Raw genomic sequence first — 72,089 nt, forward strand, 5'->3', positions numbered from 1 at the left:
TACTAAAGTATTGTATACTATGCAGAGAGTGGGTGTGATGGTGTGAGTGTGTGTGTGTGCGCGCATGCACACGCTAACTTTAATCCACACCCTGCGGCAGTTAGATAATATTTGTAACACCTGGAGCAATAACTCACACTTGGGTGCTTTAAGCATTTGGAGGGCCAGAATCAGGAGTCCACATTCCAGAGCTGCTTTCAGCAAGTGTTTCAAATATCACTATCTAAACCAAAAGGTTTATATAATAGCATTAGGGATATTAGAAATAATCTTTCATTGCTGTGATTAGTAGTATTTAATAAATATGATTAACTAAAAAGTCTGTCTAAGCACTCTTGTTTCTGAGTGAAAAAAGTGTAAATATCTGTCAAGCCCAACGGTCTAGCTTTACAGGGCAGGGCTCTCACTCTGAAGCTCCATCAGTCCTGTGTCGCCCCACCTGACCCTCTCCTCTGCTGTCAGGGGGCACACACACCTCCACACACTTACATTTAAGAAAATACTGTTTACCTGATCCTATTAGATGGTTGATCATCCTACACTGAAATGTTGACATGGCCACTTTAAAGTGAATCTTGTGGCGTGACAAAAGGACAAAGAGCTGAACAAGATTGCGTAAAGGCCTTTATATAGTTTGCCAGTAACTGTTTATGTGAGCAGAATTCTGCACGTTCCCAGCATACCACCTGGGTGTGAAGCTGAGGATGAAGACGTGGCACTCATCCACCTGCAGGTGTGAGAAGACGTGGAAGGCTGCTGGGCAGCGTGGTGACCTGCTCAGTCTTGTCTTGTACATTCTCCTTTAGTCTAGAGTCATTAATTTTTGAAGATTTTAAAACATTTGGTAGTAATTAGCATGTAGGCTTTGAACCTCTTTATAAAATAGAACTATAATAAATAATCATCCCTTTGTGAGGAGCAAAGTTAGCTGCAGAACAGGACGGAAACATGAGTCATGACACTTTGATGTACGAGTGAGGCAGGTGATCCAAGGCAGGCCCATTCTTTCGAGAGACCTAACCCTTCCTGAAACTAAAGGCATTTTATATTTTAGTGTTTTCCTGTGAGCAGACTTGAGATTTGCTCGGTATGATCTTATTTACTCTATTATTTGACTTTTCACAGAGAACCCCTTTCCGTCATTAGAAAGGCTCAAGTGATGAAAGCAGAATGTTTCATGACTATCACTGTGAAACAATTACTGTTAAAACATTTTTTTTTTTTTTTTTACATTCCTGGAATCTCTGGGTCAGGAATTCAGAAAGGGCTTGGGGTCTCTCATGTGGCTGCAGCCAAGCAATGGCTAGAGCTGGTATAATGGGGATTGGGGCAGCTGGGTGATGGCCAGGCACCACTCTCTCACTCTCTCTCTCTCTTTCTGTGTCTCTTTACATTTGGTTTCAGTGTCTTCTCACATGGTTTCTCTTGTGGGCTAGTTTGGGCTTCCTTACAATACGGTGACTCAGGCAGATGGACGTTTATATGGCAGTTGACTTCCTTAAGAACAAGTGTCCCAAGAGGACATAACAGAAGTATGTGGCATTTTTATGACCTAGCCTCATAAATGACATAACATCACTTCCCCCATACTCTCTTGGTCAGGGTCGTCACAAAGACCCTCCATTTTCAAGGAGAGTAGACTTAGAACCTCCCCCCTCCCTTTGATGGGAGGAATGTCAACACGACACCATAAGGCAAGCACATATGGGATGCAATATGTTGTCACAGCCATCTTTGAAAAATACAGTCTGCAACACAGAAGGACATCACGGATATGCTACACAGAGGCATGACATCAATGCCATTGTCCCAGTTCTTTCGGGGTGTAACAACACAATGCCACAGACCGGGTGGCTTAAGTAGAAGACATTTATTTCTCATAGTTCTAGACGCTGGAAGTCCAAGACAGGGCGGCTGGAATGGTTGGAGTCTGGTGAGGGCCCTCCTCCTGGTTCACAGATGTGTGCTCAGATGGTGAAGAGCAGGGAGAGAGAAAGCAAGCTCTTTCATGCCTCTTCTTATATGGGCACTAATTCCATCATGAGAGCTCCACCCTCTTGATCTAATTACCACTCAAGGCCTCACCTCCTAATACCATAAAATTGGAAGTTCGAGTTTCAACATATTAATTTGGGGGGGACACAAACATGCAATCCATGACAGTCATTTATATTCTGTTTCAAAAATAATCACAATAGTTAACATCCATTGAGCCTTTACCATGTCTTGCTAAGTGCTTTACATGCCATATCTTATTTCATCTTCACGACATGTCCACAAGGTCAGGACAACTAATTTTTCCATTTTCTTGAGGAGGACCTGGGTTTTAGAGAAATTAAAGTACCCTATACTGGAAAGCCTCTACCAACTCTAATAGCAATATCATTAAAATACAATAAAAGTTTTATAAACAAAAACACAATTAAAAAATACCAGGGTTTCCTCCTCACATAATTAGAAAAATATATATTATAAGAAACATAATTTTATATTTTTGTTTTCTTTTGTTTTGATAAAATGTTGTTCATAAATGATCTGATGTATTGATAACGAATCTCTGCAATGTCCTCACTTTCCACATCTATAGGCAGGTGTGATGTAAGGTGTGATTATTATTCAGAATGACAAAAATACTTTTCAGTAAATGCTCTATTAGCTAGAACCCCCATTCTCTGAGTGCTGGAATTAGCCATAGTTTTTTCTTAACTTCATTTGGAGAAGACATTCTTGTGACTTTTTATTCCTATGATAATATACCATAGAAATAAGTTAAAAATACAGAAAAACTAGACCTTTCATACTAACTAATAAATGTTTTGAGAACAACATGAATCATATTTCCTTGTTCTGTTGAACTTTCCTTATGGGTAGTTTTATTAAAGAACAATGTCAATAAAAAGGAAATTTACCTAACATTTCCTGCCCAGTCTACTCTTAGGATTATACGTACAGAAAGAACTATTCACAAGAAAACATTTTATTCAAAAAGTACCCGCTCCTCTTATCCAAACTACCTGAAGAATAAAAATTACCATGTGGATTTTAACAAGCTATTCACACTACCAGTTCTTATAAAAATTTCAATGCAAGCAATAAATCATTATACCACTTGATATCTCTGAAACAGACATGAACTTGAATGGAACATCCTAGCCCTATATTTTTAAGGCTTTAAGGGAATGTCTTTAAGACTTTGGATTATTTGGTAAAAGAAAAATGAAGAAAAATTCGTGTTCGTGTATTATTTTCAGTGTCTGGGTAACAAGAGCAGTGTCAATGGCAATATTTATGTGAGAGCACATTCAGAAACAATACATAAATGGGCACCAAACTGTGAGATAATTCACGAGGATCTGTATCATATCACTAGCAGAGCCCTCCCTGATCCTCATCCAAGCAGAATTAACTGGAGCATCATTTGTTTATACCGTATCATTATTTTATCTCTTAATACATTGCACAATAATCAATCCAAATCATAGCAATGCCATTTACACATTTTGCAATCATGAGAAGGTTACTTAACATTTTTGTGCCACCATTTTCTCATCTGTACAATGGGAATAATAATATAATTATCTCATAAAGTTGTTAAGAGGACTTAAGCATTCAATAAAATTTAACTACTAATTATGTTTGTGTTTCTATTTCTTACCATGATGACTTAGGAAAAAGGCGAAAGATTTATGCGATCTGAAGAGAAACCAGAGTATATGACTTAGGAAAAAAAGGAATTCAGAAGAACCAAACAATACTCACTAAGCAGGTAACTCAGATACCTATATCTCAATCAATTCTTATTATAGAGAGGTAAATCCAAAAATTCCAGTCCCAGTTATGTTTTAACTGGGGCTTAATGATACATGCTAAGACATGCATAAAGTATAATATAATCAAAATCGAAGATTTTGTTCCTGAACCATTCTTCAACCTGTCTATGGGTGTTTCCTTTGGCCCCTGGCCATCTTGTTTCATTCTCTTGCCTCCCCTGCTGCGCTTTTCATCTCGATTAACTTTTTGAATTATTTCTTGGTTTGTGAATGTTCCATTTTGTTTCCAAAATTCCCACTAGCACTCTGCTTCCTGGAACAGTGTCTCAATAAGTTACTCTCCTTTGGCCTTGACCCAGGACTCCTTCCCTTCAATGCCTCCCACCACCTGCTGTGCACATCCTCCTGCTGTGCATGACCCTGCCTGGCATGGATCACTTGTCTCTCTGCCCAAACCAGGACGAGTCGGCCAAGGAGCTGGCCAATATGTAAACCAATGTCAACCAGCATGAGAGGGTACAATGCAAAATTAATTAATGAATCACTTTATGGGATTGTGAGACGAGGGATAATCCACACACACACACACACACACACACAAATGTTATTTAATTTAAAAAGGGGGAGGAGATATAAACAGGGATAGACCTTAGAGAATACAAATGTTTGAAGACATGACTAAGAATTTTGAAAATTCTAACCCCTCATAAGGGTTTGAAATGCAGAAATATCTTATATTTGCTATTCTTGTGCAGTGAAAAGATCAGAGACCTAAGAACCTAGCAGACATATGTCAAATTCATATTCTATCACTAAACAGCATATCACTGAGACCTTGACCTAAACCTTCCATTAAAATCTTTACAGCATTTTACAGATGTAAAATATGTTTAATAACACACACCTTGTAGAAATGTTGTAAAGATTAAAGACAATATAGACCAACTGCTCGATAAAGAGGAGTTGAGAGGAGTGTTAAGAGTGCCCTTGAACTAAAAAAGAAGATCCCAAAAGGAATCGAAGGAAAGGCTGGCAGGAGGGGAGAGATTAGGGAAGGAGAGGCTTGCAGAGTCAAGGATATTTCTTTGGCTTATTAATGGAGGGTAATTGTTAATGGATTTCACCTTTTGTTTAAAAAAAAAAAATCCTGAAACTGATATGTGACCAAATGACAAGATACTTCCTTATCTCTCTGAATTAGTACCTCTTCAATTCTTCCTGTAACTCAGGTGACTAAACTCAAGAGAAAATACGTAAACGTGTGGAAGGAAAAACCAACCTTCTCAGCCAACCCCTACCCATCCAGCGGCCCTGTGGGAACATGAAGACCAAAAGAATAAATTATATTTGTCCCTCTGGTGCACAAAGACTGATGATGAAAAGAATCATATCACAGAATTTATTGATATTGTGAGAGAAACTGTAATTTCAAAACTTTGGCCTCAGCTATGTTTTGCTAAAAAGCGAAGCATGAAAATGGATATAATTTTGCTTTTAACATGCAGAGATTATTTAATGGAAAACAATGTTGCTCTGCTTTAGCAATGAAACTGAAATTTGGGGATTAGAGGCTAGAAAAAAAAAAGAGAAGAGAGGACTTAGGAGCTGTTATGGGCCAAATTGTGTTTCCCCCAAAATTCATATGTTGCAGTCTTAATCCTCAAGTACCTCATAATGTGACTGTATTTTGAGATACATTCTTTGAAGAGGTGATTAAGGGTAGATGAGGTCATTTAAACGAGGGTAGCCCTAATCCAATATGACTATGTCCTTAGAAGAACAGGAGATTAGGACACACACAGAGACACCAGGATGCATGCGCACAGAAGAAAAGCCATGTGAGGACACAAGCCAAGGAGAGACCCCTCAGGAGAAACCAGCCCTGCCAACACCTCGATCTTGGACTTCTAGTTCCAGAATAGTGAGAAAATAAATTTCTGGTGTTCAAGCCATCTTGTCTGTGTCCTTTGTTATAGCAGCCTTAGCAGACTACTACAGGAGGTGACAGGGAAACAGTAGGAGAAGGCGTGGGCAAGGTGGTGACCAGAGTGGAGGCAGCAAGCCTAGGGAGAGACAGCCAGTGGGAAACAGTGGATGGTTGGCCAACGGAGGCCATGGTAGGACCACAAAAACTATTTTAAATTTTAACTTTGGCTGGTAGTCAGTAGCACTGTAATTCTACTGTACAATTCTAAAACTTCAGTAATAGTCTGCTATATACAAATGCCTTATGTTTTTGAAATTTTGGTCGATGAAGTCATCAAGGCATTGTCCAGAGTAGAGCGAAGTGATATATAAAAAGGATTGCAGTTGCAAGAAACAAGAGGGAGGTAAAAATTAAAACTTCAACATATACCCATATTGGAGCAAGAAGAGACTATGGAGACTTGTGGCTCTCCAAGTGGCTGCTCCTGAGATGGCTGGTGCGCCTGGGCACTACCGAATAAATGCCCTGTGAGATGCTGGGTTTCTATCATTAAGGGCCCAGAGGGATTTTGAAATGCCTGGAAAGTGAATCTTAAGTAGATATGAAGAAAGGAAAATGTTTAATAGTTGTTATTTGGTATACTTTACAGTAAATTTTGCATTAAAGCAAGACAGTTATGTGGACCCACTCTGATTGAGCTCAGATTCCTTCTGGAAAGGTTCGGCAAAGTAGACAACCAATGTCCTGATATAATATTAAAAGAAAACAGGAGCTTAGTTGCTGTGTGTTGAATGTGTGCTCCTAACTCTAATAGGCGGTAACCCTGATTAGACTTAGTATGTCAATACTCATATTTTTCTTGAAAGATTGCCATATAATCAATCATAAATACCCTGGTACAAAGATACTGGGAAGAATAAAAATAAACCAAAAAGATTCTTTCTTCAGAACCTCTAAAGCACATATACTGTATTACCTAACATGCAGAACAAATCACTACAGAACAGCACTACTTTTTTTTTTTTTTTTTTTTTTTTTGGTAAGGGCTATGTGAGTGTCTGCCTTTATTTTTATTATTGCAAAGTAAAAATTCACCTAGTAAAAATTATACAGAAGAGCATGAAAAGTCAGTCTTCTACCATTGTACGCCTTCCTCCCCAGAGGCAACCTCCACTAGTAGTTTCTCTCTTTTTTTTTAAATTAATTAATTTATTAATATTATAATTTACATTCTAAGATGTTGTTGCAGAGCAGTTAGGGAGGAGGGGGAGAGGGAAATGGGGAGGGAAATAGGGTGGGAGGAGGAAGGGGAGTGTGGTCAAGGCCTGTGGCACCTCCTCATTCCAGCAGGGGAGACCAGGAGGCTTCCAGAGGTGGCTTGGTCATTGCTGGGCTGGGTGCAGTCATGGTGGGGGCATGGCTGAGGCCCACAGCCTTCACACCGTTCCTGGCTTGGGAGTCTGGGGGCCTTCTCATCTTTCTAGGTTTTATAGGTGTTCTTTGGTGGTGTTAGACCTTTACTGGTTAATATCAAACTGTGTCTCTGATCTGTGGGTATTTTGTTTTTTCTTTCAGTTCTGTGTTGGATTATTTGCTGTTCTTACCACTTAATATCTGCACTGGAACTAATTTGTTGTCCTTTGCTTGCTTCTAAAATGGGGGTGCTTCCTGTGGGGACCAGCACTTGAACCCTGTGGTTGAGCTAAATTGCTGCTTTGATACTGACTCCCTGGGGAAGGTTTTTTGTGCAGCTCAGGGGTTTAATTGTTGACCTTGTAAGTACTTCTAGGTCTTGTGAGGTCTGATACACCTGAGTTATGTGGAAACTCTGGTCTGGGCCTGAGTCTTTTCAGCAAACTGTACCCCCTGCAGTTCTATATTCCTGACCATTCTACACTGAGTGGGCTTGCACTGACTGGGGGGCAGTTCAGCTGTCCTTGCTGTGCCCCAGTGTTCCCCTGGTGGCCCATCTTCCCCAACCCCTGCACTCCAACCACTTCCCATGGGACTGGCCATCCACTGGTCCCTTGCAATCACTCACCGACCTCTGAGTGGCTCCTTGTCTCAGTTGTCTGTGGCTCCTCACTCCAATGTGGGTCCACAGGAACCCTGATAGTGGCCTTGCTGGCCTGGGGGTCACCAAGGCCCTCTACTGTTCTGCTGCCTCCAAGCAACTTCATACAAAGGGCACCACTGTGGCTTTTGCCAGCTCTTGCTTCATGCGCTCACCAGCTCCAGCCTTGAAGCAGCTGGGGCTCGAAATGGTGGGAGCAGTCCTTTCTTTCTCTCATTGTGGCTTTTCCCGCCTTCATGAACTCCATAGGTCTTTCCTCCTCCTCCCCTGAGCTCTGGTGACCCCAGCTCAGCTGTCATTGCTTTTTAATAATTGCAAATTGATTGATTTGTGGGAGAGAGTGACACTGGGGACTGTCTGTTCTGCCGTCTTGACTGGAAGCCCCCAGAGCATCTTATTTTAACACTGTACTTTATCTTTTCAGCCAGCTAAAGAAGGATTTCTTCATAAGTAGAATTTTCCATCTAGTGACCGATTTTGAAGAGTACATTTTTAAGAAAATTATGAAATTTTTAGTAATTACTATTCCAAGCAACTGACTTTTGAGGGCTCAAATACTGATCTTTTTATAATTGTGTTCTTTGTCAGTTTTTGTTAGGTTTTCCAGTGTAATTCCCAGTTTCTAAGATTGGGATTTGGATTATGCAATTTTTGTTAATTCAGCAAAATGTACAAGTGTTGTGGTGAGGGTTTCATCCTCCTGAGGCGATACTGTGAGCAGGAGAACAACAGAGATCTCCAGTGAATAGACTGTCATTATTGCTTGGTCATAGTAGACCTTCCTAGACTTCTTTTTTACCATTCAAACAGGAAGTTAAAGAGATGAGAACTTTCTTCACAAACCTAACTTCATATATTGAAAAAAACTGCATAAACCAGGACCGAAAATAACAGCTGGATATCTTCCTCTTTAGCTCCAATTTACTTTCCAAATTATACCTTATAACAGGAAGCAAACTAGGCTGATTGTGTTTTATAAAGGAGCATGATTTTCATGCTCCTTTAAAACAGGAAAAAATAGAAAAATTTCTAAAATAGGCAAAAATAGCAATTTTCCTAACAGCCAAATTTGAATATAAGTATTTTGATATTTAACACTATGAGCACAACCTGATATTGTAACTCATTTTTCATTATATAATGTTATAAATTTATTTTCTAATTTTTTTTACAGTCAGCCTTTCCATTAGAATTCAAACTCCTTGAAGGCAAGGGTTTGGTTTGGTTCACTGCAGTTTTGTTAACTGAAGGAATGAATTCCTGATAGTTACCAGTACATGCTTATGTACTGTATTTTTTTTGTTCTATAAAAATTACTAAATTAATTGCATCATAATATTAAAATGCAAAATAAAATATTTCTGGCATTTCACAGTTATAAATCTTAACAGAATTAATCAAAAACTATTTTATGTCCCCATACTGGCCAGCCACCAAAAAAAAAAAAATATTTTAGGACTACTTTGGGTAGTACCTTGCTTACTTATTGTTTTTCTCTTTAGTTTTGGATTCCTATGATTTTTAAATACAGAGGCAAAAAATGGAAGGAATAGTAATAAAGCTACTTGATAAGTTCATAATTCCCCCAAGTTGATGGGATAACAAAAGGATGCATTTTTCAAAAATAAGTGATTATTTTGTATTGGATTTTATGTATGTTTGTAAATGAAAATGTATTAATAAACTTTCACATATATTGTGAACAAAACCAAAGTTTAAGTAGAAATATCTTTAATGGACAATACCTTTTATGATTTGAGATTTCCTGTTGTTAGGAATTAAGCAGGAAATAATTTCTGTATTTTCTGCATTGGACAAAATATGCTAAATGATAAGGATAAATCCACTGTGCCTAGTCAATCAATATATTTCAGGGAAAAAAGGCATTTTTTAAACCATTTTGACCTATGATATTAGATATAGTGTCAAGCTCTCTTCCGATATGGAACATTTACTGAGTTTCAGTCATACCAGCCTGCATTCAGCTCCTTGTACACACCCAGGTCCTTTCTTTTCTTGGGGCATTTGCACATGCTATTCTCTCTCTGGAACATTCTTTTTCCTGCTTTTACAGCCAGCTCCTGCTCATTCTTTATGTGTCAGCTTACATATCACCTCCTCAGGGAGGCCTGCTTTGACTACACTATATAAATAATTTATTTGTAATTACTGAATTTGTTTACATGAATTCATTTTTGTCATTTTTTTCTCTTCTTCCTATTCCTATCCCACTGAGAGGAAGAACAGATGTTAGTTACCATGAAATGGAGCACATTTTAAGTTCTATGGTAATTTTGAGGAGAGACATGTTGCTTCTTTGGGGATGACCAGGAAGGTTTTGCAGGAGAGACAGTATTCCTTCCCACCACAATGGAAGACATGTCATTCCTTCTCAACTATGGTGGCTCTTGCAACCAGTGTGACCATTTGGGGAAGAGTTGTCCCATTTGAGCCCAGCTTCCTCTCCTCTATCAGATTTGCACCACTGCTACCCATTTGTCAACTCTCACTGCTTTTGCTGTGTTCATGATTTCTACTCCTCTGCTCATCAGCTAGTGAATTCACTAAGAAATTGTGATTAATCACATTTACCTTTGCTGCACTGAGCTCTTCATCCCTCTGAGGATTTGCAAAATGATGCAGAGTCTTACAGCAGGAGGAAGTCCAGGAGTGGTGATATGGTAGCAATTTGCTGACTATATAATAAAACCAGAGAAAGACAGTGATCTGGGCTTTGGAGCCCCATGCCACCCCCATTATGCACACACCATTGTGTGCCTCTGGCACAAACACGCAATGACAATTCACTCCCATGGCTTTTACTCTCACCCTGTGCACTTATTTCTAGTTCTATAAACGTTGCTCTATAGTCATCTTTAGTAAATGTTCTGTGCTACTCACTGCATAATTGAGCAGGTGGGAGCATTAAACTAGCCAAAGGCCAGAGTTGTTTCCAAATTCTAGGGAGAAGGGATTAGTGTTTCAAAACACAGCCTGTGTTTGGCATAAAGTGCCGCAGGTAGATGAATGGATTCACTATGAAAAAGAAGTAAAAGGAAGATGCACTGCTACTCAACATTTATCAGCTCAAAATCACAATGATAAACTCCCTATCTTTTCCTAGAAGAATCATGCGGCTGTCCCCACCTTGGCATGTTAACTTGTTGTTCCAGCCAGATGACTCAGGCAAGGCGGGAACACCAACTTATTTAGGTCAACAAGAGTTAACTTTGTTCTGGAGGGAAAAAGTATGATCATAAATTCCCTGAAAGTATGCACATGGTTATTTATACTTTCCTAAGCCTGAATACATTTGTAAATAGTGCTATCTAGCCATTTTCAATTAAATCTTTTGTTTCCAGAGTTCTCTTATAAGAAATCCTGCATAAGCCCTACCAGCCATTAAAATCATTCTAACAGGACTTAGAGCCTGCTACAGAATTGGTGTCCCAACAATGTTAATGAGAGAATGGATGTCCACTCGATGATGCGGCTGGCAGCCTTTATTGCTGGGTTGATATTTGTTAATATGAAGATTGGGACCATCATTCGAAGGAAGCAAGGAAGAGAGACAGATAGAGAAAAAGATATGTATACAGAGAGAGAGAGAGAGAAAGAGAGAGAGAGAGAGAGTTTCTATCAATTGTTTTCTATCTAAACTATTTTTTAAGGTTTCATTTGCATGGCTCATGGAAAAGGTGATATCGCCCAATCAGGACATGTGCTTATTTCCCTAAACAACTCATAATTTTCCATCCGCAAAAAAAAAAAGTCATTTGACTCTAGTAAACTAAAAACTCTTGGGAAACAGAGGAAACATAAGCTGAATGTTAACCACAATTTCAGACCTGATATTTCCCAATATATTGTCCATCTAAATGCAGTAACTTCATTTTGCCACAGATTTCCCAATCCCAGTTATTCTGTTTTCTTTGTTACTTACTGTAACATACAGTCACATTTCTCTTCATCATGCTATATGCAGAATGTGCCTGATGAAAGGAATTTCATTTTTAAATGTTTTTTTATTACTGTCTATGGTCAAATCTCCTAGCCGTTGCTGTTCTTTTTCCTTCTCTTTTGCCTGTAGGATAGAACAAGTCATAAACCAACATGATTTCTTACATTTACTATGGTACACAATGTAATGCATTTGTCTAAAATGTGTTTCCCATGTTTTGAATTTAACACAAGCTCTAGAATCAATGGTATCATTTCTGAAAGATAACATTTAACTTTCTTTGAGTGCTCGCTAAGTGTATGAGTTCATTTAATCTTCACAACAACATTCTGAAGAAGGTGGTATTTCTGTCCCTACTTTCCAAGGAATGCCCCAGAGAAGTCAAATAACTTGCTCAGGATGACTCAGTTAGGAGCATTTGATCTGGGGCAGCCTGAAGGCAAAGGCTTTGGTCCCAATGGTCATGCCATCCAGTACAGCAGTAATGCCTTGGGACACGTAAAAAGCCCTTGTCTTTATATTTGATACCAGAAAGCAGCAAGTGGGTATGTAACTTATGCAAATCCTAATTCAAGCTTTGACCTTGCCTAATAGGTCAGCCAACAAGGTCCTTAGCTCACAAAGTTGTAAGTGAATGTCCTGGAGTACAGCATTTTACACCTATATAAACCAAGGTGATTGTCTACACGCAGCTGCCTACTTTCCTCCATCAGGTTTGGGCTAAGGCTGCCCGTTTGTCACACTCATTGCTTTCTCTGTGAAACATTTTTCTCTCCTTTTCTGGCAAGCTAGGAGTTCACTGAGAGGTTGTGATTACTGACACTTTCATTGTACACAGCAAATACCATTTCTTATATTTACTAATGATTTATAATTTTACGTAAATCTCTGAACACCTTAATGAATTTTAGGGTTATGAGCAACATTTCTGAGAAGAGATTTTTTTAGTCCCCTTTTAATCAAAGCTATTGCCCTTCTCAGAGAATGCAGTTATAGTACCTGATTCCACATCACCTTCCTGTTTTCTTTCCCCTATCATTGAGCTCCTTTTTTTCCATTTCATTCTGACTTTCTTTATTCTCTTTTCCCTTATACGTTTAAGACTTGCTGATCTAGAAATAATAGCACCTCCCCTCCACACAAAAAAAGTAAATTGCCTGTTTTCACTGAGAAAATGAAGAAAAACTTCATTCGGAGCAAAGTACAGGATCATGCTCTACTGGCCAAACATTCTTAGGAATCTGGAAGACCCTGCACAGTCTCTGATCCTTGAAATAAAGAAGGCACTAGAGCTAAAGGAATAGTTGTTGATTTGTTCATTTGAAATTCCCTGAAGAGGGTATCAAGGAGAGAGAAATATGGATCCTTAATTTCTTGATATTCTCCTAAAAATTCCTATGCCCCCTGTATCAATCAAAACCTAACCAGGAAACTAGAAACCATTTCAAGTACATATAAGAGAAAGAATTTAACACAGGGAATTGATATTATGGAAGATGAAAGATCTGAGAAGCCAAATAGGCTCCATGGGACAACAACATCAGATAGACACTGTCACCCCCAAATCAGCAGAGGGAAAGGGAAGGGTGCTAGAGTCCAGGGCCTGGGGTCAGCAAGAGAAAGCTGGAGCCATGAGGAAGACACAGGCCTGGTCAGAGATGCTGGTGAAAGCACAGAGAAGGAAAGAGAAATACCGGGTTTCTCCCTTCTTCCCCTCCACCTATCTCCTGTCAGTACCATTTATTGACAGAAACTAGCCAAAGGCAAGATGACACAGAGGCTTGGGAAGTGCTGCCTACAAGGGCATGGCCTCTGATCCAAAGCCAAGCAAGGAGGATGGGAGGACTGGATTTGAGAGCTTTCAGCCCCTGTATTAGTCCATTTCTGTTGTTTATCACATAATACCTGAAACTGGGTGATTTATAAAGAAAATGAAATTTATTATTTGCAGTTTTGGAAGCTGGGAAGTGCAAAGTCCAGGGAACACATCTGGTGAGAGTCTTCTTTGGTAGTGGCTTTATGGCAATGCAGGGGTCTCGCATGGCAGAAGATGGCAGAGCAGAGACTCACTTCTAATGTGCTCTCCTTTTAAAGCCCTCAGAAACACGCCCCTGACCACCATTATTAATCCATTCACTACAGCATGGTCCTGCAATCTAATCACCAATTCAAGGCCCCACCTTTCAATGACCATAATAGGATTTCAACAGTTATAGTGGGGATTAAGCTTCTATTATGAACTTTGGGGGACACAACACAATCAATCCACAGCAGCCTCTGATCAATACATTCCCATTCTCACTTATACTTTTCTGTAGCTACACATAGTCATCCATTTCCCATCAGAGAGCTGTTAGTCTAAAAATCAGGAATTTTTGAGCTTGTGCAGAACTGGTCAATCATCCAATGATGTTACATAATGGGGATAAGCTTCAAGGAATAATGTGTTTAAAAGTGCAAAAGAGAATCTACTAAATCAATGTGCAAAGGACCTTGACACAAATGCTCCATGCTCTGGGATATTTACTGAAATTTAGTAGCAGACTGTTTCCTTACAGAGTTTTGCTTTTCTGCTTTCCTGGGATATAGTCATAAAACCAAATTTGGCAAATTTATGGTGGCAAATCACATTCTTCCAAATCATATTATTTCTTTATACTTCCACAGAGATATTTCAATGACTGCTTCAGAAGAATAGAAAAGGTGATGAGGACTCAAATAAAATAAGACAATGTTCAAACAAGTATTTTTGAAAATTTCTTAATTTTCCAAAATATTCTTAAGCACGCGTTGCATCTTATTATTTTAAAAAACATTAAGATGTATTAAAACCACCAAAAAGAATAAATAAATAACATTTGGGATCTAAGAGACATTCACAACAACTTGATCTGTTTTTGCCAGATTTGGCACTTTCTTACCTTTAGTCTTTTCCCAAAAACTCCTATAACGTGTGTCAACAAAGAAAGACTTTGTTCTTCTTGAGGATGAGAATGGAGCTTTGTCTGGTTTTGTATCTCCAGCAGCTGGCAAAGTACCTCACACCAAGCACGCATTCATAAATGTTTGTTGAATGGATTAGTGCTTGGATCTAAAAGATAAGAGAGGAACAAGAACCTTTGAATATTATAGGAGCTAACAACGTAAGGACTGATCCTTCTAAAATTTCATTTTATTATATAGTCTCTCTGCTCAAGAACCTACACTGCTTTTTTTTTTTTTTTTTTTTATTGCCCATAGGATGGGGTTGCCAGGTAGAACAAGGATACCTAGTTAAATGTGAGTTTCAGATAATTCAGTTAATTTTTTAGTATAAGTATGTCCCAAATATTGTACAAGTGTGTATAAAAACATCTGTATATTTAGGACATACTTAGGCTAAACATTGTTCGTCATGTATCTGAGAATCAAAGTTAGCTGGGAATCCTATATTTTTATTTGCTAAATCTAGCAACTCTATGGTCTTAGTCTATTTGTGATGCAATAATAAAATACTGAGACTGGATAATTTGTAAAGAACTGTCATTTATTTCTCACAGTTCTGGAGGCTAGGAAGTCCAAGAACAAGGCACCTGCAGGTGTGGTTGTCTAGGGAGGGCTGCTGTCTGCTTCCGAGATGGCGTCTTGTTGCTGCCTCCTCTGGTTGGGGAGTAATGCTGTGTCTTTACATGCTGGAAGGTGGAAGGGCAAAAAAGGGGCAATTCCCTCTGTCAAGCCCTTTTGTAAGGGCACCTGATCCACCACACCTCCCAATACTGTTGCATTAGAGATTAAGTTTCAACATGAATTTTGGAGGGAACAAAAACATTCAAACCACAGAACCTACCATAGGATTGAATACAAATTTCTGTTTTATAGTTTAAAAGATGGTTTAATAACCAGACATATTGGATGGAGATGACCACCCAATGATGTTAGCCAGGTATTGGTGGAGAAACTGACATTGATCATTCTTATAATCTTTTAAAATGTTTAATTATTTATCTGAATAAAACAATTTAGTTTAGAAATAAATAAGTAGGACAAAAAAATCTTGGATGTTTAGGCAGACTATGTTCCGAATCCTGATCCTGAAATTAAGTAAAGCCATTTATCCCCTACAATTTTATAAAATGATCATAATTCCTTTCTCTTGGTGTTGAGAAAAAAACAAAGAGCTAGACTAAATTGTGAAAGTTTCTTTATACCCACCCCTTTCTCATTCTCCTCCACAGACATAATCATTGCTAACCATTTGATGTGTGTCCTTTTCATCACTTTATATACATTTTGACATATATGTATATAGGTATATATGCACATGTTCTTTTTTATTTACAAAAATAGAATCATATTTTAAATATTATATTGAGACTTGTATTTTCATTAAAAGGCCTTGGATATCCAAAAGCACACTTTTATGTATTTAATTTTACTAATTTTGTGGTGACCTGACTCTAAAATAGCCCCTTGTGATCCCCAACTCCTCGTATTCACACTATTGTGTAATTCCCTCCCCTTCACTGTGGGGTTGCCTAACAACTTGTTGTGCAGAATAGAATATAGCAAACGTGATGGAGTGACACTTTCATGTTTGAGTTACCTGAAATTTTGACTTTTATTTTTCTGGCAGACTCCCTCTATTGCCTTCTCAACTTGCATGCTTTGATGAAGCAAGCTGTCATGGTGGAGAAAAACTGGGGAGGCCTCCAGCCAACAGACAACTGGGAACTGTGGACCTCAGTTCAATAGTCTTCAAGGAACCCTGCTAACAACCATGTAAGCTTGGAAGCAGATTCTTCCACAATCAAGCCTTCAGATGAGACCCCAGCCCTGGCTAACACTTTAATAACAGCTTTGTGAGAGACCCTGACACACAAGACCTAGTTAAGCCACACTTACATTCCTGACCCACAGAAACTCTGAGATAATATGTTGTTTTAAGTTGCTAAGCTTGTGGTAATTTGTTACTCAGTAATATATAACTAATGTATACATGATACAAAAATGAAAGCAACACAATTTATTTCTGTGAAAGTTTAAGTCTCCCTCCTATCCTTGTCTCTAGCCAATTGAATCCCTTTCCCAGAGGCAAACACTATCATAAGCATCAATTCAGGTAGTCAATCTGACAATACTTTAAACTTTTAAAGGACAGTATATATTAAGATATTGATATTATTATTCAATTAAAATTCCCAGATTTACAACTGATACTAAGATCTTTGAGTTAGTAAAAGTAAGAACAACAGGGCTAATTACAGAATTTTCTCACAAGGGACTGTAGGGAAAAGGCAGAAAAACTGACAAATAAGTATCAGATGAGCTACATGTCAGATGAAAGTAAGGTTATTTATACTTGACAGAAATTCCAAGCACATTTACAAGATTGTATATAATAAGCTTTGCTTATGACCAAAGAAAGGGATTCAAGGATCACTATTTATCCCTAATATCATTGATTCAGTGTCCTATGCTTACTATAATGCAAGGCATCATCAGGAAGAATGAAAACAAAGCAGAAAACATTGCATTGTATAGTTCAAAGCTGGGCCCACGCATCTGAAAGAGCACATGGAATACTGTCCATCATACCTCAAAAATGACTTGCTATAAGTAGAAGGTCAAAGTCGGGACTAGGGTGAAGGACTGACTAATATTCTTCATTTAAAGAACAGACTAAAATAAGAAAGATATTTCATCTGGAACAGAGGTAAGCAAACTTTTTCGGTAAAGAGCCAGACAGTAAACATTTTAGGCTTTGCAGGCCATATGTTCTCTGTCACAACTATTCAACTCTACTGTTGTAGGGCTAAAGCAATCTTAGACAATGCATAATTGAATGGGTGTGGCCATGTTACAATCAAAACTTCATCTACAAAAATAAGCTGTGGGTGGATTTGGCCCAAGGGCTTGCTGACCTCTGAGCTAGAAAGCTAAGTAAAGTCAAAGGACGCATGCCACTGAAATCTTTCAATTTGGCACCTGATTAAAAGCTAATGGATCGTAGAAAAGACACACATGCTATGAGAAATCCCCCACCTCAAAATGCCAGTTCCAGTACCGCTTTCTGAGTACACTGAATCGACTGTCATTGAGAACATACTTTTTTATCTGAACCAAAACTTTTGCTCTTGTCTCCATTTTTGTGATTTTTCTGCCCTCCTCGGAGTTGAGCGGCGTCACAGCTAAAAGGAAGCCACAGTCAAGACCTACCCCTTGTTTTCTCCATGCCTGCCTTCCTACCATTGCTCTTTCAGTTGGGAGATTCTAGGGCTGGAATCATAGTACTAGACTAGCAAATACTATCTTTTTTTTCTAAAAAAATTATTTATTTTTTATTATACATATTTATGAGGTACAGAGTTGACTATCGGTATTTGTGTACAGTATGTGATGATCAAATCAATATTATTAGCATGTTCATCATCACAAATTATAATCACTCTTTGAGTCTCTTACCCAATTACTCCCTAACCCCCCTTCCCCTCCCCCTTTCCCACTTCTAGCGACTATAGTTCTGTTCTCTCCTTCTGAAAGTTAAACGTTTTATTGTGATCTTTCTTTCTTTCTTAGCTCCCTCTTATGAGTGAGGACATGCAGTAAGGAAATGCTGTCTTTAATAGAGAGGTCTCCTCTTTATTTGGGGGAACACCTGCCACTTTTTTTTAAAGATGCTTTTTGATTAGCTGAATGAATAAGTGCATATTTTTAAATTAAAACAACTGAAATTGGTGAATTTTAAGCATTTAATACTAAATTATATTATTTCAAAGCAACTAAAATTAATATTTATAAGCCAATTAATACATATAAGCCAATATATAGAACTAGATGTTTTATATTTTTGTGCAATATTTACTTCAACACGTACACATTTTATTGATTTCTTATCTTTCTCTTTTCAAATTCCTCAACTATTTACTATATACTTTTATGTTACCTGAATTTTTGTAAAAAAAAAAAAAAAAACCTCAAATCCTTTGTGTAAGAGAAAGATCTACACACAGATAGCCATGTGTTCACTCATACCTGGTACAGTAGGATAAAAGTTTAACTAATTTTATTTCCTGATCCAAGTACTCCTGCCCACCTGGTTAACACTCAGGATAGAAGACAGGACCACAAGAAATAAATCAGTTGCCCAATTTTACAAAAATAATTTGAAAGTAAAATACATTTTAGAAAAATTAATTTACTATATATAGGATTTTTATACTACTCATTAAAAAGAAAAAGTAAAATGTTGTTTTATTTATTTAATCCCAAACAGTCAGAGATTACAATACTTAAATGAAAGTTTGTCACCTTTTTCCTTCTAATTTCAGAATACGATCATCTCTAAGATATGATAGATAAACTGGATTCTTAAGAGACCAAGAATGATGAAACAAGATATATATTTGAAATCTCACCAGAGGTTAACACACCACAATTTTACTTGTGTTTGAACCAACTCCGCATAAACAAAAATAAAGCTGAAACCCCAGTCTGAGATGCTTTGGCACTGTCTAAAAGCAAAAACAGCCCTTTGCTTACCCCAGCCTCCACTTCCTCCCCAACCCAGACAAGTGGGTGTACCAGTTCTGCCTCTATGCCACACATAACCTCTTTTGCTGCTTCACTGAGAACTCTGGCTAACCCCCTGGCCTAGCTATGATCCACAGACCAAAAGACCACCAAGGGTTGGGGAGTATCAATGAAATATACAGGAAAGAGTCAAAACTCCAGCTCCCAACCGTAAACAGTTTCTAACATAACCTACTGTTTCCTCTAATTATGGTCATCCCCATACTAGGATGGTAGAGTGTTTTAAAATTTTTCAAGTTTCCTAGAATTTACCACCCACACAATATTTGATTGGGTGAGAGGCAACTAAGACTAAAATTAATCTGTGAACACATACCTACCAGTGAACAGAAATCATCCAAAACCTGCAGAGAACATGACTGTAAGTTCTCAAATATAACTAGATAGGTTCATTTTAACTTCATCTCTACCTGCCCCTTCGTGAGCAGGCCAAAAAGCAAAAGCTGTCCAAAACACGAGAAGCCTAATTAAGAAGAAAAAGCAAATGATACTGTGTAAACAATTCAGAAGTTGCAAAATCAATTTATTATTTAGTGGGAGCTAGCTGCAGCCTCTCTCTTCTCAGAGGCAAGCTAAATTAATATTTAATGGAGTTTGTGGTGTAGGCAAGATAAAATTCTGGTTCCCTGGTTTCCTACATTAGACATTATTCACTAAAACCTGAACCAAAGCTGATTCTCTTCTGGTAAACGTAGGGAAAACAAAAACAGAAAATCCAGAGAAACCTGCTATCCTAACCACTTATTATATCTACTGATATTGCATACCATTTCTTTGAGGTATTAAATGAGTCACATACATACTGTATAAAATTCCAATTTTAACATACTAATAACTTCACATGGACTTACTCTGGTCTGTAGAAATGGGGAAGCAAAAATTAATAGAAAATATGTACATATAAACTTAAGGCACCATCACTTAAATTCAATTTCATGAGTCAAGTGATTTGGGACAGAAATGCTAAAATTCAAAAACTATGGATTAAACAATATTATGTGTATTGCATCAATTAAGGTAACATCTGCTATTGAAACAGATATCAGGTACTTAAGGCAATATAAGCATATTTCTCATTCATATAATAACCAATACCAGGGTTGCTGGTCAGCAGACAGCTCAATCTATGTCCTCCTTGGGGCTCTGCCCTCCAAAAATGCTTCAAGTCCTCTCTATTTGGCCAAAGGGTGAGGGGAAAGACTACAGAAGAGGCACACTTCATTTTTAAGTACTTCAGTCTGGAAACAAAACACATCACTTTAGTTTACATTCCACTGGCAAGAACTAGTCACATGGCCACACCTAAATGCAAGGGAAGCTGGGAAATGTAGTTTTAGCTGGGCAGCGGCTTCCCAGCATCTACTCTGAAGAAGATGAATCTTTGGTGTACAGCCATCAGTATTTGGTGTACAGCCAGCAGCCACAATTATTACGGCAGGTGCTGTAAGAAATTCAAATGTAGTAAGACATAAAGCTAACTATGAAATGCACTTTTCTCTAGATATATGGTACCTGTTAAAATATGATAAATTCACTCAAAGTTTAGAAAATCAGGACAACTAATATTTAAGGTCATTATATGTATTAAGTATGAGCTAATGATGTTAACCCACAGTCAGTAGGAGCATGTTCTGAATTGGTGATTCATAGCAGTTTGGGATTAGCAAAGATGCAGTGACATTCTCTCACACTGTATGGCTCATGACCAAGCATGAAATTAGCTGGGTGGCATATGCTGAAAATAAAGCTTTGCATTTTTATTAGATTTCAACCTGTTAGAGGCAAGATTATTCACTCTCTTTACAAGATTTCTCTCAATATTATTGTAAATTACAGCTTTTGTTGTATGCTTTTGTTTTTTATTTCAACCAAGTTTGGTCAAAGTTGGATGCTTATAATTTTGATTCACATCTTTGAAGTTAGCCTCTAAACATCAGCTCCTCAATTGAATTGAATTTCAGCATCCTCTAGGAAGCGTTTTCTAACCCCGACAGGTAAAACTACTCCCTTCCTCCTCTGGGCCCCTACTGACTCTGTGAAGGTTTTTGCATGAATGAATAGAATCAGGTAAATAGAAGTGGCTGGCCTAGTAAATGGCTTCTATTACAATTATCTAAAAAAATTGAGGTTATAATTCTGAACTCATAGTTGTTAGGAATATAAGACATAATGTATATTTTAAAGTCTAGTACATTATAGGTATCCCACAAAATATACACAATTACCATTATTATGATTATTACTATTTTGCATATCTCTCCTTTTAACAAGCAAAGCAGAAGTTTGGGGCTTGCTTTTGTTACTGCAGAAAAAGTAAAGACTGAAGGTATAATAATTACAAAGAAATATTTCTTAGGGAAAAAACAAGCAGTAAAAATTGTTTTAAGTATGAAATGGGTGAAAAGAGGAAAGAATTTGGTCACAAACTTTGATTCTGGATAACACCTGAACAATTGCATTGGACACAAAGTGAAATTAATAGATTGTCTAGACAAGCAACATCCACAGATGCTTGGAAATGAAAAGGATGTGAACACGGGAAAGAAAAATCTAAAATATCTCCAGATTATGGAAAGGCCTGACATGCCTGATTTGTTTGGCAATGAAACTGCCCCCTAAAACCACAAGAGGCATTTTCCAGGAAAGAAACAAGCCAACCTCTTCAGTCAGTTTCTCCTCAGTCTCCTACTCTCAGTGTAATGGAATCTGAAAGAGACTCATGTGACCCACATTGAAAAAACACCTCTAGAAAACCCAGATTGTGGGAGGAAAGGATAAAATATTCTCAGAACGTGAAAGTTTGACTCATTCGAGATATATGCTGTGATTTCTCTCCTCTTTTTTTTTTTACTAATATTATTATAATACGCTCATTAACATTTTATCTAGGATTTTAAATATAGCAAAACACACATAATACTTTAGTTAAAAAACATCTTAACTCTTCAATTTTCACGTGTCTACTGGTCTATTAGAGATTTTTTGTGCCAAAACCTAATCTTTCTGGTTTTTACTTGGAACTTCTTTTACACTCTTGATGTCATCTCTATTTCTACAACCTGTTTGCTTTTCCTGTTGCAATGTCGATATTTTATTCCTCATAAACTTAAAAAAGAAACATAAAATCATAGAACTTTAGAGCTGAAACTGACCTTTAAAATAATCCACTTTAACTCTAACAAGGAAATGAGACCCAGACAAGTGAAAGGATTTGCCAGAACGCCATAGAAAAGGTCAGTGGGGGGAAGAATATACTGGCTTTTCAAATTCTACAATGGCATTTTTAATATGTGTATAGAAATCATTTTAAGAACCCAGCAGTAGCTGCAGCTCCTTGAAGTTGATGTTAAATGCAAATGTTACATGTAGCTCCCATAGGGTTAAACATTATTAAAATAATGGTCCTTCAGAAAGGGGAACCTTCCTACACTGTTGGTGGGACTGTAAATCAGTGCAGCCATTATGGAAAATGGTATGGAGGTTCTTCAAACAAAAAAACAGATGGAACTGCCATATGACCCAGCAATCCCACTGCTAGGTATATACCAAAGGAATAGAAATCATCATGTCAAAGAGATACCTGCACCCCCATGTTTATTGCAGCTCTATTTACAGTAGCCAAGAGTTGGAACCAACCTGAATGTCCATCATCAGATGACTAGATAAGGAAAATGTATATATACACAGTGGAATACTACTCAGCCATAAAAAAGAATGAAGTTCTGCCATTTGCAGCAGCATGGATGAACTTAGAGAAAATTATGTTAGGTGAAATAAGCCAGGCACAGAAAGAGAAAGACCACATGTCCTCACTCAAGTGGGAGCTAAAAAAAATGCATTAAAAAAGAAATAAAGAAAGATACAGCAATCACAATAATATTTGAACTTTTAAAAAGAAAGAATAGAACTACAGTTACCAGAGGTGGGGTGGGGGAGGGGGTTTAGCAAGAAATTGGTAAAGGGCCACAAAAAATGATTACATTGTGTAATGTTGAATATACTGATTATCCTGATTTGAGTATCACATATTGCACATAGGTACTGATATTCAGTGTGGTACAATCAATTATGTACAATCAATTATGTTTCAATAAAATAAATGAATAAATAAATAGTGCTCCTTCATTCACTTCTTCCCCAAATATGTATTGAGTGTCAACAGGAAAACTGTGCATATAAACATGAATAAGCCCCAGTCCTTGCCTACAGAGAGTTTACTTTTTAGTGTAGGGACACAAACATATAAAGCAATAAAGTATCATAGTGGTCACACTAGATTAAGCGCAGGGTGCATGAGGACACAAAAGTGGGAATGGTTATTTGTACCTACTTACATCATAAAAGGCTTAGTAAGGGATGCTTTGATGCTCGATGTGAACTAAGTCTGGAAAGATGTGCAAATATTTCAGGGGCGAGTGTGGATGGGATTGGAGGGATATCTCAGACATCAGAACCCTACAATGTGAGCAAAGGCATGGAGACTTGAAATAGGAGAGCATACTGGGGAACCCCAAGGGCTCTGCAGGCTTGTTGTAGGGAGTTCAAGGAGAGAAGCTGGTGAAAAATAAGGCTGGAGAGACAGAGGATGCCAGATCCCAGAGAACCTCATGTTATATAAGAAATCTCATTCACCTGGTCAGAATTCTTTGGGTACAGGAAGCTAGCCTGAAGTTCTCAGGTATAATCCATACAGCCTGAGAGCTTCTTCTAATGGGATCTAGAGGAGATATTTTATTTGGGACTTTATGAAAGCAACAAAAAAGAATCATCAGGAATGACTCAACTTACACAAGAATTATATACATTTTATAATAAAGTTAAATTTATTCATTCACTGAATAAATATTTTTTGGCGCATGAACTGCTGAGGGATGAGAAGATCATGAAACTTGCATTCTATTAAGGCATTAAAACATTAAAGAAGTAATCAAACTTTAATTAAAAATTATTTTTAATTATGTATTTTTAAAACATAAATGTTATACTATGGGATAGGGACATTAATGTGAATTATTCCTTAACAGGAATTGGTAAAAACAAACCAAAAATCTTAGCCAACTATGGCTAGAAAAATATCCAATTTAGCCGCCTCTTTTGTTACCTGGTTTTTGCCCCTTTCTTCTGATTTTCTTTTTCTGTTCTGCACTGTTCATATGAACCTTATAATGGATTCTCTACCAAACATCACTCAAACGTCAGCTTTTAAATAAAAATTCTCAAAAACTGATTTTGAAGAATGCTGCTGCTAAACTTCCTGTTGGTACTTTCTGCAGCTTTCTACCTCCCTCTGTTTCCTCTCCGACTACCGGCTCCTCTACTGTTCCCCAGGTTGCTGTAGCTAGAGAGTTCTGTGCTGCTGGGACTGATCTTGAATGAGAAGGGAGACTTCTGTTCACGCCTGGAATACCCATGCCTTCAACTCCACCACATCCTCTTAACCTCACTGGCTACACAAATCTTGAATTTTTTAGTTAATTTTCATGAATAAATGGGTTTCACAAAGATAAGAATGGTGCCATTTAAGAAAAAAAGAGTTAATTTAAGTCCACTTTAAAGAACCTATCATTTAAAGAATGTTAGAATGCCCTCAGAACTAGTAATAATGCTTTAATAAAGAAATACTAGATTTTTGAGTATTGGTAAACATTAGATATCAATACAAGAGATATACATGAGATTCGAGCACAGTGCTTATGCACTGTGTTCATAAGCAGAAACCATGTGCTCAGAATTTGTTGTTACAGATGGAGAGCTGAGTGGGTAATCACCAACAATTTACTGAGTCCTTATTTATTCTGTAACAATTCTATGGGTCTAAAGTGATACTTTTTTTTCATTTAAGTTGAAAATAATGTGTGCCATTAGTAAGACCACTTTTTCAGGAGCTGAATTTTGTTGTCTGACTTACTGAGCAATGGGATAAAAGGCTTTATGGAGTTTCTTTTTTGAATCTCTGAAATGCTCTAATTTCATGTCTAACTTGAAGATAGCAGCCTCTTTTCCTTCACCTTTGCTTCCCTCGCTCTGATAAATAATGCCTCCTTGCCCTGGACCACAAATGATGAATATTGTGCTGGGCTTCTGATTAGCTTTAAATCCAAACTTTCCCATGGCAAATCAGTAGTGTTACCGAGTATCAGAGTCATATCAGAACCTTGACTCTGAAGTAAAAATAATGATTTGTAGAGCTGAAAAAGTTGAAATAGTGGTTACATTTTACTAAGTAGAATATAATTAGAAATGTCCAAATAAACTAGAAGTCAGTATAATAAAGTTGTCCACCAAAATAGGGACATTCAGACACTTTTATTACGTGGGAATTTCCATGTAATTTCCTTTATGTGTCTCTATATTGATATCAGAGGAGCAGGGGTCTGGGAAGGCCCGGTAGCTGGCCTTAACTCACCTCCTCCTATTACCAGGTTCTTGACTCTGCCACAGGAAAGAATTCCGAGCAGAGTCACAGTAGAAAGTGATAACGGGTTTAATGTAACGAATAAGAGATATAGATTTCACAGACAGAGTGCAGCCTAGCTCCAGAGGCCCAGCAGGGCCCGCACCAGGTCCAACACAAAAGTTAGAAAAACCCCCTTAAAGTCTAGTACAGAGTGCAGCCTGGCTCAAGAGAATCAGCAGCTGCTTGCCAAAAGTAGGTTTGGTACAGAAGAAAGCAGGCACACCACAGCCAGCAAAGTGCAGATTGGCCCTGGGAAAGTGAGCAACGACCCCACCTTCTGCTGGGATTCAACTTTTATAGTCTCGCTATCTAATACATATTCATACTATCTAATGAATATAAATTCCACTTTACTGAGCATGCCCAGGCACTGGATTTGCATCAAGTCAGCCCCCTGAGGTCTCACATTGGTCCGAAAATAGGTCCAACTAGCAACAGAAACTTTCCTCTAGGGGAGAGCCTTGGGAGGGCCCTGTGACCTGGGGAATGGCTTGAAACCCAGATGTGTGTCCTGAAACCCAAACCCAGGTTTATTAGTCCATTTCTGTTGCTTATAACAAAATACTCGGAACTTGGTAATTTGTAAGAAAATGAAATTTATTGCTTACAGTTTCTGAGGCTGGGAAATCCAAAGTCCAAGGAACTCATCTGGTGGTGGTGACAGTGACCCAGGGGTCTCACATGGCATGAGATGGTGGAAGCAGAGAGAGTAGAGATACTGACCTACCCATTCACTCTCTTTTAAAAGCCTACCAAACCACATCCATGACCACCATTTTTAATCCAATCACCACGGTGTGGTCCTACAATCTCATCACTTCTTCAAGACTGGACCTTTTAATTACTGTAATAGCATTTCCCACCCTCAACAGTTACAGTAGGAATTTAAGCTTCAATGAGGTTGGGAGGGCATCCAGTCTATAGCACAAGGGAAACTGAGCACCTCCTACCTCAATATGTCCTCTTATAATAACTATATTATAAAATCATAAATCACTCTTTGCATTCCAGTCTAACAACTAAATCTTGTCCTTTCCATAGACAAGATTTATAGGGAATTTGAGCATTCTGACCTTTTGATTCTAAAAAACAACCATTCGCTTAATCAAGAATGGAAACTAGAAATACTGCAGATTAAGCCTGTCTGATTTAAATCATTTAACATGGTAATTCTGACAGTTGGAAAATCCTACTCAGAAAAAATAAACAGCAACAGCAGGTTTGAGTACAAAAAGCAAGAAACATGAGACTCCTCAAAAGTGAGAATGACACACTGTCCATTTCATACTTTACAGAATTGCCTCTCATCACAAATCACTTTATCTTCCCAGCGCTGAAGCATCCCAGACACATTCTTTAACCATGAATTCATAAGGCTTTACTGTGAGTGAGACCTTGGGTTTAGTAACCTTTTGAGTGAGTGTAGGAAGTGGGGAGGAGACAATAGAGTCAACCCGGGATTGCTGAAGGCGACAACAGAGCAAAACAAGGATGCTTTGGTTCTGTGGGTCTCTGTGGTTCTGAGAGTGATTGTGTAGCGGCTCATTGTTGGGAAGTATTTCCTCACCTGGCACTCCAAGAAATGGAGGGTTCCACAGCTGTGTTATAGTTTTGTCATTAAATACATGCATGTTCTATACTGCTGGAATAAGAAATTGATAGAGCCAGATTGTGGTCTGAAATCCTTTTCAGAAACGCTGCCATCGTGTGGCACTTTAGAGCGATGACCAGAAGAGTCCTGTGAAGGGTCATATGGTTCATCTCAAGATGGCTGAGCTCCAGCGAAATCTATTCCTATAACTCCCTAAATTCATATTGAATCATCCCCGTGGGCACAGAGTAAACCATAGTAAATCCTGTGGAAATCTTCTTTTTAGAATTTTGGGACTTTCTTTCGCTAAACTGACAAGATGACAAGCTTATGTGGCTAATGTGTTTAAAGAGAAAAAAATATTTTTTAAAAGCAGAAATAAGAAGTCTATTTTGCAACCTTATAATGTGTGTGCTTTATATCTTATAGCGATAGGTGCTATCTTAACTATTAAAGTGTGTGCTTATAACCTACAAATCGATAATATCAATTCACTTGGAATGCTTCCAATTAAAAAAAGACATATTTTCCCCCACCAAATGTTCATAAAACCTATGGATCAATAACACTATTAACATTGCAGGAAATTATTTACTCTATATTAATGTTAAAAGTAATATTTGGCAAATAAGAGCTGACTCCTTAGAACTAACAATAGATGGGACCAATTACATTTAATATCAATTTACACACGATTCTTACAATGGAGGTGTAAAGTAATTGAATAGTGCAATCCCCATTTTATAATGAGAAAAGTAGATGAAGAGAATAAGTAATCTCATGACATTATTAAATATTTAAAATGGATCCAGAGCTCTGCTATCCATGAAATCTGCTCCAGTATTCAGACTTCACCTGTAATTTACTTTCATTCAAACACCTTTTAAATACCCAGTAAAGTTTTCTTAATATAGAAATTAAATTTTTTTCTTATAAAGTAGCTAATTTTATATATATTGGGAGAAAAACTAGAAAAAGATGATTCAGAAATTTAATCCGTTCCTTCAGAGGTGGGCAAATTACTCTACTGATGTACACAGTTTAAAGACCTTGCATCTACTCTCATCCTAGTAACTCATTTCATTTAAAGACATTACAAATCTTGACTACCTACCCCTCCTAAAAATTTTGATGATAGGTAACACACACAGAGTCCTTAAAATATGCAGGGCATTTGCATCTAATATATGCAAAGTATTTTTAGTTTTACACACACTAATTCACTTCAACCTCTCAAAAACCCTATGAACTAGGTAATAGTGTCTGCATTTTATAGATGAGGAAACAGGTGTAGGTAGGCTAAGTGATTTGCCCAAAGTCACACAGATCATTAGCGACAGAATGGGACACAATGTGTGGCTCCTGAAGCAGCACAGCACTCTCAAGAAGTCATCCTGCTCTCAGTCAGAAACTGCTTTACTTTTGCAACGTCTAGAGTAAATTACCATTCTTTTATTTTACATAGCAAGTAATCAGGTTCATCAACTCCAAACAATTCAAACGGTGCAACAAAAATCCAAGTCTTTGAAAGGTCACTGTAAATGCAACTTAATGGGCATGAACAGGAATGTCGATGTCACCAGTGACATTTGTCTAAATGACAAGCTGCTGCATACTTGAAATCACAAAGCTGAGCTTTAGTTGTAAAGGATAGAGGGAGGTTCTCTCTTTGTAAGCCTGAACAATTGCCTTCGAGCTCTTCAATGAGTATGCATAATCGTAGAGGCGAATGTGGTTGCAGATATTACATTTATCTGTTACTTAAACGGAAAGGAACAAAACCCCACCCCATTCAATTTCATCGAGGGCTGATTTACACTAATATTTTTTCTTCTAATTCAGAAACTATAAAGCTAATGTTTTATCTGTAGCTGTGAGTGTGTGTGTGTGTGTGTGTGTGTGTGTGTGTGTGTGTGTGTGTGTGTGTGTGTGTGTGTGTGTGTGTGTGTGTTTAACCGCAAAACCAGAGGGGGAAGCGTGGGAGCAGGTGGGCTGGGCAGTGGCAAAAAACCTCATGACACATCTCTCCGCCTCCCTGTATTGGTGGACTGTCGGGAGCAGCATTTAAATTCTGGGAGGTCCCGGCTGTCAGCAGCAGGAGCGAGCAACGCCTGGCACTGGACGCTTCTCAGGACGGTTGCAGCCTTCTCAGCCAGACGCCAACCGAGGTGAGCCTGCAGTCTGCTCTATGTTGCTGCCATGCATTCAGTTTAACTTCATTCAGAAGTCCAGGTTGTAAGGAAAAGAATTTTAACTGTGACGCTCTTAATCAGACTTAAATTGTTCTAGCCTCTTGATTAAGCAGGTCAAGCACATTGCAGGTCTCCTGGAACAAAGGTGTCCAGGTATTTTGAAAGCTAGTCGAATATAAAACTTAAATACATTTCCACTGGCTCCTCAAAAGAACAGAAACTACTGCTTTCAATCAGAAAAAAGTAAAATTCTATGCCCCTTTGGAATGATTACACTAGTATCTGCATCGTTTTAAATGGCTAGAGGATTGTGGAGGCATTTAAAAGAAAAAGGATCTTTCATAGTAATGTAAGGCAATTATAATGCAGTTTTTTAAATGATTTATCTCATTTTCAAGGGACAAAGTCTGAATATTTTACTTCTGAATTTAGCTGTTAAAATTTTCACCGAGATATCCATATGACAGACACTATTAGACTCTTATCACAAATAGAAAAGCTGTCGACTGTTTTCAATGTTCTCTTTCTCATTTCAAATTTCTGAAATACCTTACTTAAATAGCTAACTTCAGAGATAACTTTCTTTCACCTCAATAGCACCTTCGTACGAATTTAAGGTAAAAATCACATTTGAAATATATGTTGAAAAAATAGAGAAAACAAATGTCTTTCAGAATTGTATTTTCTCTTTGTTTTTCTTCTCTGAAAAGTAAGTGTTCTCATACTAGCTTGTTATTTTAATTAAATTACTGCTGATCTGTTTTTAGGTTTCAGTAGCTGGAGATATCAGGTGGTAATGGTATAATCTCCGGAACTCTAAATTTAAAAGTTGAATAAATATAGACTTGTAAAATTTCCTTCTCCCTTGCCTGATAGTGAGAGATGGAGAATAGAGGTGGCAATACAAATATAAACTTCACAGACCCTGATATTAAAAAGAAAAGGGTTCTCTAAGTAGAAGAGATTCCATACAAAATATATTTATTTGTGATTATTTTATACTGTAGTAGTATAAAATGTATCACTGGAAGATATCAAATATTCCTCACAAAATATTTTGCAGGAAAAACCACTACCATGAGAATTGCGGTGATTTGCTCTTGCCTCTTAGGCATCATCTACGCCCTCCCAGTGAGTACAGCTGAATCCTAAAGAAAATTGCTGAAAATAAATGAATTGCGTGCTTCTGTGTGCTAGGAACACATTCACGTTGTAATCTTTCTCCATCTTTTTGTTTCAAAGGTTAAACAGCCTGATTCCGGCAGTTCTGAGGAAAAGCAGGTAAGCATCTTTTAAGTTATCATACAGTTAAACTGCAATTGCTGCAAGAGGCACTACGAACGTATTTGTCTCAATTTTGCTAATGAGTATCTTCATAGTCAAGCCTATTAATTTACAGGTATTTATTGACTACCTGTTTTCGATCTAGGCCAGTACCAAACACAGTATAATTTTTAATAAATATATGCTCTTAAAACCAAGCTTTATTTTTTAATATAATAAAATAATGCTCTAGGCCATGATCACACATAAAATGAGTTCTATGAAGTTGTATGACTTTTTCTTTCCATGAGTCAACATACTGTTCTACAAGCAGAAAATTCCATCCTTCACTTTACTTAGTGAAAGGCTATATTTAAAATTCACCTCAAATACTGGTCAGGACTCTTTGATCATAATACTCATAACATTGCCTGAGATATTTGCTAAGAAGCCCATTGTGAAAAGAAAGTCTTTTTATGCTGCTTGTATCTATTGTGCTTGTCAGCTGATGTTAGGTCACATTTTTCTAACCAAACACAGGACCAAACCAAACTCTATTATAATTACTTGACCAGCACCATAAATGTACCTGCCCCTCCACAACAGATGAAACTCTGCCAGCCAAACAACAACTGGGCATTGTCCCCAGGAGCTTGGACAAAAAGGCACACAGAGTTCAATTCCAGATGAACAAAATAAAGGCCAATGTAGAGTTGCCTAGGGTCATTGCAATTAGATTGCTTAATGAAGACATAAAGAGAGGAATTGTGTATGTTTGTGTGTGCATCTGTCTGTACATTTGTGTGCGAGTGGGTGTGTGTAAGTGTGTCTGTTTTCCAACTGATTTGAGAATTCAGGTGTTGAATCACAATAATAAGCCAAAAAAATTAACATCTCCAGAGAAGATAGAAGTCACACTCATAGAATAAAATATGGCAAGGATATGTTTTTAAAAGGCGAATGAAGCCTTAACAGTATAAGTCATGAAGTGATATTTAAGAGATAAATGAGCTTAAGATTCAGCCTTCTAGAATCCCAGAAATTTAGAGCTAGTCGGAAATATGGACAAGTCTATAAGACTGTACCCTGAAAATAAATACTTGTTATCTGTGTTACGATTTTGGGTGATTTTTTAGTCTGTTCATTTTGCTTATCTATATTTTCTTTATATTACTTTTTTTAAATTAAAAATTTAACTTATAAATACCTTCTCACTGAGCCTATTTTATATATGCCATCAGGAAATATATGTATATGAATATATATAAATGTAAATATACTTATATATGAAAAAATAAAGAGGGAAACTTTGAACTCATTTAATCTAGTAGTTTTTGCATATGTTTTAGGCAAGGAACCCCTTCTTTCAGCAACAACTTTCAGAGAAGCCCTATATGAAGCTGCTCTGGTTAGAGTCAGCTATGAGAGAAACTCTAAGTGCTACTGATGGGTTCCCAGCCTACTCAAGCGATTGGCCCTGGATGATACAGCCTGTCAGATGACACTTATTCAATTTCCATTCCTCCGCACTAGCTTACTATCATCATTTTCCAGATGAATAACGTGGCTAAATTAGGAAAGTTCATTTACATCTTTGGCACCTTACAGCAATAGAACTTTTGTGCAATGATGTTGTTATATTTCTGCACTGTCTATAAGATAGCCACTAGATACATGTTGCTATTGAGCACTCAAAATGTGGCAAATGCAACTGAAGAATTGAATTTTTTATTTTATTTAATTTATATTAACTTAAATTTAAATAGCCATATGTGGCTAGAAGGTAGTATATTAGCACAGTCTTCTACAGTTTCTCCTTGTTCCATGGAGAGGAAACAATGAAGATCCACAGTAATTAAGGCCACCTCTGCTTTAGATGTGCTTTATATGAAAGGAAAATTCAGCCAGCAAACATGGAACAATAAAGCAGTGTTAAGATCAGTGTTAACAGCCAGTTTGCCTGGGTTTGAACCTGGCTCTGCTACTATCACTTAACTGCATTGTGGCTGAGTTTCCTGGTCTGTAAAATGGGGATAGTTCTGATACCTATCTGATAGGGGGTTGAGAAGATCAAGTGAATGAATATTTGTAAAGTGCTTTGAAAGAGTGCCTGTCCCACAGAAAGTGCTATGCAAGAGTTTGCTAAATGAATCTACAAGAAAAAATAAATAGAGAAAGGTATCTAAGGTTCTGGTTGACTACATGCACGCATATTCTGCTTATCCACCAAGACAGGTGAAGTATAGTTTTTATTTCAGCTTATCATTCAGAGAGCTCTGTGGGGTTTTTTCAATAATGATAAATATTCAAATTTTTTGTAGCTGTACAACAAATATCCAGATGCTATGGCAGCATGGCTAAAGCCCGATCCATCTCAGAAGCAGAATCTCCTAGCATCACAGGTATTTTTTAAATTTTCAGACTAAATAACAACAATGAAAGATAACCACAAACAGGCCATTCGGGTTGGTTATATGGATCCTTCTTGCCTGTTGGTAAATGTGTGCTTAGGATGCCAATTGATCTGCCATGTTGTCTTCTTCCTGCTTTAAGCCATCCACTAATGAGGCTGAAAAATAAGGCTTGCTTTGGATTGAAAAGGCTAACATTGGAATAAAAAAGCTAAGCACGTATGATGTGCACTAATATGTGCCCTTGCTTCTTCAGAATGCCGTGTCCTCTGAAGACATTGACAATTTTAAACAAGAGGTAAGTTCTGTCAATCAGATACTGATCACACTTTGGAGAGATGAAAGAAGCCATAGCCTAGGTTTCCTTCTGATGAAAATCCATTAGTAAATTTTCCAGTAAATTGCCAGTCTAAAACTTGCTCAGAAAGAAAACACGTATTTACTAAATATCAGAAATATTAGGTTTCTTCAGGTAAGCTTAGTGTTGCAGAAAATGTTTATTAATGCCTGTTATTTGAAACGTTAAGCCTCTTGCAATTTATTTTGTAGATATCTAGTATCTAATAAGCATCTAATTAATGTCTGTCAAAGCCAAGATTTTGCCTTTAGGAACATTTCTGTTCTTAACATAATAGTTTATTTGATAACTATTCTTTGTATCAGGATTATTAATATATTTTCTGAACAAAGAGATAAATTAAATTTATTTTCCTTAAGATTCAATTTGAATATTCTAAGAATCTCTAATAAGGAAGTTAGATAGGGCTGGATGGTTAGCTCAATTGATTAGAACATGGTGCTGATAACACCAAGATCCCTCTACCAGCCAGCTGCCAAAAATAAAATAAAATAAAATAGAAAATAGGGAAAGTTAGATAAATTACAAGTACGTTTGCTAATTTGAAGTTTAGTAGACATTAACTGGTTGATTCAAGTCAAATTTGAGCTGCAATTTATACACACATGTGTAACAGAGTTACCTTTCGATTAGCCATGCTAATATGGAGGTGGTTATAGGTTTCGGTACACACATTGAAATATATACATGCGCTGATCTCTGGAGAATTCTCATTTCAAATAGAAAAATCAACCTCACAATTATGTATCTGTGTCTATCACATCATTGGATTTAGTGAACTAAATAATGACTAATAAGTACATTGTAAAACAATGTTATCAATATGAATCTCACACTCACGCATTTGGCTTGAAAATATCTATGAAAATAACTTTTAATTGATTAGCAAAGAAAGTACGTTAGAATATTATTCCATTTATCACTGTGTTAAAAGAGAAATTGGAAGATGCTTACTATAGCTCCTAAAAGCCACGGAGTGTATTGTGAATGCAAAGATTCTGAAATGAAATAGAAGAAAGACAGTAAAAGACTAATGCACTAAAAAGCTAAGGGAAAACAAAAATCCATATACTAATTTTATGTCTTGAATTTTAGACCCTCCCAAGTAAGTCCAATGAAAGCCACGACCACACGGATGATGAGAATGATGAAGATGATGGAGACCACGTGGATAGCCAGGACTCCATTGACTCAGATGACTTCGATGACGCTGACCATCCTGATGATTCTCACCATTCTGACGAGTCCCACCATTCTGATGAATCTGATGAACTGGTTACTGATTTTCCCACTCGTGTTCCAGCAACCCCAGTTTTCACTCCAGCTGTCCCCACAATAGACACATATGATGGCCGAGGTGATAGCGTGGCTTATAGACTAAGGTCAAAATCTAAGAAATTCCACAGAGCTGATGTCCAGGTAAATCCCTAACCGATACATCTGATGGTTCTGACTAGAGCTCAGTTCTAGGAAACCAGAGTCTACATATTCATTCATTCATTCATTCAGCAAGGCAGCATTTATTATTACTCTACTATATAACCATTGAATACAAAAACTTTTTTCCACTTGGTGGTTTTTGTTTAAGTCCACATAACTTCTTCCTAATTTTGTCCCTGAAACATGATTCTATTTTTCCAAATCCTCGCTCTAAAACATTTGTTCTACTCACTTTTTTTAGATCCAAAAAAATTAAAAAGACTGGAAAATACCAATTAATTTCAAAATACAATGGTCATGTTTTGAAATTAAATACATAAGAGGAATTGTGGCATTGCAAATTATACTGAATCTATAGTCAAAGGATCTGAATTTGACATAGCCTTGCATTTACCATTCTTTACTTTTCAACTTTCAATTTACCTTCCTTTTATGTAAAACAGATAATGAGACCTACCTCACAGGTTTTATTACATACATAAGTGATGTAGTTATTTAACTAAAGGAGATGACATGTGTGAAAGGGCTTGGTAAAGCACAAAGTAACATGCTAGTATTATTATTTCTGCCAAATGTAGACAATTTTTAATATAAGTTGGGTTAAATGTTAGAGGGCAAATAAAGATTACAATGTTCCCATCCTGGTTGTTCATATAATTCTTCTTCCATTTGTGCCATGATTCAGTATCCTGATACTACAGAGGAGGACCTCACCTCCCACGTGGAAAGCGAGGAGTTTGATGATGCACACAAAGCCATCCCTGTTGCCCAGGGCCTGAGTGTGCCTTCTGATTGGGACAGCCATGGGAAGGACAGTCATGAAACAAGTAAACTGGATGACCAAAGTGTGGAAACCTACAGCTACAAGCAGTCCAAATTACATAAGCGAAAGGCAAGTGATGAGAGCAATGAGCATTCCGATGGGATTGATAGTCAGGAACATTCCAAAGACAGCCCTGAATTCCACAGCCGTGAATTTCACAGCCATGAAGACAAGCTAGTCCTAGACCCTAAGAGTAGAGAAGAAGATAAACAGCTGAAATTTCGCATTTCTCATGAATTAGAGAGTGCATCTTCTGAGGTCGATTAATGAAGAAAAAAAAAACCATTTCTTACTTTGCTTTTAATTAAAAAAAAATATATAGCAAGATGAGAGAGTATAAAAAAATGCCTACTCAGTTTAGTGGATGAATGTATATGTACATGGATCTGGAAATAGATAATGTTTTTGATCATTAGCTTAGTTTGCTGCTTCATGGTAACACCCTTATAAATTGAAAACTGCAGGGTTCTGTCTATGTTCTTTCCGTAGAAGAAATGCTAACTATCACTACATTTTAATGTCTGTTATTATGAATAGAAATTTATGTAGATGCAAACAAAATACTTTTACACACTTAAAGAATATAACATTTTATGTCACTATAATCTTATGTTTTTAAAATTAGTGTACATTTTGTTGTGATTATTTTTGTTGATGTGAATAAATCTCGTATCTTGAATGTAATGAGAGTTTGGTGGTGTCAATTGCTTTTCTTATTTGGTTTCCCACAGTTGTCCAGCAGTGAACACACTGGACTTAGTAGAGGGCAATCCAGGGCCTGCAAGATCAACTGAGCTAAAGAAAATGAAACAGGGGCCAAGTGGGGGTTGATATCCAACTAGAACTGCTCCAGCCATGCAAGACCTTGTAGGCTGCTTCCACCCAGAGGGGGTGCCTTTTTCTAATTTTCACAAAGCTATTAAAAAGCTGATGAAAGCCTAGATGCAATCACAAATCAATTTTACTGTTTGTCATCACAACCCATTAATATTGCTGAGTAAATTTGTTGCTTTCCTGCCCTTCATGGGACTTTGGGTAGGTCCCATAGCTATTCTGATCACTCTTAAATGATAAACACACAGTCCCTTTGTAATGAAAACATGTGAAATGCTGTTTCAGATGATAATAAAAATTCTCAATTTTATTCAAAACTAAAATTTCCGGAAGACTGAAGCAACCTTCTTTAATTCCATGTCTTGCTCTTCTCCTGCTCTTCCTAAAATTAAATATTCCATTTGAAACTTTTTAAATTCTCTATTGTCCTTGGGAACAAAATGGAAAAATTAAAATTGTGGAATTTCTAAAAAAGGAACATTGAAAAAATCAATAGGGTGTAATAAAGCCAGCAATTACAGGAAAACCCATACCTTAAATCTTGCAACAACAAAAAAACAAAAGAATGGAAATAAGTAAATTGAGCTCTCATCTTAAAAATTAGAAAACAGCAACAAAATAAAGCCAAAAAAAGTGGAAGGAAGAAAATAATAAAATGAAAAGAAAAAGTAAGACCGGTTCAATACGGCTGACTAGAGGTGCCCAGCTATCGCCTCTGACACAAAGGAAGTTCAAAACAACAAATAAATAACCACACTTTGAATAGAGTGGCTAGGAAAAAACACTGGAATTCAACAAAACAGTGAGGAAGACCCCGTAAGGCTCAGAAACTTGGGATGGCAGCACAGAAAGACGAGTGAAGCGCCCAACAGAGATCAGCTCAGAGCCAGGAGAGACTTCTAACTGTGGGGAAAAGTAAGCAAAAACCCCCACAGTCTACACTCCCACCACAGATGCCTGCAGTCCTGGCCACAAGACAGCCACACAGCCCTTGCAGGCCATGAGCCCAGTATAGTGAACTGTTTGGTGCCCACACAAGTGCATTATTCCAGAGAGGGAAACCATGCCGAGCTCCATCATTCCCCAGGACTTAGGCTGCCACAGCATGTCATCATTTGGGGATCAGAGCCTACACCTGAGGCCCAATATCCCCCTCATCAAACCATGACTCTGGTACCCAAAGCCACACAGCACCCTGCACCCCTGGGAATAAGCAGTCCAGCAGAGTGAGGAGGACACCCTCAAGACAAAGGGAACCAATGCTCACACTTTCCAGAGCTGACAGCTGACTGATCAGGGCCTTCTGCAACCAGGACTGGCACTAATCTCTTCAGTGGAGCACCAGCACACCTACCCCAGGGACACAGAGTCCTGCCACAGCTCCAGGGAACCTGCCCAGAGCCACCAACTCTAGCTGAGGAGCTGCAGAGCACTTCAGCACCTCACCCAGAGGCCCAAAATCTCACCCATGACCCTAGAAACCCAACCCGGTGTCACCAATTCCAACTTAGAAGCTTCAGAATGCCCGAGCACCCCTCCCATAAGTTTGAGGTCTTGGCTGAAGCCCAGAGACCTCCTCCCAGGGTTGGCTACTCCACATGAGGAGCTGAGTAGCTCCCCAGTGCTTCTCATAGGGCTCCACAATCCCACCCATTTCCCCAGCAACCTCACCCACTTTAGCAGAGAAACAGCTAATTGCCACAGCACCTCTCCTGGAAAGCCAAAATCCTGGTTCTGACCCCAGTGGCCCTTTCCAGGGTCACCTACTTCAGCTGAGGAGTCACTGAGTGCACCAGAACATCTCCTAGGGACTAGAGGCTTCACCTGAGGCCCCAGTAATCATATCCAGTGTCACTACTTCAGCAAGAAATTGCTGAGTGCCTGGCACCTAGGCCATATAGGCACTTGCACACAACTTTGATTTTGAAAACAATTAAAGAAATTGCACAAAATCTATACTACTATGCTCACCCTGAACCGAACCTAAAACACCCTATCCAATCAACACTACAGAATACATCTACATGAAGTAGTCTCTTCCTTCAAAAGCTACTCCAGAAAATTAGAAGAAGTACCTCTTCCACCAGATGCCCAGAAATCAATGTGGGAATACAAGAAACATGAAAAAACAAGGAAACATGAAATCCCCAAAGGAATACAATAATGCTTCAGTATCAGACCCCACAGAAAAGGAGATCTATGAAATGCTGGAAAAGGAATGCAACATAGTAACCTTAAGGAAAATCAGTGAGAAGCAAAAGAATACAGACAGATATGAATTTTATGAATGAATTCAGAAAACAATTTATGATCTGAATGAGAAATTAAAGAAAGAGATAGATATCATAAAAAAGAGCCAAGCAGAAATCTTGGAACTGAAGAATTCATTAAATGAAATATAAAATACAACCAACAGGCTAAATCAAGTAGAAGAAAGAATTTCTGAACTTGAAGTCAGGTTGTGAAAATATACATTTTGTCTTCATCCCCAACTTCTAACATAATCCCAAAATAACTCTTAAAATCCTTAGTATCTTCAAAGTGATGAGTATTTCTGTATGCTAATGATGGTTGGTGGCTCCCAGATAGCTTCAGGATGGGAGCTGGTCACAGGAAAGATTAAGGTGGGACTAAAATTCTCACCCCTCAAAGTCCAGGAAGGATGACGGACTGAAGGTTAAGTTGATCACCAGTGGTCAATGAAATGTACAATCAATCATGTCTATGTAATGAAGCCCCCATAAAAACCTAAAATGCTTAGATTTGGAGAGCTTCCAGATAGCTGAACACATGGAGGCTCCTGGAGAGTGGCACACCCAGGGAGGGCATGGAAGCTCCATGCTCCTTCCCCGAACTTCACTCTAGGCATCCCTTAATCTGTATCCTTTGTAATATACTTTATAATAAACTGGTAAAGATAAGTACATGTTTCCCCAAGTTCTATAAGCTAGCTGCTCAAGCAAACTAATCAAACCCAAGGAAGGGGTTTGGGGAACCCTGATTTATAGCTGGTTAGTCAGAAGTTCCAGAGGCCTAGACTCTCACCCTTTGTAATATGATGCTATCTCCAGGTACATAGTGTAGGAATTGAATTGGAGGACACCCTGTTGGTGTCTGCTGAAAGACTGCTGGCTTGATTGACAGTGGAGAGAAATCTCCACATATTTGGTCACAGAAGTTGGTCTTCTGTGTTGATTGTTGTTAAGTAAGAGCATAGAGAGAGAAACACTACACTTGCTTTTGTTTGCGTTTTTCCCACTCCAATACACAGGTCTTTTGAAATAACCCAATCAGACAAAAAATAAAAGTAAAAAAGAATAAAGAAAGCCTATAAGATTTATAAAACAAATTTAAGTGTACAAACGCTTGCATTATATGTATCAAAGAAGGGAAAGAACTGGGAAAAGGCATAGAAAATCTATTTAATGATATAATAACTGAAAACTTCCTAAGTTTGGGGAGAGATATGGACTTCCAGATCCAAACGGTTCAAAGGTCCCAAAACAGATTTAACCCCAAAATGTTCTCTCCAAGCACATTGTAGGGAAACTGTCAAAAGTCAAAGACAAAGAAAGAATTTTAAAAACAGCAAGAGAAAAGCATCCAGTTACCTATAAGGAAATCCCCAGCAGACTGGCAGCAGATTTCTCAGCAGAAGCCTTACAGGCCAAGAGAGAATGAGATGATATATTCAATGTGCTGAAAGAAAAAGCTACCAGCCAAGAATATTATCCTCAGCAAAACTATCCTTCATAAATGAAGGAGAAATAGTGTCCTTCCCAAAGAAAATCAGAAAATTTATAACCACTAGAACAGCCCTATGAGAAATCCTTAAGGGAGTCCTACATCTAGAAGCAAAATGATAACAACCATTATGAAACACATGAAAGAATAAAACTCACTGGTAGAGCAGATATGCAAGGAAGAAGAGAAAGAAATTATATCTTGTCAATACTGAAAGCCACCAAACAGCAAAGACAATTAATAAAAGAGAAATAAAAAAATAAAGGACATACAAAACAACCATAGTACTATTAACAAAATGTCAGTAGTAAGGCCACATCTTTCAATAACAACCTTGAATGTAAATGGATTAAATTCCACATTTAAAAGATATAGACTAGCTGAATGAATTAAAAAACAAAACACAACATTATGCTGCCTTCAAGAAACTCACTTAGGAGAGCACACCCGGGGTCCTGGGCAGGAGCCAATGGCAGTCCCCTCAACCCAGAAGCAGGCATGAGAGCACACCCAGGGTGATAACAGGAGCTAAGGGCAGCCCCTCTGCCCAGAAGATGGCAAGAGAGCATGCCTGGGGCCCAAAGCAAGAGCCAAGGGCATCACCCCCCACCTGGAAGCAGACAAGAAAGCATATCCAAACCAACACATGCACACATGTGGCCCATCACAACCACTACCACAGCCACAGCCGCCACAAAAGTGGCTCAATGCCACAGCAGTAGCCACAGACACCACTGATGTGGCCAACTAGACACTCAACTGCACTGCCACAAGGAGAGTCACCAGTGGAGACCAGAAAAAAAAGAGGACATCACTCTCCTCAAAGCCCACTCCAGAGTAATAGAAGAAGTAGGTACTCTATGAAATGACCAGATGTCAATGCAGAGATACTAGAAATATGAAAAACCAAGAAAATCTGACACCATCAAAAGAATACAATAATTCTCAAATACCAGACCCTATATAGAAGGAAACCCTTGAAATGACAGAAAAGGAAGTCCAAGCAATGACCTTAAGGAAACTCACTGAGGTACGAGATTCAGTTAGACAACATAATCAAATGAGAAAAAAAATCCAGAATATCAAGAGGAAATTTACAGAGAGATTGATACCTTGAAAAAGAATGTAGCAGAACGTATGGAACTGAAAGATTCACTCAATGAAATAGAAAACACACTGAGAGCTTAAGCAGCAGGCTAGAACAAGCAGAAGAAAGAATTTTTAATCTTGAAGATAGTCTTTTTGAAATAACCCAGGCAGACAAAAAAAGGAAAAAAGAATTTTTAAAAATTAAAAATATCTAAGAGAGCTAGCAGACAACCTTAATAGCACAAGCATTCAAATCATGGGTGTTCCAGAAAGGAAAAGAAAGGAAAAGGCATTGAAAACCTTTTCAGTGAAATAATAACAGAAACTTCCCAGGTATAGGAAGGACATGGACCTTCAGATCCAGGAGGCTCACAGATCCCCAAACAGATTCAAATCCAAGACACATTATAATAAAACTGGCAGAGCTTAAAGACAGACAGAATCTTAAAAGAAGCAAGAGAAAAGCATCAGGTTACCTATAAAGGAGCCCCTGTCAGACTAACAGCAGACTTCTCAACAGAAACTCTGCAGGCCAAAAGAAAATGGGATGATATATTCAAAACACTACAAGAAAAAAAAAAAAAAAGCCTGCCAAGAATACTATACCCAGCAAGGCTATCCTTCAGAAATGAGAGAAGAATAATGTATTTTCTAGTCAAACAAAAACTGCAGGAGTTCACCACCACATGACCAGCCTTGACAGAAATCCTCAAGAAAGTCCTGTATCTGGAATCTCAAAAACAAAAATCACTACCACAAATACACCAGAAAGAATAAAACCCATTGGTAGAACAGAAATGCAAACAAAAAAGAGAAAGAAGCTAAATCTTACCACCACAAAAAACTATAATGACAATGCAATAATGCCCCTGCTTTATTTCCGATTTTAGTAATTTCAGTGTTCTCTCTTTTTTTCTTGGTCAGTTTAGATAAAGGTTTGCAAATTTTGCTGTTCTTTTTAAAGGAAAAAAAAGATGTTTCTCTTCAATTGTCTATACTCCCTCTTTGACCTTCAATTTCTCCCCTGCTCTCTCTATGTACATGACCAATGTTCCCCCAACCTATAAATAAACACTCTTTTTACTGTCCTCTCTTGAGCTACTGTGCTCATCATCACATTCCTTGATCAGAACACATTCTCTCATCATCACATTCACTAAAAGCAGTCTACAAAGATTTTCCTACTCTTTAATGCTTTGAAATTTGCATTCTACCCACCCTCATCCTGCAGAATGTAACCTCTTCAAAAATTAACCATCCAAATCCAGATATTCCTGATATTTCATACTCTTAAATTCCTCTTTGGTTTCTGACACTATGTTGCACTATTTTTCAAAATGTTATGCTCTTATGGTCTACATACTCTCTGCATCACATTCCTGATCCTACACATATGGATTCCCCACATTTAGCCCTTACTACTCAGCTCTACTCTCTCAACATTCTCTCTGGGGCCAGTGCTATTTGTGCCATTGCTCTCACTGTGATTTTGATATGAATGGTTCCCAAATCCCTATCTTTATATAAGCTCATGCTGAAGCTTCAGTCCCTTTTATAAACAAGTTCTAAGAAGGTATAACCAATGTTTTTTAATAAGCAAAGTATTGAGTTAAACAGCTGATATATATTAGTTCATTCTTAGGAAATACATACTGAAGCAATTAGTAGTAAAGAGTCATGATGTATACATTTTGCTTCAGAAAAAGAAGCGTGTATTATCCATGGAAAATATGTATGTGTATGTGTATGTGTATACACATACACATACATACTTGTATATGTACATGTATAAAATATTTAAAATAGGTAAATTTGTGTAAAGGGTATATGGATCTCTCATATTATTTTTATTTTAAAACTTTTCTATGTCAATTATTTTCAAATAAAATTATAAAAATAAATAATAATAATAACAATAATAATGGGAACTGAAGAGTGATTCAGGAATGGCAGAGTAATGACCTCTAAAAATTGATTCTTCTATAAAAACAAGAAGAACACTGTCAGGAGTTGTCAAACAGTTTGTTTAAGAAAAACAGCTGAATCCTGGTAAGAATAGTGAACTTCTTGGCAACTTAGCTTACCCTGTGCTGGGTATTGAATTTTGTCCCCCAAAGTCCATGTATTAGAAACTTAACCCCACTGTGACAGTGTTAAGGGGGTGGGAGGGAAGAAATTCACTTCACCTGTAAAGACATTCATAGACTAAAAGTTATGGAAAAAGATATTCCATGCAAATGGAAACCAAAAATGAGCAGTAGTAGGTATTCTTGTATCAGATTAAATAAACTTTAAATCAAAAACCATAAAAAGAGACAAAGAAGAGCATTATATAATGATAAAAGATCAATTAAACAAGAGGATGTAATAGTTGTAAATATATATACACCCAGTATTGGAGCACCCAGATATATAAAGCAAATATTTATGTGTCTAAAGGGAGAGACAGACTCCAGTACAATTAGAGTTGGGAACTTCAACAACCCTCTTTTGGCACTGGACAGATCATCTAGACAGAAAATCAACAAAGAAACATTGGATTTAAACTGCATGATAGACCAAATGGACCTAATAGACATTTACAGAACATTTCATCCAACAGCTCCCTTTTCATCAGCACAGGAAACACACCCTTTTCATCAGCACAGGAAACATGCTCTAGGATAGGCCACATGTCAGGCCATGAATCAACCCTCAAAAAATTTTAAAAATCGAAATTAGAGACTGTTTCATTCCCCCTTCCCTGAGGCTATAGACCAAAGGATGGACCAAAAAGATGTCCCAGGTTCTATGGGGGAACATCTTCCTAAGGAATGTCATCTGGCACACAGATGCTCACAATAAGATTCAGGAAGAATCAGATATGTGGAAAATAAGAGAACTAGAGAAACAGATGGAACTTGCTTACTGGAGGACCAAAAAGAAAATGTGACCCAGCAGTTCAAGCTGGATTTGTAGTGACAGATTTGATGAGTAAAGACAAAGAGACTATTAGAAATCAAAAAATGAAATTTCTGGGACATATAAAGATGATTTTCCTAAGTCTAAATCCTGGAACAAAAAGTTATATGATTATAACAGATGGGATCACAGTGGTTATAAAGAGCTATACCCTGAAAAATTTGAAACAGGCAGTAGTGATTAGCAAGATATTACCAATGCAAGGGGTGGGAGGGAATCTCCCCAGGTAAAATCTTCTACCCCAAAATCCAGCAAGCACAAGAAGTCAAAGAAATCCCACCAAAAAGAAAAAAAAAAGCAGAAAAAAGGGTCACACACATATGAACACACACACACAGTAGAAAAGCAAAAAGCAAGCCACAGATATAACAGCAAATTCCTCAAGTGAGTTCTCAGAAGAAACTGTGGCTTCCAGTACCAGGAAAAGGAAACAGCCATAAACACAAGAAAAAAAAAAAATCCAGAAAAAAGTCTCTCAAAAAGTCTGCTTTATTCTTAGAGGCAGAAAGTGACACTTCCTAGTTATATGATTTAGTATCTAGCAGTTCTGAGGAAAGTGAGGAAAGAAACAGTAAGAAAATAGGAAAAAGAGAGATTTAAAAAAAAAAAAAAAAGACCATATCCCTATGGCTAACAAAGAAATCCAGGAGAGGACAAACAAATGCACAAATTGGAAAGTGGCTACAGATGAAAGGTCTGCTGAGCAATCAGATGACGACTAAATGAGGAATAAACACTGTTTCCCATGTAACTCTAGATGTTTGCAGCTCTCCCACCTTGGGGCTTTGCCAGTGACTCTCGTTCAGCACAGGGGACCTGAGGTCAGAGCTGTCTTGTGCCATCCATATACGTTCTGGCAGACTTCTACTCTTCTACTTTGGCCTGTTAAACTTGATCCCCTTTTCTTGTTAATAGAGAATCTGGTATTTTGTTATGAAGGTTTCTTGAAGAGAATTTTTTTTTTTGCAATTAATCACATTCAGTGTAGAGTATATATATAGCAAATTGAAGAACTCAGAAAGCTGAATCCAATAATGACCTGTGTCCACCAATTGGAATGTTGAATTTGGGAAAATCAAGGCCTGGGATCAAGAGGAGGGTTGGAACCAGTGCTTTGTAGAATGGTATGACAGGGGAACACTATGTCGCTTTCTGTCTTTGTTTACACAGAATGTCACAACTGACTTATCTTCAGCCTTGGTGCTTTGATACTTCTGTATTTTGACACTAGAGGGCTGGTCTAGTTTATTCAATGAGGAAATGGACCTAAGAGCAAACCTTTTCCCTTCATGATAACTAATCCATAGACAACTGTTATTAGAAGGGATTATGGTTTTCTTGAATTTCCTTGCTGGACAGGGTCTATAGCTACACTTAGTATACCCCTAAACATGGTAATGGATAGTAAATGGCTTTCTAGTTTCATTGCCATACGTTGCCTTTAGGACTTGTGTTTGAAATTATTCCTTCAATTGTTGTAGATAATCTTCTACCAATTAGTCATGCTATGTAATGGTGCTCTGAATAGGATTCAGGGCTACGACAGCCATTTAAATGTTGTCTTCCTTGTTCACTTATAAATCTATTAATGAACTTTAGATTTTCCCTGAAATTAATTTGAATCTGTTCCAACATAAAAGAGGCTTCTCAGGGACATATCTTCTTCTTCCCAGCCTGCCTTTGTAATAAAGCACCGTGCAAAGACCACATTATTCCCCTTTGTTATACCATGATCTCTACTATGTTAATTCTTAAGAAACTAAAACATCACTGAAAGAAGGCTGGCAGGATGCAAGTGAATTTTTTCATTATAGGAGAAAAGATCAAGTGACATATTGTCATTGTCACTTCATGGGCTGAGTAAGAAGTTTGAAAACTCAAATATTTGGTCTTGGTTCTGCCACTAATTGGTTATGAGATACACAACAGGTAAGTTAACCTCCCTGGCCTTACTTTCCTCACGTGTAATACAGACATACCTCATAGTAGCACAACAGTACAAGACACCAGCCACAGGAGAAAACTATGATGACACCCTATGAGCTGGCATTTTATAGTTCTAACTAATAAATTTGTTCTCTTTGTAGAATGGATTTCTAATAAAGTGCTTGGTCTTAACACACATACTTGGCAAGAGATGCCCTATCCCTTGATTATGAGCAGGTGTTAACTTTTGGAATATTTATTTGAAATATTAATACTTTGGAACTCAATGTCAATGTTCCATTGTGTATATTTTTATCTTTGAGATCAGTGGGGGCTTAACGGGGAACAATGGTCTATAATCACTACCCCTTCACCTAAAGCAACTATTTTGTTCTTGGAGCAAGTAAAATACTTTTTGGAAGGATGTTTTAGCATTGTTTCTGTGATCTGAAACTACTGATTCCAAGCACAGACCCAGGAAAGTGGGCCAGTGGAATGAGGCATTCACAGGAAGTTGGCTCTATTTGAGTCTTGACCTTTTTCTCCTCCCATACTAGCATGCTTATCTCTTTCCCAAGGAAAACACATCTTGCCTGTTCTTTTTTTAAAAATTTTTTCCCCATGTTTACCTTGGTCATGTATAGGCAGCAAAGCTATTTTCAATTCTTCAAAAAAATAATAAATAAATAAATAATTGAAATCATATCAAGTGTCTTTTCAAATCACAGTGGAATACAACTAGAAATCAATAACAAGAGAAACTTTGGAAACTGTACAAATAAATGGAAATTAAACAACGTGTTCCTGAATGAACAAGGGTCAAAGAAATTAAGAAAGATATTAAAAAATTCCAAGAAACAAATGAAAATAGAAACACAACATATCAAAACCTGTAGAATACTGCAAAAGCAGTATTAAGAGGGAAGCAATAAGTACTTACATCAAAAAAGTATAAAGATTTCAAATAAACAAACATTGCACCTCAAGGAATTAGAAAAATAAGAATACTTCAATCCCAAAATTAGTAAACAGAAATAATAAAGGTTAGAGAACTAAATGAAGTATATACCCCCCAAAATAAATAAATAAATAAATAAATACAAAGAATCAATTGAATGACAAACCATTATATACACCATGAAAAAAAGAGAGAAGACCTAAATAAGGCAGATAAGAAATGGAAAAGGAGACATTACAAATGATACCACAGAAATACAAAGAACCATTAGAAACTATTAAGAACAACTATACACCAACAAATTGGAAACCTACAGGAAATGGATAAATTTCTGAACACAGACAACCTACCAAGACTGAACAAAGAAGAAACAGAAAGCCTGAACAAACCAGTAACAAGTAATAAGATTGAGTCAGTAATCAGCAGTCTCCCAACAAAGAAAAGCCCAGGGCCAAATGGCTTCATTGTTGAATTCTACCAAACTATTAAAGAAGAATTAATATCAATTCTTCTCAAACTATCTCAAGAAATCAAAGCAGAGGGCTTTCCCCCAAACTCACTCTGACGCCAGCATCACCCTGAGACCAAAATCAGACAAAGACACAACAAAAAAGAAAACTATAAGCCAATATCCCTGATAGTTCAAGGATGGTTCAACATATGAGATCAATAAATGTGATCCATCACCTCAACAAAATGAAAGACAAAAACTGTATGATCATCTCAATAGATTCAGAAAAATCATCTGACGAAATTCAACATCCCTTCATGATAAAAACTCTCAACCAACTGAGTATAGAAGGAAAGTATCTCAATACAGTAAAGGCCATATCTGACAAACCCACACCTAACCATACTGAACAGGGAAAATTTGAAAGCTTTTCCTAGAAGAACAGGAACAAGACAAGGATACCCACTTTTACCTTATTCAGCATAATACTAGAAATCCTAGTCAGAGCAATTAGGCAAAAGGAAGAAATAAAGGGCATCCAAGCTGGAAAAGGGGACTCAAATTGTCCCTGTTTGCAGACAACGTAATCTTATACACAGAAAAACCTAAAGACTCCACCAAAACTTCTTAGAGCTGATTAATGAATTCAGTCAGGTTGCCAAATACAAAATTAACGTGTGAAAATTGGTAGCATTTCTATACAACAATGAACTAGCTGAAAAAGAAATCAAGAAAGCAATCCCATTTAGCTACCAAAAAAATAAAATACCTAGGAATAAATTTAACTAAGGAGATGAAAAATCTCTACCATGAAAACTACAAAATGTCTCTAAGAAATTGAAAAAGGACACAAAAAAATGGAAAGACATCCCATATTTATAGATTGGAAGAATTAATATTGTCAAAATGTCCATACATCCTAAAGCAATCTACAGATTCAATTCAATCCGCAGGTTTCCAATCAAGATGGCAGAATAGATGGTCCCCAGTATCATCTTCTCCCACAATCAACCAATTTACAACTATTAAAAAGCAACGACAGCCAAGCTGGTGTTGCTAGAGCTCAGGGAAGAGGGGAGAGACCTACAGCATTATGAAGGCAGGAGAAGCCATGAAGAGAGAAAGAGAGAACCACTCTGACTATTTTGAGCCCCAACCACTTCAACACTGGCCCTCATGAGCACACGGAGCAGGAGCTGGCAAATGCTGCTGCTGTGCCCTTCACATGAAGTTGCTTGGAGGCTGCAGGGGAGAAGAGGGCCTTGGTGGCCCCCAGGCCAGCAAGACCACTGACAGGATTCCCATGGACCCACATGGGAGTGAGGGGCCACAGACAGCCAAAAAAGGAGCCACTCAGAAGCCAGTGAGTCATCACAAGGGACCAGTGCATGGCCTGTCCCATGGGAAGTGTTTGGAGTACCGGAGGTGGGGGAGACTGGTCCACTGGGGGGAACACTGGGGCACAGCATGGACAACTGATCTGCCCTCCAATCAGCACAGGACCACTCAGTATAGACTGGTCAGGAATATAGAGCTGCAGGGGGTGCAGTTTTCTTTTGCTGAAAAGATTCAGGCCTAGACCAGAGTTTCCACACAACCCAGGTGTACCAGACCTCACAAGACCTGGAAGTGCTTACAAGTTCAACAATTAAAACCTGAGCTGCACAAAAAAACCTTCCCCAGAGAATCAGCAGCAAAGTACCAATTTAGCTCAACCACAGGGCTCAAGTGCTGGTTCCCACAGGAAGTTCCCCCATTTTAGAAGTAAGCAAAGGACAACAAATTAGTTTCAACAGTTTAAATGGTAGGAATAGCTAATAATCCAATACAGAACTGAAAGAAAAAACAAAAAACTCACAGATCAGAGACAAAGTTCTGATATTAACTAGTAAAGGTCTAATACCACCGAAGAGCACTCATAAAACCTAGAAAGACTGGAAGTCCCCAGGCTCCCAAGCCAGGGTTGTTGGAGGGCTGATGGCCTCAGCTACACCCACGTGATGCCTGTCCATCCTAGTGACAATCACTAGGCAGCCACCAGAAGCACTCTGGGCTCCCAAGGTGGGGAAGGGGGTCCGAGGGCCTCAACCACACCCCCATGACATCCGCATCCAGCCCAACAATGACTATAGAGCAACTACCTGAAGTACCCCAGGCTCCTGAGCTGGGGTAGTGGGGGGTCAAGGGCCTCAACCATGCCCCCTGACATCTGCATCCAGCCCAGCGACAACCACAGAGCCAGCACCGGAAGTGCCCCAGGTTCCCAAGACAGGGTAGCAGGGTTCCAAGGGCCTCAGTCACATCCCTCCAACATCTGCATCCAGCCCAGCAATGATCAAGCTACTGCTAAAAGTGCCCCATGCTCCTGAGGTGGGGGGGGCCAAGGGCCTTAGCCATGCCTCACAAAGTCCGCATCTAGCCCAGCCACAACCAAATTGCCACCAGAAGCATCCTAGTCTCCCCTGCTAGAATGTGGGGGGTGCCACAGACCTTGACCATGCTCCCCCTTCTTCCTCCTCCTTCTATCCTACCCCACTCCTTTCCCCCTCCCTCCCCCCAACTACTGTTCAACATCTTAAATTGTACATAATAATAATAATAAATAAATAATTTTTCTTAAAAAATGCAATCCCTATCAAAATATCAATGACATTTTTCACAGAAATAGAAAAAACAATCAAAAATTTATATGGAACCAAAAAAAAATTGTGTGTAAATGAAAAAGACCCTGTATAACCAAAGCAATCTTAAACAAAAAGAACAAGGCTGGAGAGATCACACTACCTGGCTTCAAAATATACTACAATGCCATAGTAACCAAAACAGCATGGTACTGGCATAAAAACAGACACATGAACCAACAGAACAGAATGGACAATCCAGAAATTAATCCATGTATCTATAGCCAACTAATTTTTGACAAAAGCACCAAGAACATATAGTGGGGAAAGGACAGCCTCCAGTAAATTGTGCTGGGAAAACTGGATATACATATGCAGAAGAAAGAAATTAGACCCCTATCTCTTACTATCTCAACTCAAAATGGATTAAAGACTAAAATACAAGACCAGAAACTATAAAATTACTTGAAGAAAACATAAGGGAAATACTCCAAGACTTTGGTCTGAGCAAAAATTTTATGGAGAAGACTTCTAAAGCATAGGCAATAAAGTCAAAAATAGACAATTAGAATTACATCAAACTAAAAAGCTGCTACAGAGCAAAGGAAACCATCAACAAATTGAAGAAGTAACCAATAGAATGGGAGAAAATATTTGCAAATCATTCATCTGACTGGGGATTAATGATATCCAGAATATGCAAGGACCTTAAACAACTCAACAGGGAAAAAAAAAATCCAACTTAAAAATGAGCATATGACCTGAATAGACATTTCTCAAAAGAAGACACACAAATGGCCAAGAAGTATATGAAAAAATGCTCAACATCACTAATCATCAGGGATATGCAAATTAAAACCACAATGAGACATCATTTCACCCCGGTTAGAATGGCTATTATCACAAAGACAAAAAATAACACGCGCTGGTGAGAATGCAGAGAAAAGGGAACCTTTATACACAGTTGGTGGGAATGTAAATTAGCACAGCCATTATAGAAAACAGTATAGAGATTTATCAAAAGACTAAAATTTGAACTACCATATGATCCAGCAATCCCATTGCTGGGTATTTATCAAAGGAAAGGATATTAGTATATCAAAGAAATATCTGCACCCCCATATTTACTGCAGCACTAGTCACAATAGCCAAGATATGGAATCAATCTAGGTGTTCATTGACAGATGAATGGTAAGGAAAATGTGGTTATATAAACAAAATAGAATATTACTCAGCCATAAAAAAGAATGAAATCCTGTCATTTGCAGCAACATGGATAAGCCTGGAAGACATTATGTTGAGTGAAATAAATCAGGCACAAAATGGTAAATACTGCATGTTCTCACGCATAAGTGGGAGCCAAAATTAAAAAGTTGAGCTTAAAGAAGTAGAGAGGCTGGGAAAGGAAGGGAGCGGGGCATAGAGAGAGGTTGATTAATGTATAAAAATTACAACTAGATAGGAAAAAGAAGTTCTAGTGGTCTACAGTAGTGCCAGGCACCTTTCATGAATAATAATTTATTGTATGTTCTCAATTGGCCAGAAGAGAACAACTCAAATGTTATCATCACAAAGAAATGATAAATTTTTGTGATGATGAATATGCTAATTACCCTGACTTGATCACCACACATTGTATACATGTATTGAAATAGAACTCTGTACCTCATAAATATGTATAATCACGTCAATTAAAACTAATTAATTTTTAAAAATAGGAGGACAAAGTAAAAATAATGACATAGAGAACAGAAAAGTCATAGGAACTAATAAATCAAAATGTCAGTCCTTTGTAAAAAAAAAAAAAATCAACAAAATAGATAAACCACTAACCTACAAAAGAAAAAACGGTAGAAAGCACAAATAAGAAAAAGGAGATAACCAATAAAACTAAGAAAATGTTTAAAATCAAAAGAGACTACTTTCCATAATTCTATACAAAATCAAATGGAAAATCTAGACAAACTGGATAATTTTCTTGGGAAATGCAGTATACCAAAATCAACCCAGGTATACATAGAAAGTGTAACAGATAAATTTCTGCAGAAAAAAGAGAAAATGTTGTCAAAGAACTATCTATAAAAAACTAGATCTAAATGATTTTACAGAGGGATTCTATCAAACCTCAAAGACCAGATAATCTCAATGCAGTTTAAATTGCAGCAGAGTACAAAAAGAAGAAAAACTCTCAAATGATTTTTATGAAAGAAGTATAACTTTAACACCCAAACCAGAAGAAGACTGCAAACACGCACACACATACACAAAACTATAGATCAAGACTATTTCCAAGACTGACAATGGAAAAATTCTAAATAAAATGCCAGCAGATAGAATCTAAAAGTAAATTTAAAGAATTTAAATTTGCCGGAGGAAGTTTATTCCACAGCAATCATACTTCAATATCAGTGAATTTATTCCTATAATCTACTGTATTTCTAGATCTAAGGAGGAAAATGTTATCTGACTAGATCTATAGATGTTAAAAAGGACTTTGTATTAGTCAGCTTTTGCTGTAAAAGAAATCAGTCACAAACACCTCCAATATCTCAGTGGCTTGTAGCATCAAATATGTACTTTTCTTGCTCAGTCTGTTGTTTGGCTGGGTGGTTGTAATTAAAGGCACAGGATGGATTCAGGTCTACTCCATATGTCTCTCAATCTGAGATCATCATGGCATGCCCATCTTATAACAGAGGCAGAAACACAAGAGAAGTGAAAAGAAATGCATGATATGCTGGGCTCAGAACTGACACACTGCCATTTTTAGTCAAATTCCATTGCTTAAAGCAAGTCACGTGGTCAAACCCAGTATCTGTGGGAAAATAAAGTATATGGGTGCTTCCTCCACAGTGAATCATGACAAAAGAAAGGAAAAAAAGATATAATTGTGAGCAGATAACAAAATGTAACACGCTGTGACAAATTTCAACATTCATTCCTTACTTTATAAAATCAAATAGAAATTAAGGGCTATTTCCTTCACCGGATGAAATATTTTATAGCTCAGCCCAACACCAGCATCATACTTAATAGAGAAGCATTAGAGGCGTTCCCATTAAGATCAAGAACAAAGCAAGTATGTTCTCTATCTCCACTACTATTTAGCACAGTATTGGAGATATAAGCTAATGATAATAAGCATTTAGATGCACAAGAATTGAGAAAGAATTAAATTATATCTTTATGTAGATGATATATTACACCTGGAAAACAGAGAATCAATACTGAAAATAACAACTAATGTTATTTTCAACTAATGAATTCCATAAGGTAGTGTGACATAACATTTACCTAAAACATATATACAAAAAAATACAAACAGTAACCATCTGGAAGACATATGTCATTTAACACAGAAAAAAAAAAGAGAAATGTGCAGAAACTATATAAGGAAAACTATAAAAAACTCCTGAAAGCCAAAAAAAAAAAAAAAAAGGAAAAGACTTGAACAAACGGTAAGACACCACTCGTTTTTGTATAAGACTATTTGATATGATAAAGATGTCAATTCTCCCCAAGTAATATATAAATGTAACATGATTCCAACAAAAATAAAAGTAAGCTTTTTTCCTGGAGCTATGCAAACTAATTCTAAAGTTCATATGGAAAAATAAGCATACAAGAATACGAAGGAAAATCCTGAAAAATAAAAGTAATGAAGGACAATTAGCCTTAACGAATATTAAAACATACTATAAATCCTGTCCAATAAAAACATTGTGGTACTGGCACATGAATAGACAGATCAGTGGAAGAGAACAGTAAGTACAGGAATAAATCCAAGTACATATGGAAATGTAGACCAGAGATCTAAATTTAAAGCATTTTAAATTTAAATAAACAGCATGGTTTACTCAATATTTTAGGGTCACTGTTAAGACCTACTGCTCAGAGAGAAAGATTCCTTTCAAAATACCATTGCTTATTGACAACGCACGCAGTCACCCAAGAGCTCTGATGAAGTTATACGCAGAGATTAATGTTATTTTCACACCTACTAACAAAACATTCATTCTGCAGCCCATTCATTGGGGAGTAATTTTGACTATCAAGTCTTATTACTTAAGAAATACATTTCGTAACACTATACCTAACATAGATAGTGATTCTTCTGATGGATCTGAGCAAAGTAAGTTGAAAACCTTCTGGAAAGAATTCACCATTCTAGATGCCACTAAGAACATTTGTGATTCATGGGAGGAGGTAAAGATATCAAAATTAACAGGAGTTTAGAATAAGTTGATTCTAACCCTGTGTTAGTCCGTTTCTGTTGCTTATAACAAAATACACAGAACTGTGTATTTTATAAAGAAAACAAAATTTATTGCTTACAGTTTTGGAGGCTGAGAAGTCCAAAGTCCAGAGAACACATCTGGTGGTGGTGATAGTGACCTAAGGGTCTCACATTGCAAGATGGTGGAAGCAAATTGACCAGAAAGAACCTAACCTTCTCATTCACTCTCGTTTTAAAGCCCTCCAAACCATGCCCACAACCACCAGTTTTAATCCATTCACTACAGCGTGGTCCTACAATCCAATCACCTCTTCAAAGCTCTACCTTTCAATTACCATAATAGGATTTCCCACCCTCCCAGCAGTCACAGTGGGGGCCAAGTTTCTAATACATAAAACTTGGGGGACACAATTCAAGCTTCAATGAGTTTGGGGAGGACATTCAATCCATTACAAACCATCATGGATGACTTTGTGGTATTCAAGATTTCAGTCGAGGAAGTAAGATGTGTAGAAATAGCAAGAGTAGATTTAGAAGTGTGGCCTGAAGATGTGACTAAATTATGTGATAAAATGTTAACAGATGAGGAGTTGCTTCTTCTGGATGAGCAAAGAAAGTTACTTCTTGAGATGAAATCCACTCCTGATGATGATGCCATGAGCACTGTTGAAATGACAACAAAGGATTTCAAATATTACATAAGCTTAGTTGATAAAACAGTGGCAGGGTTTGAGAGAATTGACTCCAATTTTGAAAGTTCCCCTGCGAGTAAAATGCTATCAAATAGTACTGCCTGCTGCAGAGAAATCTTTTGTGAAAGGAAGAGTCAATCAGTGTGGCAAACTTCACTATCATCTTTTATGAAGAAATTGCCACAGACACTCCAACCTTCAGCAACCCCCACCCTGATCAGTCAGCAGCCATCAACATCAAGGCAAGAGCCCCCACCCCCAGCCAAAAGATTGTGATTCACTGAAGTCTCAGGTCATCGTTAGCATTTTTTAGCAATAAATTGCTTTTTAATTAAGGTATATGAATTTTTTTAGAGATAATGCTACTGCACACTTAAAAGGCTACAGTATAGAGTAAACATAACTTTTACATGTACTGGGAAACAAAAAATTTGTGACTCAATTTATTGAGATATTCACTTTATTGCAGTCATCTGGAACCAAACCCACAATATCTCTGAGGTATGCCTATATGTAACCTGAACAGGAAAAATTTAATATAAAGAAATATTAACTAGATACAGGGGGTTAACCAGAGAGGACAAAAGAGAACTTTAACAATACCACAGAGCTGAAAGTACCCAAATAAGAAACAATTTGTAAAGGGGGGAACTTCTCCCCAAAGCTGAGCTTCAGACTTCATTGGAAAGTGTGTAGCTGCAGCCCAGAGGATGGCTGTTGTGAATTGAATTATGTCCCCCCAAAACTCATTGAAGCTTCGATTGTGTTCACCAAGCTTTATGTATTAGAAACTTAGCCCCCACTGTGACTGTTAAGAGGGTGGGAAATCCTGTTACGGTAATTGGAAGATGGAGCCTTGAAGAGGTGATTGGATTGTAGGACCCTGCAGTAGTGAATGGATTAAAAATGGTGGTCAGGGGTGTGGTTCTGAGGCCTTTAAAAGAGGATAGTCTGTCTTTCTCTTTCTGCTCCCTCTGCTTCCACCATCTTGCAAAATGAGACCCCTGGGTCACTGTTGCCACCACCAGATGGACTTTGGACTTCCCAGCCTCAGAAACTGTAAGCAATAAATGTCATTTTTCTTTATAAATCCCCCAGTTTCAGGTATTTTGTTATAAGCAACACAAATGGACTAATACAGAAAATTGGTACCAGAGAAGTGGAGTGTTGCTTATAACAAATACTTGAAAATGTGGAAGCAGCTTTGGAACTGGGTGTTAGGCAAAGGTTGGAGGAGTTTGGAGGACTCAAAAGAAGACAAAAATACAACAGACAGTTTGGAATGTCTTAGAGACTGGTTACATGATGGCAAGCAGATTGCTGATAGAAATATGGACTTTAAAGACCATTCTAAGGAAGTTTCAGATAGAAATCAGAAGGAGTTTATTGGAAACTGGGGCAAAGAGCGCCCTTGCTATGAAATGGCAAAGAACTTGGCTGCATTGTGCCCATGCCCTAGGACTTTGTGGAAGTTGGAACTTAGGAGTTGTGAACCAGAGAATTTGATAGAAGAAATTTCTAAGCAACAAAGCATTAAGGAAGCTGCATGGCTCCTTGCAACAGCCTATGCTGAGTTATGTTGGCAAAGGCGTGACATAAAGCCAAGATTTAAAAGAGAAGCAGATTGTAAAGATTTGGAAAATTCACAGCCTGGCCATGTGGTAGAGAAGCAGAGAGCATTTTCAGAAGAAAAATCCAATGGTGCTAAGAAGATGAGTACAAGAAAAAGGGATTATCAAGAGAAGGGGGGAAAGGCCCTGAAAGCATTGCAGAAGCCTCTGGGGCTGACCCTTCCATTTCAGGCCCAAAGGCCAAGGGAGACAGAATGGTCTTGGGGAACAAGCCCGAGGCACCCTCCATAGGTTCATTGCCCTGGGCCACCTTGAGAAGCTGCTTCCAGCACCAGCACCCCAGCTGCTTTGGCTACTCCAGCTGTGGGTAAATTGGCCCCAAGTGTGGCTGGACCCATAGCTTTGGAAGATACAAGCCGGAAGCCTTGGTGGCATCCACGTGGTGTTAAGTCTTTAGGCTCACAGAATGCTAGAGCTGTGGAGGCTTGGGAGCCTCCACCCTGATTTCAGAGGATGTATGGAAAAGTCTGGGGGCCCAGGAAGAGATCTATCACAGGGGTGGAGTCACCGCAGACAACCATTGCTAGAGCAATGCTGAGTAGAAATGTGGGGTCGTAGTTGCAGCAGAGAAATCCCATCAGCGTCATTCCTAGTGGAGCCGTGAGAGTGGAAGCATCATGGAGACCCCAGACCTGTGGAGCTACGAGGGTGGAACCCTAGCCTGGGAGAGCTGAAGTGTGGCCTGAGACCCAGAAAGCCATAGGAGCAGAGCTGCCCAAGGACTTGGGGACCCAACACCCCCACCAGCATGCAGAAGAGGTTGAACAAGGAGTTGAGGTACCTGATTCACCAGCTTTGAATTTTAATGCCTGCCCTGCTGGGTTTTGGACTTGTTTAGCACCTGTTACCCCTTTCTTTTGGCCTATTTCTCCCTTTTGGAATGGGAATATGTTCCCTATGTTTGTCCCACTATTGTATCTTGGAAGTAGATAACTTGTATTGATTTTACAGATGGGACTTTGAACTTTGGACTTCTGAGTTCAGACATGTCGAGACTTTGGGGATGAAATGAATGTATTTGCATGTGAAAGGACATGAGTTTTGGGGGGCCAGGGGTAGAATGTAGAGGATTGAATTATGTCCCCCCAAAACTCATTGAAGCTTCAATTATGTTCACCAAGCTTTATGTATTAGAAACTTGGTCTCCACTGTGACTGTTAAGAGGGTGGGAAATCCTATTACGGTAATTGGAAGATGGAGCCTTGAAGAGCTGATTAGATTGTAGGACCCTGCAGTAGTGAATGGATTAAAAATGGTGGTCAGGGATGTGCTTCTGAGGCCTTTAAAAGAGAAGAGTCTGTCTGTCTTTCTCTCTCTCTGCTCTCTCTGCTTCCACCATCTTGCAAAATGAGACTCCTGGGTCGCTGTTGCCACCACGAGATGGATTTTGGATTTCCCAGCTTCAGAAACTGTAAGCAATAAATGTCGTTTTTCTTTATAAATCCCCCAGTTTCAGGTATTTTGTTATAAGCAATACAAACAGACTAATACAATGGGAGAGAAGTTTTCTGTGTTATTCTGCATCACAGCTGGTCCACAGCTGGTGGGCTGACGTTGGCAAGCAAGATACTTTACACAGAGGTACCTGATTGGCTCAGCTTGCAAGCAGGCATCTGTAGGGCAAGTCTGCTGAACAGGAAACTGGCTGGAGAGTGAGGGCCACTGGTGTTCCGTGTGCATGTGCTGGCGGCTGTGCCTTACGAGCAAGAAGAGGGAGGACACCAGGAGCAGCATGAGAAGCCCGTTTCCTGCAGTGTCCCTCCAGTGCCCTCTACTGACAAAGCTTGCCATTGTGCCAGCTGGCAAAGGAAGCATGTTTAAAGGGTCAAACTCCAGTAGCTCAAAGCAGGGCAGAGGCAACGGATTTGGAGCAGAGAGGCAGTAAACTGATAGCTGGCACAGGTTCACTGGGTAAAAGGCTGATTCCTGCTCTTGAACAAGAAGAGTATAAAATGAGCCTGGGACATCTTTTTATGATAGAATGAAATCAAGCACTCAAAGACGAAATAGGGTCATATCCAAGAGAACAGAGAGCAGACTTGAAGGGGGCTTTCATTGGCCAAAACTGGGGTAATTTGAGCAATAAAAATAATAATGTCAGTAATGGATCACAACCAACTTAATTTTTAAAATTCCATTAGTATGTAGTGATCTTCAAAGAGAGAGAGAGAGAGAGCATTAAAAAAAAAGGGAAAATTCTTCTTTACAGATGAAAGCCAGCTAATAATAAATGTGGAAGGAAAGATAAAATTAGAAAATCAGCGGGCTGGTGGCTCGCTTGGGATAGTGTGGTGCTGATAACACCAAGGTCAAGAGTTCAGATCCCCCTACCAGCCACTGCCAAAAAAGAATTAGAAAATCATTTTGCAAGGTAATAATTGATTCAGGAAATTATCACTAATGAATGTTAAAATCACACACTACAGGTGATTGGGGACAGGTATTTACTTATTCTCAGAATATTATCCCACAGATTACTTAGTAATTCCAAAAGGGAGAAGGTACTTTTAACTAGAGAGATTTGGGAGCCTCCACCCTCATCCAGTCATCAAACTTAGGTTCACTAATGAGACTGCTAGACATGTTCCTCCTAATATGATGCAATAAGCATGCAACATCACCTGTGGAATATTGTTGGAAAAAAGGTTTAACAGCATCAAATCTCTACAAAACAAATCCAGAATTTGAGCTACACTATAATGCAACTGGTCTGAACTTTCCAAAAAGAAGAGTGATCAGATAAAATATAGGATAACCAGTTAAATTTGCATTTCAGATGAACAACAAATCAGCTTTTAGTATAAGCATGGGGCATATTATACTAAAAGATGATTCATTGTTTATTTGACATTCACATTAACTGAGCATCCTGGTTTTTTAAATTTTCTAAATCTGTCTATCCTATAAAAAAGTCAATTTGCTAAGAGAAAAGGGGCAAGGGAGAAGAAGATAATATTTTAGATTAAAAGCTTAAATAGACATAACCAATGGCAAAACATGACCCTAGATAGTTCCTGGATTGAAAAAGACAGAGCTGTAAAAAAAATTTTGGAGACAATTGTGGCAATCTGAATATACACATATATTAAATGATATTGTAAGATTATTTTTAATTTTCTTAGGTGTGATGATTGTATTATGAAAATAAGTGTACTTATTCTTTTTTTTTTTTTTTTTTTTTTTTTTGGCAGCTGATCCATATGGGGATATGAACCCTTGACCTTGATGTTATAACACCACACTCTAACCAACTGTACTAACCGCCCAGCCCCAAATGTACTTATTCTTAAGGGAAGTACAATGACATATTTAGAGATGAAGCAACATGGTTTTTGTAATTTACTTTCCAATGGTTCAGAAAAAAATGGTAAGGGGAGTGTATTCGTCTGTTTCTGTTGTTTATAACAAAATGCCTGGAACTGGGTAATTTATAAGAAACTGAAATTTATTGCTTACAGTTTCGGAAGCTGGAAAGTTCATGTCCAGGTAACACATCTGGTGAGTTCTTCCTTGGTGGTGGCTTCAGCAGCACAGGGTATCACATTGTGAGATGGTGGAAGCAGAGAGAGAACTCTTCATGTGCTCACCTTTTAAAGCCCTCAGAACCGTGCCCACGACCACCAGTAATCTATCAATTTATTACTCAGTGAACAGATCAGTTCATTCACTATGCATAGTCCTCAACATTCCAATAACCTTTTCAAGGCCCCACCTTTCAATTACCATAATAGAACACCTTCTTCACACTGTCACAGTGAGGACTAAGTTTTGGGGGGACATCAATCCACAGCAGGGAGGAAATGGGGAGATGTAGGTTAGAAGTTATAAAGTAGCAGATACATAGCATGAACTAGTCTAGAGATACAAGGTATGTAACATGAGGACTATAGGTATATAATGTACAACACGAGTTTAGTTAAGATGAGGTCCTACTGGAATAAAGTTCCTAATCCAATATGGCTAATGTCTTTATATGAAGAAGGCCATGTGGAGACAGACAGACACCCAGGGAGAATGCCATGGGACAACGAAGGCAGAGAATGGAGTTGTGCAGCTGCAAGCCAAGGAATATCACAGACTGCCGGCAAGCCACCAGAACCCGGGAAGAATTCTCCCCTGCAGTTTTCAGAAGGAGCATGGCCCTGCTCATACCTTGATTTCAGACGTCCGGCCTCCAGAACTGTGAGACAATAAACTTCTGTTGTTTTAAGCCATCCAGTTTGTGGTGCTTTGCTATATAGCAGCCCTAGAAAACTAATGCAACCGCCAACAACTTTACACTCAAATTCAACACCTTAGAAGAAATCGACCAACTCTTGGGAAACCATAAACTGTCAAAACCCAGTCAAGATGAAATTGACAATGTGAATAGTTACAACCATTAAAGAAATTAAATTTATTATTTAAAAGTTCCTGAAAAAGAAATCTCCAGGCCCAGATGGTTTCACTAGAGAATTTTACCAAAGATTCAAAGAAGAATTAGCACTGATCTTATACAATCTCTTCCAGGAAATAGAAGAGGATGGAACACTTTCCAACTCACTTTGTGAAACCAATGATACTCTGATGTCAAAACCAAACAAAGACAGCACCAAAAAAGGAACACTACAGACCAATATCTCTCATAAGTAGAGGCACAAACATCCTCAACAAAATGTTAGCAACTGAAATTCACCAATGTATAAAAAGAATAATACACTTTGACCAAAGGGGATTTAATACAGGCATGCAAGACTTGTTTAATATTTGAAAATCAAACAATGTATTTCATCATATCAGCAAGCTAAAGAAGAAAAATCACATGATAGTATCAATGATGAAGTTAAAACATTTGACATAATCCAACATCCATTCATGATTTTTAAAACTCTGAGAAAAATAGGAATACAGGGGAAGTTTCTCAACCTTATAAAGAGCACCTGGGAAAACCTATAATTAACATTATTCTTAAGGATGAATACTTAAGTCTAAATGCTTTTCCTCTAAGGCCAGGAACAAAGCAAGCATGTCCCTCCTCACCAGTCATTCAACATTGCACTGGAAGTTCTATTCCCTGCAATAAGGCAAGAAAAAGAAATAAAGGCACACAGACTGGAAAAGAAATAATGAAATTGTCTTTATTTTCAGATGACATTATTGTCTATGTAGAAAATTCTGAGAAATCTACACAATCTTGAGTTCATCAAGATTGAGTTCATCAAGATGGCACAACACAAGATCAACACATAAAAATCAATTTAATTCCTATATTCTGACAATGAAAACATGGAAACCAAAATAAAAAACACAGTACCAGGTACAATTGCTCCAAAGAAATGAAATATGTAGATATCAACGTAACAAAACACATACAGAATCTGCATGATGAAAGTTATAAAATGCTGATTAAAAAAACAACAAAGAAGACCTAAGTACTTGGGGAGACATACCTTATTCACAGATTGGAAGACTCAACAAAGTAAAGTGTTTCCGTTCTCCCTAAATTGACCTGTATGTAAATTTAATACAATTTCTATATAAAAATCAGCAAAGTTTTTGTAGATGGAGAAGCTTATTTTAAAATTTATATAGGAAGGGAAAGGCCTTAAGAATAATCAAAACAATTTTGAAAAAGAACAATGAAGTGAGAGGAATCACTCTTCTCAATGTTAAAGCTTACTATATAGCTACAATAACCAAGATAGTGTGGTACTACTGGCAGACGGATAGAAACAGATTAATGGAACAGATTCAGGTACCAGAAATATATCACATAAATATGCCCAATTATTTTTGACAAACGAGCAAAAGCAATCTGTATGACAGCCTTTGCAATAAATAATGTTGCAGCCTTTAGACATACATAGGGGGGAAAAAAGAACCTTAAACTAAACCTCACACTTTACACAAAAATTAACTCAAAAGTGATCATAGACTTAAACGTAAAAACTTGTAGGAAAAAAAACAACATAGAAGAAAATCTTCAAACCTAGAATGATTAGGCACAGAGTTCTTAGACTTAACACCAAAAGCATAACCCATATAAGGAAAGATTATAAATTGAACTTCATCAAAATTTAAAACTTTGTTCTGTGAAAGGTCCTGCTAAGAGGATGAAAAGACAAATTACAGACTGGGAGAAAATATTTGCAAACCACACGTGCTACACAGAACTGATAGCTAGAATCTAAATGTCCCATTCTCTGAGTACCAATAGGTGCCCTACAATTCAATTCAATTCTGACACTAACTATTCAGAATTAGTGCAGACTCCACAAGTTAACAGGCTCAGTCTTAGAGGACTGCAGTCACTTCAGATACCAGGTCCAAGTCCTTGGTCTCCAGGTTACCCACATTGATGTCCAACTTGGCTACAAATTCAGGGGTCCTCATGACCTCCCTTCAGCTTCTAAAATTCACTGGAACAACTTGCAGAATTCAGGAAAACACTTACTTATGTTTACTGGTTTATTATAAGGAATATAACTCAGGAAGAGCCAAGTAGAATGGAGGCATTGGGCAAGGTATGGGGACAGTGGGGTATGCAGAGCTTTCATGCTCTTTCCAGGTGTGCTCTGTAGAGCTAGGGCTGAGTCTGGAGCTCACAGACCACTCAAGCCCATTGTACAGACTGGGTCACAAGCCCTTCACATGCAGGTCTACAAGCGAGATAATCAGAAAAAAAGGTCCTTGGAAACTTAGTTGAAGAAAGAGTAGTCTTTTTCTGCACACACACATCTAGGAGCTAGGCAATCCAAAGAGAAACTCGAAACTCAACTGCTACCAGCAAAGTCCAAAGAAAAACTGAGCAGCTGCCAGCAAAGTAAACATGCTCTATTTTTAGACAGGAGCTCTCTGCCGGCCAGCAGTTCAGGGCCACAGCTCCACAGAACTGAAGTTTACAAAGAATGTGCTGCACCACACCCAACTGGACCTGAGGCGAAGGGGCCCGATTAAACTATTCTATTTTCCCTACATGCTTCTAGTACCTCTATGTGTTCAACAACCTGGAAGTTTCCTGAAACCCACGTTTTAGAAGTTTTTAATGGAAGTTTCACTACATAGGCATGATCGATTAAATGATTGGCAATTGGTAATTGCACTCAATCTCCAACTCCTCTATCCTCCCCAGAGATCAGGGAGTGGGACTAAAAGTGCTAACCCTCTAATTGTGGCTTGCTCTTTCGGGCAATCAGCTCCCATCCTGAAGCTATCCAAGGACTCCAGCCACTCATTAGTGCACAAAAGATATTCATATCACTCAGGAGAGTCCAAGTGTTCTAGGAGCCATGTGCCAGGAACCGAAGACAAAGACCAAATATATGTATTTTTTTTATTATACCCCAATACAGAAATCTCAAAAGTCAAAATCAAACAATTCAATTAGAAAATGGACAAAACACATGCCCTAACATTTTATCAAAGAGGATATACAAGGAGGCCGGCCCGTGGCTCACTCGGTAGAGTGCGGTGCTGATAACACCAAGGCCACGGGTTCGGATCCTATATAGGGATGGCCGGTTCGCTCACTGGCTGAGCGTGGTGCTGACAACACCAAGCCAAGGGTTGAGATCCCCTTACCGGTCATCTTTTAAAAAAAAAAAAAAAAAAAAAAAAAAAAAAAGAGGATATACAGATAGCAAATAAACACATGAAAAATGTTTAACATCGTTAGCTTTTAGAAAAATGCAAATTAAGACTACAGTAATATATCACTACAACACACCTATCAGTATGGCTAAAATAAAAAACAGTGACAACATCAAATACTGGCAAGGATGTACAGAACCTGATCACTCATACACAGCTGGTGGGAATGTAAAATAGTATACTCACTCTGAAAAATAGTTTGGCAGTTCCTTTTAAACTTAAATGGCCACAAATAAATAAATAAATAAATAAACAAGCTTAAATGAACTTACCAAATGATCCTGAAATATATATCCTTACATATATATCCTAAGAAAATAAAAACTTATTTTCACACAGAAATTTGCATAAAATGTTCACAGCAGCTTTATTTGTAACAGCCTAAAACTAGAAACTACCCAAATGTACTTCAATGTGTGAAAGCTTAAACAAGCTGTAGTAGCATATCCATATCAAGAAATACTATTCAACAACAAAAAAGAACAAACTATTGATATGCACAACTTGAGTGGACCTTGAGGAAATTGTGCTGGTGAGAAAAGCCAATCTGAAAACTACACTAGAGCATGATTTTGTTCATATAAGTTTGTGAAATACCATCATTATAGAAATAGAGAACAGATTAGTGGCTGTCAATGACTAGCGATGGATGGGAGGTGATGGGTGTGGCTATAAGGTATTTTTGCGGTGACAGCACATTTAGGTATCTTGATGGTGGTTGTAGTTACACCAAGCTACACATATGATAAATTGCATAGAGTTACACGAGCACACTCAATAACCGATGAAATCTGAATAAGCTCTATGGATTGTACCAAATGTTCATGTTCTGGTTCTGATACTTACTTTCGTTTTGCAAGAAGAACCAAACATTGAAGAAGGCTTGCTGTAGGGTGCACAGGACCCCCCCCATATATTTCTTTGCACATTCCTTTATTTATAATTCCTGTATCTTCCTTTGTATCTATAATTATTTCAAAGTAAAAAAGTTTAGTTTTAAAAAAAAAGATATAAGGCTAATCTCCCATGATACAGCCTTTCCTAAGTTTCACTAAATACCAATGAAGACAAAGAATATAGGTGAAAATTCACACTACTGAATAATCTGAGTATAACATCTTCTAATCATAAGCCAGAAAAGTGTGCACAGGTTTTTCCTCCAGACTTTCCCAGACTTTGCCTCAGGTAACAGAAATGAAGAAGGAAAAGGAGGAAAAAGAGAAGGAGAAACTAAAGCAGGAGATGTGGAAGGAGGAAGAAGGAGGGGGAGGGGAGCGAAAGAAGGGGGCGAGAAAAAGACCAAACTACTTCATACCTGCCCACTGTCTGGTAGCTCATTTAGAGACAAAAACTTGTATCAGCCAGAAAGAGGTGCAGTCATTCCTCCATCTTCTATTGACGATTTGAAAGGCAGTAGCATTCTATACTGTACCGTTTCCCAGATATCTTTCTATACTAAAGCAGAGATGCCAAATCCCAGAAAACATTTAGGCAGGTAATAATGAAGGAGATAAGTCTAACTAGAATTCTGAAAATTAATTTCCCTGTAGGTGAAGCAATATTGATGGGTCAGAGATTGAAATAACCCTGGGGTCAGTATGTGCAAAGATTATACGCACACCTTATACTGACAAATTCTTTCTTTCCTGGGACATTAGAAAATTACATGTCAAAGAATGTTTAAAGATACCCATTAATAGAATTTAATGGAGGCTTTATAGCTTGCAAAACACTGAAGATAAAATGATAGAAAATGGTACATAAAGAAAAAAAAAATTGTCCAAATAGCAAGAACATAGTTTTAAGAGAAAACACTGAAATAAAAGAAATGTGATGAAAGATATCAATTGTAACAACAAATATAAATAGATGAAGCCCCTCTATTCAAAGACAAAGATTCACTTATGGACAAACATAATAATAAATCCTACATAATCTTTTGTTTCACTTCATTTTAGGTATTTTCCTTATGAACAGATTTAAATTTCTTTTTAAAGTTGCGATATTACTGTCAAATAAAGAAGTTCCCTTAAAAAGCAAATAGCAGGAAATAAAACAAAGAGTTTACTTTTTATTGTTAAGGTACAATAAAGATAAAACTATCACAAGCCACTATGCACCAAATAACAGGGCAACAAAATATTAAAAAGCAAAAGCTATTACAGCCACAATGAATAATTGATGAAAACATAAAGATAGTAAAAAATTTTAACTTGTCACTTAGAATCATTTAGATTTACTTAGGAAATAGATGGCGTACTCAACCAGATAATTTGACTAGGAGTTATGCAGGACAGACTGGCCTTTACTCTAGGCTATTTTGGCCCTACTATTGAGGCATTACTCTTCTGAGTATTCTACTCAACATCCCACATGTTATATGTTTTCTCCATTTGTGATGCTGGGAACTTGAAAAATCCCCAGCCCTGTGTGAACATCAAGATTTTTTCCACCTGATCCTTTCTGGTAATTCTTTCCCCAGCCTCAGGGGGATTTCTCAAATGCATGCTCTGAAGACTCGATGGCAAATCTCCAGGAGCTCTTTCTCTGTGTAGTTCTCTCCTCTCTGTTACTCTGTGAATTCACCTTGGCCTTCCCAAATTCTCAATGAACTCTTTCTTCTCAACTGAGGGAGACTACACTGTAGCCTGGGATCTCTCTCTAGGGAATTAGTGAGGGAAAACATAGGGCTCGCTTCCTTTGTTTACCTTCTTTCAGGGATTACTATTCTACATGGTCTGTTGTCCTGTGTTTGAAAACCATTCTTTATAAATTTTGTGGGTTTTTTAAAAATTTGTTTAAGAAAAGAGGGTAAATCTGTCCATTTTTCTCCATCAAAGTCAAGAACAGAAATCTATTAAAAGTAATTTTAACTTTAAAAAGAAGAATGAAAAGATTAAATAAAATAAATGACCATGGAGAAATGAAAAGTAAGCTGACAAAATTCACAGGAGGAATTAAAGATTTAAAATAAATAGTCAGAAAAACAAAATCCACATTCTAAACTGAAAAAACATGAAACGCACAGTGACATGGAGGGTGAGATTTGTAAAAATCCTATTAAAAACAAAGAAGAAAAAATGACAAAAAGAGAGAACAACAGAAAGAAGATAATGCAGAAATCTGCCACAGCAGCTTAACATATGCATGATTGGTATTCCTGAATTAAAAGAACAAAACAAATGAAACAGAAGATTATTCAAAATTATAAAAGAAGAAAACACTGCTAAAATTTTTTAAAATATATATTGAATTCACTGATTAATCCTGTACAATATTTTCCAGGTAAATAATTGTGCAGAATGATCGACATGAAGACATGTATTGTTGCAGGATAATTAAAAAAACTCAGTGAGCAGGTAAACTTGGGGCAGAAAAATCAAGTCATGTGCTAGGGCTGAAAGAAAAATGGTGGGTTTAATCTCACCTCCTACTTCCCCACAGCAACATTTAATGACAAAGGAAAGTGGAGGAATGTTTACAGAATCTTAAAAAGGAGGGAAAAAGAATGAGCCAAGAATATTATACTCAGCCCATCTGTTTTATGTTTATGGCAACAGAAGAGCATTCTTAATTTTGTGCAGATTCTGAGAATAAGAAGACATTAATGGGTCCTTCTTTAAAAAAGAACAAAACAAAGAAAACCAAAAAACTACCTGATGAAAATGTACCCAAGAAGAATTGAATCAAGAAAAAGAACTCAAGGATGGGGAATCCATGTTTTAAAAGTACTGGTAGTGAACAATGAATACACTTAAATATGTAAGACAAATTATTATATTTATTGTTTTACAACAAAATGAAAGTTTATACACTTTGGTTATATAAAAAATTATTATTCATTTTTAAATGTTTGTTAGTAGAATGTATACTAATATATTCATATTAGTATACTAATATACTTGCTGCTGTTCTTATCTTTAAGAAGAAGAGTTAAAGGCTATTGAAAAACTTGACAAATTAAAATAATGATTGCAGATAAACCACAGACTGGGAGAAAATATTTGCAAAAGATATATCTGATAAAGGACTATTATCCAAAATATATAAAGAAATCTTAAAACTCAATAATAAGAAAACAAACAACCTGATTAAAAAAATGGGCCAAAGACCTCAAAGAAGATATGCAAATGGCAAATAAGCATATGAAAAGATACTGCACATCATATGTCATTAAGGAACTGAAAATTAACAATGAGATACTACTGCACACCCATTAGAATAGCCAAAATCCAAGACACTAACAACCCCAAAGCTAGCAAGGATGTGGTACAACAGAAACTCTTATTCACTGCTGGTGAAAATGCAAAATGGTCCAGCCACTTTGGAAGACAATTTGGCAGTTTCTTACTAACTAAAAATACTTTTATCATGTGATCCAAAGGATGTGTGTTCATTTGTATTTATCCAAACCAGTTAAAAACTTATGAACACACAAAAACCTACACACAGATGTTCACAGCAGCTTTATTCGTAGTTGCTAAAACTTGGAAGCAACCAAGATGTCCTTAAGTGAGTGAATGGATTAATAAACTATAGTACATGCAGACAATGAAATAGTGTTCAGTGCTAAAAAGAAATGAACTATCAAGCCATGAAAAGGCATGAAAGAAGTTTAAATGCATATTACTAAGTGATAGAAACCAATCTGAAAAGTCTACATACTGTATGATTCCAACTATATGACATCTGGAAAAGGCAAAACTGTAGACACAGTAAAAAGATCATTGGTTGCTAGGGATTCGTGGGGATGGACAGAGGAACAGGCAGAACACAGAAGATTTTCGAGCAGTGAAACTACTCTGTATGATACTATAATGGTGGATATATATCATATAAATTTGTCCAAGCCCACAGAATACACAACACCATGAGTGGATCCTAATTGAAGCTATGGACTGTGAGTGATAATGTAACAATGTAGGTTCATCAGTTGTAGCAAACATACCACTCTGGTGGGGGATGGTGATAACGAGTTGAGGGTGTAGGGAAAATCTCTGTACCTCCTGCTTAATTTTGCTATGAACCTAAAACTGCTCTTAAAAAAGTCTATTTTTTAAAATTACTTGCTTCATTTAAAAAAATCAATGGTTGATGTTAGAATTTACATTTGTAGTTGATTTCTAAATATCCTTCAAATAGCAACCCAACATAGCTCACTAATGCTCACTGACAAACTAATGAGTAACCTGTTATTGGTCAGTCCAAAGTAAGGACTGTGACCAGAAAGAATCATTAAATAAAATTAAGTCATTAAAACTTACAAATTTAAAATATTTTATGTAGCCAGGTAGAAAGAGTATGAGGAAAGCTACCGTAACCAAGTGGGATAGTATTAGTAAAAAGTTAAACACATAAATCAAAGAAATAGAACAGAGAATTCAGAAATAGACTCACACATGTTTTGTGTCAATTGATTTTCAACAGTAGTCAAAGATGATTCAGTAGAGAAAGGATAGTCTTTTCAATTAATGGTGCTGAAATAATTTTATGTTCATATGCAGAAAATAAAAAAATCCATACCTCACACCATATACTCAAATTATCTCAAAATGGATCATATGTCTAAATGTAAAACCTAAAGTTATAAAACTTCTAGAAGAAAACATAAGAGAAAAACATTTGTGGCCTTGGATGAAGCAAAGGTTTCTTAGATAGGACACGCAAAGCACAATCCATAAAATGAAAATTTCATAAATTGAACTTTATCAAAATTACAAACTTTTAAAAAAATACTGTTAAGAGAATGAAAAGACACTTAGATGGTTCTTTGAATTATTTTCAGCAAAGATTTCAAAGTTGTAATTTAATGATATTAAAAAAGAAAAGTAGGGTTCAGCATCCCCCATCATCCCTAACTTCCTGATCTTTGCAAAGTGGGAGCCCACACCACCTCATATGCCTTATTTAGCCTACTTAGCTCAGACAATGGGCCCAACCATGTGTTCATAGAGCATCTTATATATATAACTAACACATCTTATAGTCTGTGTAACTCACTTCTATTCAAATCTATTAGTTAGCACAATTTCAATTGCAAGTGACAGAAACTCTAACCTAAGTAACTTAACAAAAAGGAAATTTGCGGGCTCATGAAGTCCAGGGGTAGATCTAAGTTCAATTAGTGCGACTCAGGAGCTCAAATGATGTCAGCAGAACCTAGTCTTTCTCCATCTCTTTGCTCTGCTGTCTTAAAAATACAGATTTCTAGGACCTACCTAAGACATAATGAATCAGAATCCCTAGGAGTTGGACTCAAGAATATATATTTAAAATAAAACAAAGCAAAAAACCTTCTCAGGAGAATGTCATAAAGCTCTCATTGGTTAAATATTTTATCTGTGTATATACCCAGATAATAACAAGCTTCTTGCAGGCAAGGACAACTTCTTCTGCACCCTGATCATATATCAGATTGGGCATGAAACAGGTACTCTATAAAGTCTGGTAGATCTGGTAATGCTGTAAAACTCATTCATGCTGGCATTAAAAGACAATTGAAAAAAAAATTCTGATAAGCTTTGAGAAAAATCTGGGCTAGTGAAAGTACTGTTGGATCCAAAGTTTAACAACTATACCCAAAGGATATTAGTGAATAAATTAGAATTGGTGAAGAGAAAAGCCTCACACAGTATTCCAAAGAGCTCTGTTCTTGGCTCTACATTGTTCAAAATTCTTTAGAACTTAAAAAGGATATAGATGATAAAACTAAAAACAAAAATAGGAGATGGTACATGATAAAAATGTATTTCATTATGTTGTTAAATAGGATGGCCACCCAAACATTAGTTCAATTTTAGTATTCTTCCAGTCTTCACATTATATGTATTTTTTTGTATATATATTGTCAGATTCATTTTTTCCTGCAAGCGTCAACATTTTGGCTGCCAGATTGTCTAGACTTACATCCTCACAACTTCAAATCTACTGGGAAGAAAGCTTTTCTTTTCCAACAACTGGAAAAAAAAGTTCTGACTTGATTTTCATTGAACAGAACTGGCTACCATACTTGTTTTTAAATATCATTCACCGGAGCCAAGGGGACATGATGATCTAATGGGCCACGCCTGAGTTACACACTCACCACTTGGGAGCTAATGATACTATCAGCTACACCTGAGACACACACAGACTCTAGAGAAGAAAACTTGGTTACTGTTAGCATTAGAAAGGGGACTGGGTAAGCCAAGGTCCCTGCTCTCCGGGTGCTTACATTCTACTCAGGAAGACAACTGTGTTAACAGATAGTTTCAATATAAGGTGGTCAATGATGGGATAAAGGTTTAGAGGGTAGAGGGGCAAGTAATTTCAGGCTTGGGGTCAGGATCATGGCTGAGGAAGATTCCAGAAGAGTTAATGTCTGAGTCTAGAATGATTCACAAAATTGTATGTGTAGAAGAGGGATTGGGAGTGATACAAGGATGTTTCCAGGCAGTCTAGTTCAAAGACTTGATCTCCTTGAAAGTAGAAATTATGTCTC

At 37.6% G+C, this 72,089-nt stretch overlaps 1 protein-coding gene and 1 pseudogene across 1 annotated transcript; both read left to right on the top strand.

Annotated features, from left to right (window-relative positions):
- The first annotated feature begins 29,423 nt into the window (after positions 1 to 29,423).
- Positions 29,424 to 36,436, top strand: SPP1 (secreted phosphoprotein 1). The gene is made up of 7 exons (XM_063108192.1): positions 29,424 to 29,517; positions 30,605 to 30,672; positions 30,784 to 30,822; positions 33,126 to 33,206; positions 33,472 to 33,513; positions 34,669 to 34,992; positions 35,699 to 36,436. The coding sequence occupies exons 2-7, from the start codon at positions 30,619 to 30,621 to the stop codon at positions 36,101 to 36,103; spliced, it is 945 nt and encodes a 314-aa protein (XP_062964262.1). The 5' UTR covers positions 29,424 to 29,517; positions 30,605 to 30,618; the 3' UTR covers positions 36,104 to 36,436.
- Positions 36,437 to 44,279: 7,843 nt separating this feature from the next.
- On the top strand, positions 44,280 to 45,186 carry LOC134386618 (uncharacterized protein NKAPD1-like; annotated as a pseudogene).
- The last annotated feature ends 26,903 nt before the right edge of the window (positions 45,187 to 72,089 follow it).

This window comes from Cynocephalus volans, chromosome 9 (genome assembly GCF_027409185.1).
Source record: "Cynocephalus volans isolate mCynVol1 chromosome 9, mCynVol1.pri, whole genome shotgun sequence".
NCBI classification, from domain to species: Eukaryota; Metazoa; Chordata; class Mammalia; order Dermoptera; family Cynocephalidae; genus Cynocephalus; species Cynocephalus volans.

Bases quoted from the DNA above. Each gene is read 5' to 3' on its own strand.
- SPP1 (XM_063108192.1), top strand. From the start codon at position 30,619: ATGAGAATTGCGGTGATTTGCTCTTGCCTCTTAGGCATCATCTACGCC. The intron at 30,823-33,125 runs GTAAGCATCTTT...AATTTTTTGTAG, and splicing joins GCAGTTCTGAGGAAAAGCAG to CTGTACAACAAATATCCAGA. The intron at 33,207-33,471 runs GTATTTTTTAAA...TTGCTTCTTCAG, and splicing joins AGAATCTCCTAGCATCACAG to AATGCCGTGTCCTCTGAAGA.